Source organism: Gadus macrocephalus, chromosome 19 (genome assembly GCF_031168955.1).
Source record: "Gadus macrocephalus chromosome 19, ASM3116895v1".
Lineage (NCBI taxonomy): Eukaryota > Metazoa > Chordata > Actinopteri > Gadiformes > Gadidae > Gadus > Gadus macrocephalus.
This window is the reverse complement of record NC_082400.1, coordinates 13,783,136-13,852,033: the sequence shown is the minus strand read 5'-3', so window position 1 is coordinate 13,852,033 and position 68,898 is coordinate 13,783,136. Positions and strand designations below refer to the sequence as shown.

The 68,898-nt window shown below is 43.3% G+C and overlaps 3 protein-coding genes and 5 long non-coding RNA genes across 9 annotated transcripts in view; 4 read left to right on the top strand and 4 right to left on the bottom strand.

Moving 5' to 3' along the window:
• The first annotated feature begins 8,171 nt into the window (after positions 1 to 8,171).
• Positions 8,172 to 10,892, top strand: rps16 (ribosomal protein S16). Its single transcript, XM_060039146.1, has 6 exons — positions 8,172 to 8,260; positions 8,349 to 8,400; positions 8,786 to 8,887; positions 9,459 to 9,555; positions 10,072 to 10,119; positions 10,710 to 10,892. Exons 2-6 carry the CDS (start codon positions 8,353 to 8,355, stop codon positions 10,853 to 10,855), a joined length of 441 nt encoding a protein of 146 aa, XP_059895129.1. The 5' UTR covers positions 8,172 to 8,260; positions 8,349 to 8,352; the 3' UTR covers positions 10,856 to 10,892.
• A 3,411-nt stretch (positions 10,893 to 14,303) lies between these two features.
• On the top strand, positions 14,304 to 15,847 carry LOC132448077 (C-type lectin domain family 4 member C-like). Its single transcript, XM_060039145.1, has one exon. It carries the CDS (start codon positions 14,394 to 14,396, stop codon positions 15,150 to 15,152), a length of 759 nt encoding a protein of 252 aa, XP_059895128.1. The 5' UTR covers positions 14,304 to 14,393; the 3' UTR covers positions 15,153 to 15,847.
• Positions 15,848 to 22,939: 7,092 nt separating this feature from the next.
• On the bottom strand, positions 22,940 to 26,038 carry LOC132448079 (uncharacterized). Its single transcript, XR_009523285.1, has 2 exons — positions 24,648 to 26,038; positions 22,940 to 23,275 (listed from the first exon to the last, which is right to left on the bottom strand). It is a non-coding gene; the product is annotated as an uncharacterized LOC132448079 (long non-coding RNA).
• On the top strand, positions 23,408 to 34,650 carry LOC132448081 (uncharacterized). 2 transcript variants are annotated; one of them, XR_009523288.1, is made up of 2 exons: positions 23,408 to 23,657; positions 34,225 to 34,650. It is a non-coding gene; the product is annotated as an uncharacterized LOC132448081 (long non-coding RNA). The 2 variants fall into 2 exon arrangements; XR_009523287.1 differs by lacking the exon at positions 34,225 to 34,650 and adding an exon at positions 30,907 to 31,361.
• On the bottom strand, positions 31,510 to 40,554 carry LOC132448083 (uncharacterized). Its single transcript, XR_009523289.1, has 2 exons — positions 39,835 to 40,554; positions 31,510 to 32,043 (listed from the first exon to the last, which is right to left on the bottom strand). It is a non-coding gene; the product is annotated as an uncharacterized LOC132448083 (long non-coding RNA).
• Positions 32,199 to 35,726, bottom strand: LOC132448080 (uncharacterized). Its single transcript, XR_009523286.1, has 2 exons — positions 35,491 to 35,726; positions 32,199 to 33,906 (listed from the first exon to the last, which is right to left on the bottom strand). It is a non-coding gene; the product is annotated as an uncharacterized LOC132448080 (long non-coding RNA).
• A 580-nt stretch (positions 40,555 to 41,134) lies between the features above and the next one.
• On the bottom strand, positions 41,135 to 52,103 carry LOC132448078 (uncharacterized). Its single transcript, XR_009523284.1, has 5 exons — positions 51,295 to 52,103; positions 47,522 to 50,071; positions 43,058 to 43,275; positions 42,142 to 42,727; positions 41,135 to 41,622 (listed from the first exon to the last, which is right to left on the bottom strand). It is a non-coding gene; the product is annotated as an uncharacterized LOC132448078 (long non-coding RNA).
• Positions 52,104 to 63,145: 11,042 nt separating this feature from the next.
• LOC132448040 (asialoglycoprotein receptor 2-like) overlaps positions 63,146 to 68,898 on the top strand; it is a 13,392-nt gene continuing 7,639 nt past the window's right edge. The window contains exons 1-3 of the mRNA XM_060039101.1: positions 63,146 to 63,600; positions 66,973 to 67,104; positions 67,563 to 68,198. Coding sequence (XP_059895084.1) covers positions 63,146 to 63,600; positions 66,973 to 67,104; positions 67,563 to 68,198 — 1,223 coding nt within the window. The remainder of the gene's footprint in view (positions 63,601 to 66,972; positions 67,105 to 67,562; positions 68,199 to 68,898) is intronic.

Below are 68,898 nucleotides of genomic sequence, written 5' to 3'. Positions count from 1 at the left end.
ACACACAAATACGCAAAGACACAAACATGAAAACACACCTGCACACAGTACACTTACACATGCATACACCCACTAACACACCCGCACACACACTCCCGTGCACGCACACAGACACACTTCCACACAAACAAACACACTGCGGCTATGCAAGGATCAAGGAACAAACATAAAACATTTCTAGGTCAGATTAGCTAAACATAAGACCGACAGGTAGGAGCAGTGGAGTCTGAGGAACAACACAGAAAGAACAGCCAACTGTGCACCATCACCATGGACTGGTTGTTATGTAACATGGATGGAACTCTCCCCTGGTCCTCCTCTACACAGTAGAAGGACCACAGAGACAGGGAGAGAGGGGAGAGGGGAGAGAGAGAGAGAGAGAGAGAGAGAGAGAGAGAAAGAGAGAGAAAGAGAGAGAAAGATAGTGGAGAGAAGGGGGAGAAAGGGGAGAGATGAAGGGAGGAGGGAGCTACAAAAAGATGAAGAGAGCTTAAGGAAAGAGAGAGCGAAAAAGAGAGAGGGAAAGAGAGAGAGAGAGAGAGAGAGAGAGAGAGAGAGAGAGAGAGAGAGAGAATAATATGGGAGAGAGATACAAAAGATAATGGAGAGAGTAAGATCATTGAGAGCGAAAAGAGTGAGAGATAAAGGACGAGAGGGATAGAGGATTATGAGGGAAGAGATGGATGTAGCTAAAGGAAAAGCGAGATACAGGATAAGGAACAATAAATATAGTTCAGGGCAGAGAGAGAAATGGAGAGATACACTAGAGGGAAAGAGATATATAGTTAAAGGAGTAGAGAGAGAAGGGATCCTTTCCAGGAATCCATAGTTCTTGCATGTCCGATGCAACATGGTACTCCTGGCCCCCACCAACAGAGCTGTCCCGTGCTGACAGCAGACCTCACCTATGCCCCTGACCAGAGCCCAGTTCACGGCCATCAGATACTAGGCCTTGAAATGGAAACCGGTGTTAATGTTGGGATTGTGGCTATACGTGTGTGTGTATGCGTGAGTGTGACTGCGAGTGTGTGAGGGGTTGAGGGTGAGCGTGTGTGCGTGTGCGCGTGTGTGTGTGTTTATAAGAATGTGCAACGCATGTAAGAGTGTCCTTACGTGTATGTACTCTTCATGTACAAATGTATATATACTGACATGCGTCTATATATAACAACGTGTGTGTGTAGAACTGTGTGTCCAAATGTGTGTCCAAATGTGTGTCCGATGTGTGCGTTGACTAACATATATTTGTGTAGAAACGTATGTATGTAAGAAGCTTGTATATGCAAGAGCGGGCTTATGTAAAGTCGGTGTGAAATGGTTTGCAATGGGAACCCGCTCCCCACATCACTAAAGCTCTGAGACTGGAAGGGCTACTCGTTGTGTTCGAGTGCTGCTTCACAGGGGCTGCTCCAACGCGCGGCCATATGTTCAGCTGCAGCTCTCATGATAGGCCTCGGTGGTAGTGTTGAATACAGCACGGTGTAATTGAAGTTTGCCTGAGCGAAGAGAATAGATTTGCAAAAGTTAGAAGGCAGGGATGCCATGAGTGTGTGTATATGTGTCTGTGTGTGTGTATGCGTGGACATATCTGTGTGTGCGATTGTGCATGCGTGTGTGTGTGTGTGTGTGTGTGTGATTGTGCATGCGTTATTGAGTGTGTGTGTGTGTGTGTGTGTGTGTGTGTGTGTGTGTGTGTGTGTGTGTGTGTGTGTGTGTGTGTGTGTGTGTGTGTGTGTGTGTGTGCAGGTTGTCAGGGGTGCTGCTTCACAGTAGATGCTGTACCGAGCTGCCATACATTCAGCTGCAGCTCTATAAACAGGAAGTCCCCAGCGCTGATAAGACCTTATGCAGAACTTGGGAGAGAATGAAGAAATGCGTTGTCACTCCTATTCTTTGAGGCCATTGAACAAAGTGCACATCGCTTCCTGGTCGACTGTTTTAGTGTAAAGAGTCGCTTTTCGTTTGGTTATCTTTGACGTCACCTGAACCAAAACATCCCCTCCAGATAGAGGAACGGGAACGAATGTCTGGTCATGCCTACTGTATTCATACAGACACACTCACACAAGCATACACACACACACACACACACACACAAACACACACATTAACATGCATGAACAAACACACACACACACACACACACACACGCAGACATTAACATGCATGAACAAACACACGCACACACACACACACACACACACATTTACCCACAAGAACACACACACACACAAACAGTCACACACACGCATGAACACACATGCAGGAACACAAACACACACACGCATGAAAACACACGCATGAACACAAACACACAGATGCACACACACACACACACACACACACACACACACACACACACACACACACACACACACACACACACACACACACACACACACACACACACACACACACACACACACACACACACACACTCTCTCTCTCACACACAGACACACTCCCTCACACATGAACACTTTAATTAATGCAAAGCAGCAGAATGTAATTTGTTCCACTTCGATGCCCTGGCTGCTAAAACGCCATCATTTCATCGCACAGCGTCCTGATTGGATAAAACAATACATCCAATACAGTCACCCCATCTGAGCCCGCCCCCCCCCCCCCCCCCCCCCCCCCCCCATTGGCCCCCTGACAGCCAGCTGGACGAGATATGAGACGGGGCCAGCGGACAGCTGCAAGGCCCCCCCATGCTATGTAGCCTAGCGTAGCGCCCACTGAAATAGCCCCAAACTAATGGAAGGGGGCACAGGTCCCGGGTGGGGTTCAGCCCCGGGCTAAATAGCTAGCTCGCTCTGGGCAGCGATCCCCTGGGCAGACGTCAATATTTAGCGCTGCCATGGCACAGCCGCACAGGGTCACGGGGGGCATGTTGACAAGCAGACGTTTTCTTTAGAGCCCTAATCAGTGGGGGTCCGTCTGCCAGTTAGGGGAAAGTCCCCGGCTCAACTACAATGCGGCGGAAACCTGCGCTAAGCACAATTCCCAGAATATTCCTTCTCGGAAAGGTTTGCTGTGTACATTCATGTTAAGGGCATTTGGACGCTTTTATCCAAAGCGACTTACAATAAATACATTTGTCAGAAGAAAAAGAAACAACATATCTGTGTCGGTACAGAAAAGATATTCATACAAACCAAGTGCCAAGCACATACACTTGCTAGGTTAACTCCTTCCCCGTACACAGCAAAGATAGCTAGGATAAGCCGCTACGTAATGCTAAGTACTATTTTTTTTACTATTATTTAAGTGCAAGGACGTACGATATACAATGAGTGCGTAAATTAAGTGTAGTCAAGGTGAAGTCTGAACAATGACAATATGTATACTGTATGATGTACAGGTATGTATATAGATGAAGACGTACACATTCTTACGGCAGAACATTGCGATTGCCTTTGCCTGTTTCTTAATTTCTGAATGTATCGATGGTACAATGCACCATTTAAAGTGTTTTCCTCCTATTTTGCCCAATACTGTGGTATGTTGTACGATTGCAATTATATCTATTTATCTATCTATTCATCACTTGAAACTGAAAAGAAGTTGAGAGATAAAACCAAGGTAGCTCATATCGACACGTGTTTCCAAGCCTCGTCCTCCACAACTTTCCCTCAGGCCGGTGCATTTGAAAATCTCCTGAGAATATGGTCAGGTGGAGAGAGAGAGAGAGAGAGAGAGAGAGAGAGAGAGAGAGAGAGAGAGAGAGAGTGCCCAGTGCCATGAAGACACGACCGACATGGATATAAAAGGTAAGGACGATTTTTGTTATTTTAAAATAATTCCTCCTCTCGGCCAACGCACGGTGTGTTCCCACATCTCACTTCGCCGCGGCCTCGCACACTAAACGTCCAAACCCCGAAAAGGTTTCTACCTTGTTACTGTGGCAACCGCACAAGTGTGTACACCTAACAGAGCCTTATTCAGCCGCCCCCGACAACCTGCACACAGACACACACACACACACACACACTCCCACAGTAACACACACTTCGCCGGTCACAAAAACACACAGACTGACATGTCCACAAACACACACAGGACTAGGACACAGACACAAAGACACAGACACACCCACCCACGGTCACACACACACACACACACACACACACACACACACACACACACACACACACACACACACACACACACACACACACACACACACACACACACACACACACACACACACAGCATCCCTGCCTTAAAGCTTTTGCAAATCTATTCTCTACGCTCAGGCAAACTTCAATTACACCTTGCTTTTTTTTCAAAACTACCCCTAAGGCCTATTATGGTCAAATGAGCCACGGTGGACGACCATCGACTGTGTCTCCTCCTCCTCCTCCTCCTCCTCTCTGTAACTCCCGGAGCATCGTTTCAGGCTCAAACTGCTGTGACAAGGCGAGGTCAAGGGTCAGCGCGCCAGGTGATGTGTTTCCATAAGTTCCGTGGAGGAGAGGAAATGCCCATCTATGGTGGTGTCCTATTACCCAGGGGACCACACTTTAAAACCCCCCCTCTCCCCCGCCTCCATCTCCTGCTGCTGCTTCTCATCGTCATTGCAAGTCCTTAATTGACTCTTTTTTAGGGGGGGGGGGGGGTAGAACAATAGAATCTAAGTGGAAATCCACCTGTTCCATGTTTCAAGTCAATTCAATTGTATTTGTATAGCCCTGAATCACAGGTACAGTCTCAAAGGGCTTCACGGGCCATATATTTATGACACCCCTCTGACCCTAGCCCCCCGGGGGCAAGAAAAAACTCCCTTAATCAGCAAGGAAGAGATCTTGAGAAGGAACGCAGAGTGGGGGACCCCTCATACATACATACATACATACATACATACATACATACATACATACATACATACATACATACATACAGGCAAAAGCTTTTAGATCGGTTGTGGAATGCTGGCCGGTTAACCATAAGGACAGTCAAGGCATTCAGTTGTATTGACTGCAATATAAAAGGTGTCCAAGTGATCAAGGAAAGGGTTAAAGGAAAGCATTGACACTTGTTTGGCTCCTCGTCAGACATTAGGCGTGTGTTCCCGGCCCTCGTGGAGCCTCCAAGTCGTAACGGGAGAGCGCTCTGCGTCTAATGGCTGTGCTGAGGCCTGGACAGTGCAAGCGCTGCCTGACACTTTGGTAAAGAGAGCTGCTGCTGCTGCTGCTGCTGCTGCTGCTGCTGCCGTGCTTGCCAGGACTGCAAATCAGAGGCTCAGCATCCTTAACGCGCGCGCGTGTGTGTGTGTGGGTGTGTGTGAGTATTATGAAATAATGTTCTGAAAGTACAATAATGCATCATGGGAATTTCGACTGGGGATGCCACATTTGTCTGCCAGAAACATTGTGGCCACATCAAATTAATGTGTGTGTGTTTCTGTTTTTGTATATGAGAGAGAGAGAGAGAGAGAGAGAGAGAGAGAGAGAGAGAGAGAGAGAGAGAGAGAGAGAGAGAGAGAGAGAGAGAATGAGAATGAGAATGAGAATGAGAATGAGAATGAGCTCAGTTGAACTCATCCCCCTTCCCAGATCCCCCCCATCTTTGTAGGGGGCTCTTTGTAGCCCTGCTGTAGTTATATGCATCACCAAGGTTAGAAACCTGTTTTATTTGACGCTTAGCTCCTTAATGTAAAAGAAAAACCACTTCTACTTAGTTAAAAAGTTAAAATCGAAGGGACCTATTTATGCTCTTCTGAAATGATATTTAAGATTATTTGTCCATCAGAAAGCGACAATGAATCCTACCATTATGGCAAAGTTTGAATATAGCCCTTGCGCTACTTGTAATGCTATACAAACTTGAAGTCGTAATAACCTTTCAGAAACACTAGAGGGTGGTATTGAACAAAAGTGGGATTTCACAATGCATTTCTCATTTCCATTCCCTACACCTTCCCGCTATGAGGCACTCATTGATACAGTGCCTCCAAACAGAACCAAGGTCTACCTAAATATAGTAAGTGTATTATACGAATAATCAAAGAATTTAAAGCCATACACTAAACTATATTATGTTGATACATGTAATGTTCAAACTGTTTATCATGGTTCACAAAGAAATAGACAAGGTGTGGGTTAGCCAGCAGCGTCACCTAGAGGGCATCCATGAAATTCCATGTTTGTGTTGAAGAAAACCCCCTCAAAAAAAGCACACACACTCTAATAATGCTTCAGAAATGTATTAATCTTTCCTACTCATGAAAATCCCAGCACAACAGGGGTACCGGCCAAGGTGCGACTTTCATCAATAACACGCTTGTCTTGAGTCGATGACACAACAGCACACACACACTTTAGCCTATTTAGTTTCATATTATAGCCTACTGACAATTTGATTGGTTTGTTTGAGAGAGGTTTTATTAGTTTGGGGTGTTTCAGACAGACGCGTCGACTTCCTAATCTCAATAGCTCATTGAGAGCCGATTTATTATTTCAGATTAGCCTTGTTTCACACACACTGGTGGAAAGCTTGGCTCACTCTGGGGCCCTGCTTCATTTCGAGTTCAAAATGATTAATGAATCGTTGTTTTTTTTGCCAAAAACGATAGACTTATGTCACATTATTGTTCTTTGCAATTAAGATATTATCTAGCCATAATTTATCAGTATTTCAATCAATGTGGCAACATAAAATACAACAGAAGTGCCACAATAACCAATGCTGCCCTCCACCTTGGTGACTTCAACTGGGCTCAACAGACTCAGGGTGGTGGTGTTGAAGCCAGGTTATTGTATGGTTTGTAGTAATACATTGCCTGGTGCTCCATGTTGCCATGCAGGCGATCTCTCCCTGGGGTGATGGCTGGTTGATCCTGTTCACGCTGATTCCTCAATGTGCAACAGGTGTGCAGCCTCACTCAGCCCCAGAGTCCAATCAGTCTGGCTCGGGCCAGGTGAGGCTGCTTAAACCAGCCGTCATCCACACACACAACTCCCACAGGATGAAATATAAATATGCCTATCTGAGAGAGTCTTTCCAAACTTTTGTAGTTTATTACATGGTCCAGTCAATAATTGCAATGTCCTTTGTGTGAGGTTGTACCTTATATGCATGTGGTGGTGAATTCTAAAACAGATGGCTAAACATTGCCATACACCTTGTTCATGACCAACATATCCCTATTTCTAAAAAGCACCGGCCAATAATCCACTGATGTCGAATGGTACTTAAAATGTTCCTATGGTACTTCGAATAACTGACCCCTGTCTGCCCCCTAGTGGACATGGCCTAGAACCGCAACTGTTTTGAAATCGGACATTATTTCACACAATTGCACATGTCAACACAATGTCCTTGATATTAAGGTATTATGGATTATATTACGTTGAATATACACTTAAGAAATGTAATCGTTGAAAAATTGTCTGATGCCCAGTCTTTAGACATAGACTAATTGGAATAAATCTGTCTTCCAGCAAGCTATTTTATTTTTGAAAGCAAATATTGTCAAACAATGTTTAAACCCCCATTATGTATTATTTTTAAAGATTCCCAAAGTCACAGACCATAACACTATTTCTCAACACTCGAGCTTGCACACCTTGACGCCACATCGACAGCCCTCAATTAACCTATCGATGATCCGATACACAGAGAAACAGCGACACTTGTCGGTGGGTTTCTGTAAGATGAATATTTTGTGTTTATCCTCTGTTCTGTTTATAATGTTCACAGAACACAGCTTTCGTGAGGATAAACAGAGCTTATATATGATATATGTGTTGCTTTATGGTAACTCGAATTTATTTTATTCTATGATTGATACATTTTCCATCATTAGATGATGAGCTGTCAACCCGTTGGCAAAGAGGGAAGTAGGGAAATGTCATTTATAAGGCAGCATAGCGCAAGGAAAAATTAAATGCGCAGTAACCAGACCAAAGTTTGACCCATCACGTTTGTTTTTTGTTGTTTTTCACGAAAAAGGGTGAAAAAGATTTTACAAAAAAATAATTACATAATAAATACAGCTTTTCATATTTTATCGTTTCCAACACTCTATATTTAGTTTTTTTAAAACATTGAAAATTTAATATATTCTATTTCGACACATAACGTAACATTTATGACCATATTTCAAGTTTTATACTACCCTTGCGATTTTAAAATGGCGGTTGGGTGAAACAAAGTGTCGTAAAACAGGCCATGCTCAAAGTGTCGTAAAACCCCCCTGATCTGCGGCCTGGGAAGCCCCTTTCGTTCTCTCTGTACGGCACCCCAGCTGAAGACGGTACGTTCTTCGATGTGTACACAGAAATACGAGAAAATATACACATTTTCGCCTAATAAACTAACGTTTGTGCGTTTTCTGTTTTCAGAAAGATGGTGGCTAAAGGTCCTCTTCAATCGGTGCAGGTCTTCGGACGCAAAGTGAGTAAATATGATTAAGTTGTTCCACGCGTGGTGTTCCGCCTGCCCATGTCGACCAGCATAGAGAAGCTAACAACACCCGGACGCTAAACGTTGCATTTATAGTCTCCCAGCACACCCTGAGTCATTACATGTATCTCAACCGTTAATGTAGGGTGGATTATGTCCTTATTTCCTTGTAAAATGTCAGCTTGCAGCCAGCTTGGGGCAAGTTTAGCGACGCTAGTAGCTAACAAACTAGCCGTAAACCCCATACAAGACGCACAGTGTAAAACTACCACCCCGTTCAAAATGGACTCGCTCCCTCCTCCCCGTGTGCCGCTTTATTTTTGTATTTAGTTATGGTTTCGCCAGTCAACTCACTGAATTCTGTTGTCTCCTACAGAAAACTGCCACCGCAGTTGCTCACTGTAAGAGGGGTAATGGTCTGATCAAGGTGAACGGCAGACCCCTGGAGATGATCGAGCCCGCCACCCTCCAGTACAAGGTAAGGCTGGTTCCTTCAGTGGATTTCTTCTGGATCGATTTAAATGGGCCCACAAATCAAAATACTGACCGCTAAAGAGTAAACTCACAAGGCATCAGATCGAAGTATATCCCATCAACTGATATGGGGTACTGCGAGGTGGCTGACGTGTGACATGTGGATCCCATCGACTCATCTTGTGACTTTGGTTTAGTTTATTGAAATTGTACATATCCTTTTGTTTATCAAATGGTCATTGGGGACAGGAATGCCTAGTTTGCTGTCAATTAACTGACCCATTGACTTTAGATGGGAGTTATTTTTGCATATAATTGTCAAATTTGATTGTATTTAATGGAAATGGTAGAAATTGTAGTGATACAAGATAAAGCCTGTATCAGCTTTACTATTACAGCCCTTTATATGATGGCTGTTTCCAAAGTGCCCAATGAACAGGCTAGGGGTATTCAGAAAGCCTACATGGAGACATCCGGTGTCAGCCCTACCGGGAGTACAGCACTGCACTAGTATGCTCCCTTTAGTTGACCTTAACCAACCAATCAGCTAATCAATTAGTGTCTTGTCCTTTTAGCTCCTGGAGCCTCTGCTGCTGCTGGGAAAGGAGCGCTTTGCCGGCGTTGACATCAGAGTCCGCGTGAAGGGTGGTGGACACGTCGCTCAGATCTACGGTGAGTGACCCCATAGCTACACCCTGAGTGGTACCTGGCAACCTCTGGAGTTCTTCAACAGGGTTCATTGAGAAGGAGTGGGGCGGGGGCGTAGGGCGTGTTCTACGTTGACCCCTTAGGCGAAGATTTGCAAGAACTTGCAACGATTATAGACCATGTTACAGCTGATGTACTTGTTGATTGTCTAACCAACTGACGCCCTCTGGCCCGATTTTGGTCAAATTAAAGTAGTGAATGGTTGATGAATGCTCACTGGTTATGGACATGCAGCCTTTGGCTTCTGATGTGTGCATTTCCATAGATTGAACAGTTCTGTGGCATAAAACCCTGTGCCGCATCTGCAATTGCCTGGTCAATATCCAATACTGGATGTGTTAACTAATGGCATGGTCATTCTTGGGCATTCATAACAACTATAGGTGTGTTTTAATTTGAACCAAAGCTGTTGATGAGATTCGGCAAAGATGTTTCTGTTTTGTAACTACTTTTCTGACCAAATATTTCCTTATCTTGCAGCCATCCGTCAGGCCATCTCCAAAGCACTGGTCGCCTACTACCAGAAGTGTGAGTATGGAAGTGGAATTATTTGGTTTCATTGTTTTTTTTCCCCCCAATATTATCTGGCAGGCAAATAATCGTGATCTTAAAGTGGGAGGTCAAACCAACTGACATTCCCTGGTTCTGATGTTTATGCATGCTCTAATAATGCTTCATAGTTACTTAGTGCTTACTCACATGGAGGTGATTCACATATCCAGAAATGCTTCTGTGGTGGCTATGTTATGATAAAATCGTTTTTCAGTATAGGGTCTTGATGTACGTCACCTTGACTACTAATCGGACTTCCTTGCCATTGCTGAATTAATACTATTTCATAAGTGACTAATGCTAGTGCTTGGAACATTGTTCCAGCACCTCCCAGTTTGGTTAGAAGTAAATCATTTTGGGGTGGCTCAGAGTACCATTAAGGCTCAGTCCTTACCCGTGTTCGATTCCTGCCTGTGGTCCTTTGCTTTACGTCTGCCCTCTCTCCCACGCCTTCCGGTCTCACCAGCACTATAAAAAAAAAGCATAAAACCTGCAGAAATAAATGGTTAAAAAAAAGGTAGTGAAGGTGATCGTTGTCCTCCATGCTGACCTCCTGTGTTCTCCAGACGTGGACGAGGCCTCCAAGAAGGAGATCAAGGACATCCTGATCCAGTACGACAGGACCCTGCTGGTTGCCGACCCCAGACGCTGCGAGGCCAAGAAGTTTGGTGGCCCTGGAGCCCGTGCCCGCTACCAGAAGTCCTACCGTTAATCTCTGTGTACATTTTCACAATAAATGTGGTAAAGAACTTCAGGCTCCACCAGTGATTTTTATTTGGTTTATTGACTGGTCTGGTGTTGCATGCTGGGTGGGCGACGGCGTTTGGGTTATGGTGGGATGACTGAGGTGGAAACAGACACTCAATGATTCACAAATGGAAGAAGGTCTTGGAGACTAATGGTGATAAGGGCTATACAAATAAAATGTAATTGTTGAAAATGTACAAGAGAATTGAGGTTCTGGCCGTCCAAATTAATGATTGGACGGCCTACATGTCTGTCTACCTACCTGGTAGGCCAGGGGGGGATCTGCTTTGTAACTTGAGGGGGGCCACGGACATGGAATTTCTTTCTGGAGTGGACATCAATAACATCAACATCTATCTAATGATCTGCTTTAACAGACACAGCCATTAATTAACAGTTAACCGAGACCTATGGCTCAAATGTGTATTTAAAGAATATCTTGATGTTTATTTTGGTTCTTTTGATGTTGATCAACAAATCAACCTTACATTTAAGACCATAATTGATGCACTGCATGCACCACTTACTAAGACACAGGACGTGTCTTACCACACAGTGACTCTGCAAGCACATGTAGCAAGTAGCCTCTGGTTAAAGTACTTCCTGTTTGATTAAAGTAGGCGTTAAGACTTTGACATGCTGGCATTCAAAACGCACAGAAGGACCGAGCACTCATAGGGGAAGGACGATAAGAAACTCTGAAAACAGTTTGGACCAGAATATGGCTGAGGTGATTTACACCAGGCCCAACATGATGACCAAGGCCAGGAACACACAAGGAGAGAGAGAGGAGAGGATAGGGGACATCTACGCTACCACTGAGAGCCTCGGAGAACAACACCAGGACTATGTGGGGACAGAGGAGACCTCCAATACTCTGGGAACAGTAAGAAGTCAGCAGCCAGACCCTCCTCGGTGGCCGATCAGGGCTGTGGTGGTGATTCTGGTCCTGCTGTCTGTTGTCCTGCTGGCTGGACTGCTTGGGTTGGCAGTGAAACACAAGATAGTCATGGACAGGCTGAAGAATGTGACAGAGCAGAGAGACTCACTGCTTTGTAAACAGGAATGTCCAGGTGATTGGAATAAGTTTGGTTGTAAATGTTCCAGATATTCCAGTGAGAGGGGATCCTGGAATAACAGCAGGGACTTCTGTGTTTCCCACGGAGCAGATCTGGTGGTGATGGACAATAAAGAGGAGATGGACTTCATTATCAGGTACAGCGAGGACTTCTGGCTCGGAGCGACAGATGAGGCCAGTGAAGGGATGTGGAGATGGGTTGATGGGACCGTCCTGTCAGTGGATAACCCCTCCTGGAGAAGAGGGAAACCTTATGGTGGCAAGAAGAAGAACTGCTTAAGGAGGGTCTGGGAGCGGCCCAACATTGAATGGACAGATGAGAGCTGTGAAGACAACAGATATGGGATTTGTGAACACAATTTAATGAAATGATGGATGAAAACATTTCTTTGTCTGACAGATGTGTTTCTTTGACAATCTTTTATATCTTAATGCCAACAGACATTTGTTGTTTTTTCTCATACTTGTTGAGTTCTGCCATTCGATCAGAGCTGTGATTGGCTGCAAGGTTTTATATCTCCTTAAAAGGAGATGACATGAAGACGTCACTGGTCACTGCAGGAGCTCTACATCGATGCTGCTCTTGTGACATAATTTTTTTCAATGTTTCAACAGTTGCTCTCTGTGTTGGAGGCTGAGGTTAGGCGGTAAAGAGTCATGACAGTCATTGGCTGGTTTTCAGTTGCTGCAAACCACACTAGTTCTCTATCTAGGGGTGTATTTGCTGCCTTGGCCTTTGTCCCCTCAGCTAATTAGTTAATTATTTTTCCATTGAAATGTATCTCAACTTTGTCACCATGTAGTGTGATTGATACTATAAAACACTTGTTTATTAATTATCTGTTGGTTCTACGGTGTTCAGAGCAACAGTAGACTTGTGTCCTTGTGTCTGAATCGGCTTGTAGGTCTGCACTTAGTTCTGCGTTACTGAATGAACACTTTTGAAGGTACATATATATGCATTCTCACACATACAGTAATTTGTAAATTGCATTGAATCTGTAAATGTAGTGACTGTGCCTTTTATTAAATGTTGAAAATTAATATGTTTTGCTGATATTTTATTAATTGGATTTAGTTTGGACTTGGTCCCTTTGAACAGACATTGTTCAAAGGGACAATGATATATTTTTATTTATTTTATTTACTTTTGAGACTCGTAGAAAATAGTTTAGTCTTTTAATCCAATCCTGGGTCGCTCAACTAGTGCCAGGGTTCAATTCCCTCTGGGGCCGCCACTGCTTAGAACAGTTGCATCTTAAATCTAATGCTTCAGTCACTCATGGATCTGTAATTATTGCAGTTACATTATTGTTAAGGGGCTTTGGATAAAGCATCCGCCAAGTGATCTTACAAATCATTTCCTGCTACTGGGTCCATCTGTTCTATATATTCTTTATCACTTTTGCAGAGGGTTGAGTTTGACTTTGGTGCAGACGCGTGTTTTTCTATTCAATGTCAAAGTGAAACATTATCCAATGTGCAGCATAAACATGGTAATTCTGCAGCTGTTTCGGTCAAGGATCATCGTCTAGCATGTGGTACACCCGTTAGAAGTGATAGTTCATACGAAAAAATCTCCCATTTGTTCTCCCAACCATCTAATTTGTTACCTTTTCTCACCCGGCCTCAGAATGGACGTTACCGAAAACGGGAAGGCCTCCAGAAGATCACAGCACACCCTCACAACAGCAGCCGCCGCCATGTTACCGTGGTAACCCTGGACCACGCCCTCCACGGAGGCGGAGGACTCGGGGGATGTGGGGAGCGTTCTCTTTCCGACGTTGGTTTCCCACGCGGTCACTTGGACACAAACACAACAGACTTTGAACTCAGACGTTGTTGGATCTTCAACGTTTTTTTTTATATACTTTTGTTTTTCTAAGCAACAAAGTTTTCACAAGATGCTTTTTTGTCGTTGGTGGAAAAACGAATTGAAGCGAGCGATGCCATGTTAATGCTAGGGTAGGCAATTTATTTTCGAAGCATCTTTTGGCTATATTCTTAACATCCCAAAATCAATACATGAATCGAATGCTCAGACATCAATAATATCATCAACGTCTATCAAATGATCTGCTTTAACAGACACAGCCATTAATTAACAGTTAACCAATACCTATGGCTTAAATGTGTATTTGAAGAATATCTTGATGTTTATTTTGGTTCTTTTGATGTTGATCAACAAATCAACCTTACATTTAAGACCATAATTGATGCACTGCATGCACCACTTACTAAGACACAGGATGTGTCTTACCACACAGTGACTCTGCAAGCAAGTAGCCTCTGGTTAAAGTACTTCCTGTTTGATCAAAGTAGGCGTTAAGACTTTGACATGCTGGCATTCAAAACGCACAGAAGGACCGAGCACTCATAGGGGAAGGACGATAAGATAAACTCTGAAATCAGTTTGGACCAGAATATGGCTGAGGTGATTTACACCATGCCCAACATGATGACCAAGGCCAGGAACACACATGGAGAGAGAGAGGAGAGGATAGGGGACATCTACGCTACCATTGAGAGCCTCAGAGATCAACACCAGGACTATGTGGGGACAGAGGAGTCCTCCAATACTCTGGGAACAGTAAGAAGTCAGCAGCTGGACCCTGTGAGCCCTCCTAGGTGTCAGATCAGAGGTGTGGTGGTGCTTCTGGTCCTGCTGACTGTTGTCCTGCTGGCTGGACTGGTTGGGTTGGCAGTGCAACACAAGACCATAAGCATGAAGGTGGAGCAACTTCTCCAAAGGCTGAAGAATGTGACCGAGCAGAGAGACTTACTGACCCTTTGTAACCAGGACTGTCCACGTTATTGGGATAAGTTTGGTTGTAAATGTTATTCCAGACAGCAGGGATCCTGGAAAAAGAGCAGGGAGCTCTGTGTTTCCGACGGAGCCGATCTGGTGGTTGTGGACAGTGAAAAGGAGATGGACTTCATCAACAGGTACGGCGGGACCATCTGGCTCGGAGCGACAGATGAGGCCAGTGATGGGTTGTGGAGATGGGTTGATGGGACCGTCCTGTCAGCGGATAACCCCTCCTGGGGAAGAGGGAAACCTGATGGTGGCAGGGAGAAGAACTGCTTATTAAATGAGCACAACAGTACCATCTGGCTCGGAGTGACAGATAAGGCCTGTGAAGCCATCAACTGGGGGCTTTGTGAATATAATTTAATGAAATGATGGATGAAAACATTTCTTTGTCTGACAGATTTGTTTATTTGACTATTTTTATATCTTAATGCCAACAGACATTTGTTGTTTTGTTTCATACTTGTTGAGTTCTGCCATTCGATAAGAGCTGTGATTGCCAGCAAGGTTTTATTTCCTTAAAAGGAGATGACATGAAGACTTCCCTGGTCACTGAAGGAGCTGTACATAGATGCTGCTCTTGTTACATTATTTCTTTCAATGTTTCCACAGTTGCTCTCGGTGTTGGAGGCTGAGGTTAGGCGGTAAAGAGTCATGACAGTCATTGGCTGGTTTTCAGTTGCTGCAAACCACACTAGTTCTCTATTTAGGGCTTCATTTGCTGCCTTTGCCTTTGTCCCCTCAGCTTATCATTTAATAATTTTCCATTGAAATGTATCTCGTCTTTGTCACCATACAGTGATCACTATAAAACACTTGCATAAATTATCTGTTGGTTCTACGGTGTTCAGAGAGAACAGTAGACTTGTGTCTTGGTGTCTGAATGGGCTTGTAGGTCTGCACTTAGTTTTGCGTTACTTAATGAACACTTTTGAAGGTACATATGCATACATGCATTTTCACACATACAGTAATTTGTAAATTGCATTGAATATGTACATTTTGTGTCCATTCAGCTGTGTTTGCTGTAGTGAATTGTACCTCTTATTAAAGCAGCTCTTGATTAATATGTTTTGCCGATTTTTCATTAATGGGATTTAGTTTGGACTTGGTCCCTTTGAACAGACATTGTTCAAAGGGACAATGATATGGATGTTTTTATTTTAAATTTACTTTTAAGACTCAATCGAAAATAGTTTAGTCTTTTAAACTGATCCTGGGTCGGTCAACTAGTGCCAGGGTTCAATTCCCTCTGGGGCCGCCACTGCTTAGAACAGTTGCATCATAAATCTAATGTTTCAGTCACTCATTTATCTGTAATTATTGCAGTTACATTATTGTTAAGGCGCTTTGGAGGAAGCATCCGCCAAACGATCGTACAAATGATTTCCTCTCACTTGTGCAATCTGTTCTCTAAATATTCTCTATTAGCCTACTTTTGGTGAGGGTTCAGTTTGACTTTGATGTAGACACGTGTTCTTCTGTTCAATGTCAAAGTGAAATATTATAAACATGGTCATTCTGCAGCTGCTCATGGCAGGTCAAGGGTCCTCGATGTAGTATGCAGTCCACCCGTTAGTAGTGATAATACATATTTAAAAAGCGAACTTCCTCCTTGCATTTAATCTTTAAGTTTCTTATTCAGTTGTTACCTTTTCTCCTCTGGCCTTTAGAATGGTCGTCCACCAAAGCGGCAAGGCCTCTAGTCTAGACGATCACAGCACACCCTCACAGCAGCAGCAGCAGCCGCCACCGTGGTTACCGTGGTATCCATGGACCACACGCTGCACGGAGGCGGGGGACTCGGGGGACGTCGGGAGCGTTCTCCTCCCGCCGTCGTTTCCCCACGCGGGCACGCGGGATGCAAACACAACAGACTAGCTCAGACGTTGTTGGATCTTCTCCGTTTTCCTACTTTGGTTTCTAATCAAAGTTTTTTGTTTTGTAGAGAGCAACAGTAGACTTGTGTCCTTGTGTCTGAATCGGCTTGTAGGTCTGCACTTAGTTCTGCGTCTGCACTTAGTACTGAATGAACACTTTTAAAGGTTCATAATATACATACATGCATTCTCACACATAGTCATTTGTAAGTTGCATTGAATCTGTAAATGTAGTGTCCATTCGGTTGTGTTTGCTGTAGTGAATTGTACCTTTTATTAAAGGTTAAAAATTAATATGTTTTGCTGATTTTTTATTAATTGGATTTAGTTTGGATTTGGTCCCTTTGAACAGACATTGTTCAAAGGGACAATGATATTTATTTTTTTATTTACTTTTGGGACTCAATAGAAAATAGTTTAGTCTTTTAATCTGATCCTGGGTTGCTCAACTAGTGCCAGGGTTCAATTCTCTCTTGTGCTGCCCCTGCTTAGAACAGTTGCATCTTAAATCTAATGTTTCAGTCACTCATGTATCTGTAATTATTGCAGTTACATTATTGTTGAGGCGCTTTGGATAAAGCATCTGCCAAATGATTCTACAAATCATTTCCTGCTACTGGATCCATCTGTTCTATATATTCTTTATCACTTTTGCAGAGGGTTGAGTTTGACTTTGGTGTAGACGCGTGTTTTTCTATTCAATGTCAAAGTGAAACATTATCCAATGTGCAGCATTAACATGGTCATTCTGCAGCTGCTTAGGTCAAGGGCCATTGTCTAGTATGTGGTACACCCGTTAGAAGTGATAGTTCATACAAAAAAATCTCCCCTTTGTTCTCCCAACCATCTCATTTGTTACCTTTTCTCTCCCGGCCTTAGAATGGACGTTACCGAAAACGGGAAGGCCTCCAGATGATCACAGCACACACTCACAACAGCAGCCGCCGCCATGTTACCGTGGTAACCCTGGACCACGCCCTCCACGGAGGATGGAGGACTCGGGGGATGTGGGGAGCGTTCTCTTTCCGACGTCGGTTTCCCACGCGGTCACTTGGACACAAACACAACAGACTTTGAACTCAGACGTTGTTGGATCTTCAACGTTTTTTTTATATACTTTTGCTTTTCTAAGCAACAAAGTTTTCACAAGATGCTTTTTTGTCGTTGGTGGAAAAACGAATTGAAGCGAGCGATGCCATGTTAATGCTAGGATAGGCAATTTATTTTCGAAGCATCTTTTGGCAATATTCTTAACATCCCAAAATCAATACATGAATCGAATGCTCAGAAAAAATAAATGAATAAAATGGGGCATCTTTGGATGTTGGCCTATACTAAGCTTGCCCAATCATTGAATAAGGGCCAAATAAAATTATTGGATGGCTTACATTTCCGTTTGCCTACCTGGTAGACAAGGGCGCAGATCTTCTTTGTCATTTAGGGGGAGTTTTTTCTTCAGGGGACTTTCAATAGATTAATTGTTACTTTCAATTCATGATACCGGGAGTAACAAACAAAGCGCGATACCGGTTGGCTGTAGAAGTCTGACACCAAGTGGTGGTATAAATTATCTAGTTCTGCGGTGTTCAGAGAGAAACGAAGACTTGTGTCCTGTTGCAGCACTTGAACTGTTTTAGCGGCTACAAGAGACTGGTTTTACAAACTGCACCAGTCTGACCCCTAGTGGTCAAACAAGACCATGTCAATTCAAAATGCTAGAAGCTTAGTTTTGCGATACTGAAGGAACCCTTTCGAAGGTAAATAATGCTTATATGCATTCGCATACATACAGAGTAAATTGCATCAAATCTGTAAATGTAGTGCCATTCAGCTGTGTTTTCTGTAGTGAATTTGACATTTATTAAACCAGCTCTTGATTAATATGTTTTGCTGATATTTTATTCATTGGATTAAGTTTGGACTTGGTCCCTTTGAACAGATATTGACCTGATAAATAATTTACTTTGGGACTCAATAAAAAAAAGGTTAGTCTTTTAATCCGATCCTGGGTTGCTCCAAGACCTAAGGCTCAAATGTCTATTTGAAAAATGTCTGGATGTGTCTTTTGGTCCTTTTAATGTGTATCGAACAATCAACCTCATGGTTATGACCATAAGTGATAGGCTGCATTTACCACTTACTAAGAAAACAGGATGTGTTTTATCATACACAGTGAACTGCTGAAGGGTCAGAGAGAAGCCCAACTTTAAATGGACAGATGAGAGCTGTGAAGGCAGAAACTGGGGGCTTTGTGAAAATCATTTAATAAAATGATGGATGAAAACATTTCTTTGTCTGACTGATTTATTGCTTTGATTATTTTTTATATCTTAATGCCAACAGACGTTCGTTGTTTTGTTTTATACTTGTTAAGCCACTCGATAAGAGCTTTGATTGGCTGCAAGGTGTTATCTCCTTAAAAGGAGACTTCCCTGTTCATTGCAGGAGCTGTACATAGATGCTTTTCTTGGCACATTATTTTTTTAATGTTTCCACTGTTGCTCTTGGTGTTGGAGGCTGAGGTTAGGCGGCAAATAGTCATGACAGTCATTGGCTGGTTTTCAGTTAATGCAAACCACACTAGTTCTCTATTTAGGGCTGCATTTGCTGGCTTTGCCTTTGTCCCCTCAGCTAATTAATTAATTATTTTTCTGTTTAAATGTATCTTGACTTTGTCACAATGTAACTCAGTACAAAACATCCATGAATTGTCTAGTGGTTTTACAGTGTTCAGATAGAACAGTAGTGTTCAGAGAGAATCATTTCACAAGCAGTACAAGTCTGCCCCCTTAGTGGTCACTTCAAAATGATAGAAGCTTAATTTCAAGTTACTGAAGAAAAGCTTTTGAGGGAACATAAGCATTCTCACACATACAGTCAATTGCATTTCAACTGTAAATGTAGTGTCCATTCAGCTGTGTTTTATGCAGTGAATCTGACCTTTGATTAAATTAGCTCTTGATTAATGTTTTGCTGATATTTTATTAAAGATCCCATGGCATGGTACTTTATGAATGCTTTTATATAGCTGTTAGGGGGACCCTAATACAGTTCTTGAAGACGTTAAATAAATTCAGCTTTGGTGCAAAATTACAGCCACTACGAGCCAGACCCACAATGAGCTTTCCACAAACCTTTTTTTAGAGGCGGGTCAAGGTGGAGGTTGGGGGTGTGGCTCTGAGCAGCTTGCGGCCGACCACGGTACCATGCGCTCGTATTTACAGTGGATGTATCGCAATGGCGAGGCGTTCAGCTTTTGGCCGTGATCTGTAAATATTCTAGAACACTCAGGGTGCTCCGGCGGGAGTCCTGGAGCTCTATATCTAAATAATCATATTATACATAGATATCTATATCATATTATATATATTATCAGGGCCAAATGCTATCTGCGCCTCCAGACGATATTATGAATCTCAAACGACTGCGTCGGGTTCTCCGACGTCTCTGGTTCTTCCACTTCCACGTCAATCTGAAGTAGACTGAACCGCGACATGGAGAAGAAAGGGACTGTTGCCCTCGATTGTTGAACACCATTTTCTCCCGCCGGAGCCCCGCCGCCCTCCGTCGAGGCACCACCGTCTCGGCAGCAGGCAGCGGGCAGCGCCGAGGCACCACCGCCCCAATCGCGGGCAACAATCCCTTTCTCCTCCATGTCGCTGTTCATGTACTTCAGGGAGTCAAAGCCAAAGTTCCCTTCCCCCAATTCCTTCTCAACCATGGCTGAGATAACTCCCACTACGAGTCTCTTTGTGGAAAGACCAGAGACGTCAGAGAACCCTACATGTTATGCGCCATAACACCAACAGCAGAACGGTTATCCACATATCAAAGAAGTGTTCAACACTTGCGTTACAGTGTGTGTATTCACACACACAGACACACATGTGGCGCTCGCACGGTCGTAGCTCATTGTCTCATTGGCTGGCCAAATTCTCTTGGAGGGCAAAGCAGTGAAAGGGATGGTAACATGTCAAAATTCCAAATCGGCGCGTCTGAGCTTTGTTTTTTCAAAAGGCAGACCGGGTACCTTGTGTTCGTTTTACACATAACGCCATTTCTAGCTACTGGGGGACCATAGGCAGGCTAGGGGAACTGATATTAATGTTAGAAAACCTCATCAAGTGACATTTTCATGCAATGGGACCTTTAAATTGGATGTCGTTTGGACTCGGCCCCTTTGAACAGACATTTACCTGATATTTAATTGATCCTGGGTTGCTCCACCAGTGCCAGGGTTCATTTCCCGCTGGTGCCGCCCGTGCGTAGAATAAAACTAACATTTCCTTCACTCATGTTTATGCCATTATTGCAGTTACATTATTGTTAGGACGCTTTCATAAAAAAGAATCTGCCAAATGAACGTACAAATCTTTTCCTCTTACTTTTGCAATCTGTTCTCTATATAATACTAATCACTTTTGCAGAGGGTTGAGTGTGACCTTGGTATAGACACGCGTTACTCTGTTCCATGTCAAAGTTAAACTATATCAAGTGTGCAACATGGTCATATGTGGCTGCTTATCACAGGTCAAGGGTCATCGATGTAATATGTGGTACACCCTTAAGTTGTGGTAATACATGGCCGAAATTGTGATATCAAACCCAACTCTTCTCTCCAAAGCTGCTCCTTCACTGTGCCTCATTGGCTATATCCTAAGCCAATCAGAAGCTTTTTACATTCCATAATCACAATCTGCCTGATTCATCTATTTGACTCTGGCTTTTTTTTACTCCAAATGAAAGATTAACCTTAAAATATGACTTAGGCGATTATACTATTAGGCTAACAACATACAAAAAAGCTAAACTAGCAGAACTTCGCCTCGCATGGATTAAAGTTTTTTATTAATTAGTTACTTTTCTCTCCCGGCCTCAGAATGGAAGTTCACGAAAACGGAAAAGGCCTCAAGATGATCTCCGCAGCAGAGCCCCACACCAGCAGTGCTGCCGCCATGGTTACCATGGTAACCATGGACCACGCCCTCCACGGAGGCGGAGGACTCGGGATGTCCGGAGCGTTCTCCTCCCGACTTCGTTTTCCCACGCGGGCACTTGGATACAAACACAACAGAGTTCAAGCTCTGACGTTGTTGGATCTTCTCAGTTTTTTAATATATACTTTGGTTTCTTTCCAAAGTTCTTTGTTCTGTAGATATGCCGATCACACGTTGTGTAAAGCAATAAAGTTGTCACAAGATGATGTGTTTTGTCGTCGGTGGAGAGCTAATCGAAGCGATGCCGTGTTAAAGCTAGGGCTGGGAATTTATTTTTGAATCATTTTTTCTCATATTTGTTGATCCTTTACATCCAGACCCAATTAATAAATCGAATGCGGCGACAAAAATAAAGAAAATCTGACATCTTTGGATGTTGCAGGACTATACTAAGCTCGTCCAATCATTTATCTTGGGCAAAATTATTGATTGGACGGCCTACCTGTCTGTCTACCTACCTGGTAGGCCAGGGGGGGATCTGCTTTGTAACTTAAGGGGGGCCACGAACATGGAATTTCTTTCTGGAGTGGACATCAATAATATCATCAACGTCTATCAAATGATCTCCTTTAACAGACACAGCCATTAATTAACGGTTAGCTCAAATGTGTATTTGAAGAATGTCTTGATGTTTATTTTGGTCCTTTTGATGTTGATCAACAAATCAACCTTACGTTTAAGACCATAAGTGATGCACTGCATGTACCACTTACTAAGAAAAGAGGATGTGTCTAACAATACACAGTGACTCTGCAAGCACATGTAGCAAGTAGCCTCTGGTTAAAATACTTCCTGTTTGATCAAAGTAGGCGTCAAGACTTTGACATGCTGGCATTCAAAACGCACAGAAGGACCGAGCACTCATAGGGGAAGGACGATAAGATAAACTCTGAAAAAAGTTTGGACCAGAATATGGCTGAGGTGATTTACGCCAAGCCCAACATGATGACCAAGGCCAGGAACACACAAGGAGAGAGAGAGGAGAGGATAGGGGACATCTACGCTACCAGTGAGAGCCTCGGAGATCAACACCAGGACTACGTGGGGACAGAGGAGACCTCCAATACTCTGGGAACAGTAAGAAGTCAGCAGCCGGACCCTGTGAGCCCTCCTCAGTGGCCGATCAGGGCTGTGGTGGTGCTTCTGGTCCTGCTGTCTCTAACCCTACTGGCTGGACTGCTTCGGTTTGTAATGCAACACAAGAACATATGCATGGACAGAGACGTGGAGCAACTTGTCCAAAGGCGGACGAATGTGACAGAGCAACACAAGACCGTAAGCATGGAGGTGGAGCAACTTGTCCAAAGGCTGAAGAAAGTGACAGAGCAGAGAGACTCACTGCTTTGTAAACAGGACTGTCCAGGTGGTTGGACTAAGTTTGGTTGTAAATGTTACCGGCTTTCCAGACAGTGGGAATCCTGGAATAGGAGCAGGGAGCTCTGTGTTTCCCTCGGAGCAGATCTGGTGGTGGTGGACAGTAAAGAGGAGATGGACTTCATTAGCGGATACGGCGGGACCATCTGGCTCGGAGCGACAGATGAGGCCAGTGAAGGGATGTGGAGATGGGTCGATGGGACCGTCCTGCCAGGGGATAACCCCTCCTGGAGCAGAGGGAAACCTGATGGAGGCAAGGACAAGAACTGCTTAAGGAAGGTCTGGGGGCAGCTCAACACTAAATGGACAGATGATAGCTGTGAAGACTACAGATATGGGTTTTGTGAATATAATTTAATGACATGATGGATGAAAACATTTCTTTGTCTGACAGATGTGTTTCTTTGACTATTTTTTTTATCTTAATGCCAACTAACATTCGTTGTTTTGTTTCATACTTGTTGAGTTGTGCCATTCGATCAGAGCTGTGATTGGCTGCAAGGTTTTATATCTCCTTAAAAGGAGATGACATGAAGACGTCACTGGTCACTGCAGGAGCTGTACATAGATGCTGCTCTTGTTACATTATTTTTTTAATGTTCCCACAGTTGCTCTCGCTGTTGGAGGTTGAGGTTGCTGGTTTTCAGTTGCTACAAACCACACTAGTTCTCTATTTAGGGCTTCATTTTCTGCCTTTGCCTTTGTCCCCTCAGCTTATTATTTAATAATCTTTCCATTGAAATGTATCTCGACTTTGTCACCATACAGTGATCACTATAAAACACTTGTATCTGTTGGTTCTACGGTGTTCAGAGAGAACAGTAGACTTGTGTCTTGGTGTCTGAATGGGCTTGTAGGTCTGCACTTTTCCGTTACTTAATGAACACTTTTGAAGGTACATATGCATACGTGCATTCTCACACATACAGTAATTTGTAAATTGCATTGAATATGTACATTTTGTTTTCATTCAGCTGTGTTTGCTGTAGTGAATTGTACCTTTTATTATAGAAGCTCTTGATTAATATGTTTTGCCGATTTTTCATTAATTGGATTTAGTTTGGACTTGGTCCCTTTGAACAGACATTGTTCAAAGGTAGGCTACAATGATATGGATTTTTTTATTTTAAATTTACTTTTGAGACTCAATCTGAATTATTTTAGTCTTTTAATCTGATCCTGGGTCGCTCAACTAGTGCCAGGGTTCAATTCCCTCTGGGGCCGCCACTGCTTAGAACAGTTGCATCATAAATCTAACGTTTCAGTCACTCATTTATCTGTGGCGTTTTGGAGGAAGCATCCGCCAAACGATCGTACAAATGATTTCCTCTCACTTGTGCAATCTGTTCTCTAAATATTCTCTATTAGCCTACTTTTGCTGAGGGTTCAGTTTGACTTTGATGTAGACACGTGTTCTTCTGTTCACTGTCAAAGTGAAATATTATATAATGTAAACATGGTCATTCTGCAGCTGCTCATGGCAGGTCAAGGGTCCTCGATGTAGTATGCAGCCCACCCGTTAGTAGTGATAATACACATTAAAAAAGCGAACTTTCTTCTTGCATTTTTCTTGCATTTAATCTTTACATTTCTTATTCATTCATTCTTATTGTTACCTTTTCTCCTCTGGCCTTTAGAATGGTCGTCCACCAAAGCGGCAAGGCCTCTAGTCTAGACGATCACAGCACACCCTCACAGCGGCACCAGCCGCCACCGTGGTTACCGTGGTATCCATGGACCACACGCTGCACGGAGGCGGGGGACTCGGGGGACGTCGGGAGCGTTCTCCTCCCGCCGTCGTTTCCCCACGCGGGCACGCGGGATACAAACACAACAGACTAGCTCAGACGTTGTTGGATCTTCTCCGTTTTCCTACTTTGGTTTCTAATCAAAGTTTTTTGTTTTGTAGAGAGCAACAGTAGACTTGTGTCCTTGTGTCTGAATCGGCTTGTAGGTCTGCACTTAGTTCTGCGTTACTGAATGAACACTTTTAAAGGTTCATAACATACATGCATTCTCACACATACAGTAATTTGTAAATTGCATTGAATCTGTAAATGTAGTGTCCATTCAGTTGTGTTTGCTGTAGTGAATTGTACCTTTTATTAAAGGTTAAAAATTAATATGTTTTGCTGATTTTTTATTAATTGGATTTAGTTTGGACTTGGTCCCTTTGAACAGACATTGTTCAAAGGGACAATGATATTTATTTTTTTATTTACTTTTGGTACTCAATAGAAAATGGTTTAGTCTTTTAATCTGATCCTGGGTTGTTCAACTAGTGCCAGGGTTCAATTCCCTCTGGGGCCGCCACTGCATAGAACAGGGGCATCTTAAATCTAATGTTTCAGTCACTCATTTATCTGTAATTATTACGGTTACATTATTGTTAAGGCGCTTTGGATAAAGCATCCGCCAAGTGATCGTACAAATCATTTCCTGCTACTGGGTCCATCTGTTCTATATATTCTTTATCACTTTTGCAGAGGGTTGAGTTTGACTTTGGTGTAGACGCGTGTTTTTCTATTCAATGTCAAAGTGAAACATTATCCAATGTGCAGTATAAACATCATGGTCATTCTGCAGCTGTTTAGGTCAAGGGTCATTGATCTAGTATGTGGTACACCCGTTAAAAGTGATAGTTTATACAAAAAAATCTCCCATTTGTTCTCCCAACCATCTCATTTGTTACTTTTTCTCTTCCGGCCTTAGAATGGACGTTCACGAAAACGGAAAGGCCTCCAGAAGATCACAGCACACCCTCACAGCACCAGCCGCCACCATGGTTACCGTAGTAACCATGGACTCGGGGGACGTCGGGCCAGAAGGACCACTCTTTCTCTCTTTCATAATCACCATCTACCTAACTCATCTATTTGACACCGGCATTTTTCACGCTAAATAAAAGATTAACCTTAATATATGACTTAGAAAATTATGCTGTGAGGCTAACGACATACAAAAGAACTATTGTAGCAAAGCTTCGCCTCGCATGGGGTGATGATTCTTTTTCATTTGTTACCTTTTCTCTCCCGGCCTCAGAATGGACGTTCACGAAAACGGGAATGCCTCCAGATGATCACAGCACACCCTCACACCACGGACCTGGTAGCAGCCACCGCCGCCATGTTACCGTGGTAACCCTGGACCACGCCCTCCACGGAGGCGGAGGACTCGGGGGATGTGGGGAGCGTTCTCTTTCCGACGTCGGTTTCCCACGCGGTCACTTGGACACAAACACAACAGACTTTGAGCTCAGACGTTGTTGGATCATCAACGTTTTTTTTTATAGATACTTTTGTTTTTTTAAGCAATAAAGTTGTCACAAGATGTTTTTTTTGTCTTTTTTGTCATTGGAGGAAAAACGAATTGAAGCGATGCCTTGTTAATGCTAGGGTAGGCAATTTTTTTTCGAAGCATCTGTTGGCTATATTCTTAACATCCCAAAATCAATACATGAATCGAATGCTCAGAAAAAATGAATTAATAAAATGGGGTATCTTTGGATGTTGCAGGCCTATACTAAGCTTGCATCATTTAATTTAGGCCAAATTAAATTATTGGATGGCTTACATGTAGATAGAACTTTATTGTCATTGCACATGTTACAGAGCAACGAAGTTGAGAGGGGTCTGGCTGCAGACATCCACCCACACGCTCCAAACATCCACCCACAGGCACTTCCGCTGCAGACAGAAACATCCACCCACACGCCGGAAATTGCGTGCTGGTGGATGTCTGGAGCGCGATTTGCACATTATTCAACAGCGCCCCCTCGGGTCACACTTTTCGTTGGGTCGCAGAATTCGGTGTAACAACGGGACTCACTGCTCGAAGATGTGACGTTCGGCTCAGCTGCACTTGGAGGTTATGGTAGGTGAGGTGACTATTCAAAACACAGCGATACAATTATAAATGCACGAGACTTGCATTTCTTTTCCGATCTATTAGTTTCATTAAGTTTAGATTTTTACATCAAACAAATAACAGAACGTTACACCAATATCAATGTTTCCCACAGACCAAGGACCAATGTGTGGTGCGCGGGGGGGGACATTACCGCTGTCAAGAAAAAAAAAAATATATATCTATTTTTTTTTTTTAATACAAAAAAAAATAAAATAAAAAAGACAATCAATTCGTGGCGCTCGATGTTGATTCTGTGGCGCCGCGCCACACAATGGTCTATGTATGGGAAACACTGAATATGAAGCATTTGTTGTTTTAATCCACACTGACGGTGGCAAACGCTAGCTAGGTGTCATTTTTGTAAAATAGGCAAATGTTTTTTGCAAACGTTGTGTAGCCTATAGTCGGTCTTATTAAACGATTTTAGAGATTTGTCGATGTGTTGGGAGCATAAACGATTTTAAGATTTGGACTTTTGACAGTCATCTGTAGTCCAAAACTACGACGGAGTATTAGGGCCCCACGAAGAAAAATTTTTTTTTGCCGTGACGAGATTAAAATCGACACGTCGACATTAAACTCGAAATGTCCAGAATAAAGTTGAATTTTCATGCCGACTTTAATCTCTTTAGCAGCGGATGACACGAAGTAGTCATCCGCTGTAGTAGTGCGGCATTGCCAGTGGTTGCATTGACGGTTTTAGTCGCTATATTGTTTGGATGGAGGCCTACACCACAAACAATGACCCCAGGGTTATTCCCGGCTACTTCGTGTCATTCGCTGAACGCTTGGGAGGATGCCCGGAGCGTCTGCGTGCTGACAGAGGAACGGAAAATGGACACGTCGAGATTAAAGTCGATATGATGTTTCAACTTGATTCTCGACGTTTTGAGTTTAATGTCGACATGTGGACATTAAAGTCGACGTGTCGATTTTAATCTCGTCACGGCAAAAATATTTTTTTTCTTCACGTGTGGCCCTAATACTCCGTCGTAACAGAGTTAAGTTGTAATAAAATAATTACCACGAATTGAATTGACGCAGCTCGTTTCGCTTTAACTAGAGTTGCACCTATCAGCTGTTCATCTCCGCAGCGGTGGCTGAGAAGTGTGATATCATTCTATAGACAAAATCGATCGTTAAATATTCGATCTGCCTGTTTAGTTCATACAATCTGTTTATAACTAAGAGATCATAGCACTTAGTTCAGTTAAAAGGGGTAAAAGAGATCAAAAATGTAATAAAACGGATAAAAGTTAATGAATTACTGTTATGTAATAGCCTACTATCCTGTCTCAGATTCTAAATGTTCAATGTCCCCCAGTCAATAGGGTGCTAGGGCTCAGACAGTTCATAAAACATATAATGAGAGAGAGAAACAGATGTAAAGTTCAGTATGAGGTAGAAATATATCTCATCATTAATTATATGCCAATAATAGTTAAAGTTGATGCTCTGATGGGACTAATTTGTCTAGACTACAACCACTACTGAATTACCGCCCTTTAAATAGTTTGCTGTGCTGTGAGAATTTATCGTCTTTGATCTTAATTTTTTCTACAATTAAAACATAAATTTTAACTTTTTTTTTCTGTCTTTTGTAGATGCATCACTCGATTTTTACGGATGATTCAAAGCCAGAAGTCAAACGCTGCACAACTTGCTGCACACTTTTCCACTGCCCCCTATGCCCAACTTTCAAACCAACCATCAACACGAAGCTTCAGTGCCACCTGGAATCCCACATAAAACATTCCATTAGATTTAAAGGTGATATATGTATGTGTGTAGAAAGAATATAAGAATATATGTGTATATGTCTGTAGACAATATTTATGAATGTGTGTCTGCTTACTTTTATAAGTCACTGACTCATTTTCCTCTATCTTTTGCCTGCATTGATCTTAGACAAAAAGATATGCAGGTGCAACCTCAGCTGCAGGGATGGGGGACATTATCATTGCCCCCTTTGTGGCAAAACGATCATCAGGAAGTCGGTTATGGATCTACACCTGAAGTCCTGCACAAACACGCAAGACAGTCCCTCCACCTCCGCTGCCGTCCATGCATCCAATCAAAACCCCATCACAAAGACAGCCACCACCTCTCCAGCTCCGACTGCTCCTTCTCCCCAAGCTTCAACTGTTGTGTCTTCCTCTGCCGTCTCTGCTGCCCAGAGTAAAAGTACAACCGGTTTGAAAAAAGGAAAATGCCCGCACTGTAAATTAACTTTCTATAAGAAAAACATAGAAAAACACACACACACACACGTTGTGTGTGTGTGTGTGTGTGTGTGTGTGTGTGTGTGTGTGTGTGTGTGTGTTGAGGTTCTGAGTTCAGTTATCTGTTGAGTGTTCTTAATAAAGTGTTATAACGTTTACAATGTATTGATTTTTTGTATGACTTTACTTATTCACTTTGGTTAAGTTAAAACACAGACTTGAGTTTGTCGGATTTAAATATGGGCAAATAAGGTGGTCCAGCAGCACAAGGTAAGACAATATTATAGACAATTAGAGCCAGATATTAAATGAATGATGGTTCAGAGTAAGAATTTAGGAATGCAAAAGTGCTAATAACATATGATAAATTGTGTTGGAATGCAGTCGAACCTTATGATATTAAGACAACAGAATGTAACATAGCTAGACCTAATATAAATATGTCAGAAAAGGTGAAGCTAAAGGGGAATTGTTCTAACCATTCCTGTCCACTCATACATAGTATTTAAAATAATTATTAGCCTCAATCTCTGATGCCCTTCAGCTTTACAATACGAGTATCAGTTTGTGTCCGATCAAATATTAAATTGAGATGATTGCAGTATAACACAGAGGGAATCTGAATAAGGTGTGTGTATTTACAGAAAGAGAAGAGCCATAAGCTCCAGCTTAAAGTAAACAGCGAGTGTCAGGTCTTCTGTCCAAAACCGGAAGCGTTTATCCGATTTTATAACTTAATTTATTTCGTTCATTTATGTAAACACATTACTTAACGCCCTTTCATTTATGTAAACACATCGTAACGCCCGATTTTTATTTTATTTTCCGATTTTTATTTTTTATTATCCGATTTCCGGCGTGTGGGTGGATGTTTCTGTCTGCAGCGGAAGTGCCTGTGGGTGGATGTCCGGAGCGTGTGGGTGGATGTCTGCAGCTAGACTCTCTTGATTAGTTTTGCGATACTGAAGGAACCCTTTCGAAGGTAAATAATGCTTATATGCATTCGCACACACACAGAGTAAATTGCATCGAATCTGTAAATGTAGTGCCATTCAGCCGTGTTTGCTGTACTGAATTTGACATTTATTAAAGCAGCTCTTGATTAATATTTTTTGCTGATATTTTATTCATTAGATTAAGTTTGGACTTGGTCCCTTTAAACAGACATTGACCTGATATCTAATTTACTTTGGGACTCAATAAAAAAAGGGTTAGTCTTTTAATCCGATCCTGAGTTGCTCTAAGGCCTAAGGCTCAAATGTGTATTCAAAAAATGTCTTGATGTGTCTTTTGGTCCTTTTAATGTGTATCGAACAATCAGCCTCATGGTTATGACCATAAGTGATAGGCTGCATTTACCACTTACTAAGAAAACCGGATGTGTTTTATCATAGACAGTGAACTGCTGAAGGGTCAGAGAGAAGCCCAACTTTAAATGGACAGATTAGAGCTGTGAAGCCAGAAACTGGGGGCTTTGTGAAAATCATTTAATAAAATGATGGATGAAAACATTTCTTTGTCCGACTGATTTATTGCTTTGATTATTTTTTATATCTTAATGCCAACAGACGTTTGTTGTTTTGTTTCATACTTGTTAAGCCACTCGATAAGAGCTTTGATTGGCTGCAAGGTGTTATCACACCTTAAAAGGAGACTTCCCTGGTCATTACAGGAGCTGTACATAAATGCTTTTCTTGGTACATTATTTATTTCAATGTTTCAACAGTTGCTCTCGGTTTTGGAGGCTGAGGTTAGGAGGTAAAGAGTCATGACAGTCATTGGCTGGTTTTCAGTTAATGCAAACCACACTAGTTCTCTATTTAGGGCTGCATTTGCTGCCTTTGCCTTTGTCCCCTCAGCTAATTAATTAATTACTTATTTTTCTGTTTAAATGTATCTTGACTTTGTCCCAATGTAACTCACTACAAAACAACCATGAATTGTCTGGTGGTTTTACAGTGTTCAGATAGAACAGTGTGTTCAGAGAGAATCATTTTACAATCAGTACAAGTCAGACTCCTTAGTGGTCAATTCAAATGGTAGAAGCTTAATTTTAAGTTAAGAAAAGCTTTTGAGGGTACATATGCATTCTCACACATACAGGGTCAACTGTATGTGTGTTCAACTGTAAATGTAGTGTCCATTCAGCTGTGTTTGCTGTAGTGAATTTGACCTTTTATTAAATCAGCTCTTGATTAATATGTTTTGCTGATATTTTATTAAAGATCCCATGGCATGCTACTTTATGAATGCTTTTATATAGCTGTTAGGGGGCCCCTAATACAGTACCACTACGAGCCAGTCAAACAATGAGCTTTCCCAAAACATCCCTTTTTTTAGAGGCGGGTCAAGGTGGAGGGTGGGGGTGTGGCCCTGAGTAGCTTGCGGCCACGGTACCATGCGCTCGCGTTTACAGTGGATGTATCGCAATGGCGAGGCGCACACAGCTTTTGGCCGTGTTCTGTAAAATATTCTAGAACATTCCGGTTGCTCCGGCGGTCCTGGAGCTCTATATCTAAATAACATCATATTATACATAGATATCTATATCATATAATATATATTATCAGGGCCAAAAGCTGTCTGCGCCTCCAGACGATATTATGAATCCTCAAACGACTGTGTCGGGTTCTCCGACGTCTCTGGTTCTTCCACTTCCACGTCATTCTGAAGTAGAATGTACCGCGACATGGGGAAGAAAGGGATTGTTGCTCTCGATTGTTAAAAGTGATTTTCTCCCACCGGAGCCCCAACGCACCACCGCCCCAATCGTGTGCAACAATCCCTTTCTCCTCCATGTCGCGGTTCATGTACTTCAGGGAGTCAAAGCCAAAGTTCCTTTCCCCCAATTCCTTCTCAACCATAACTGAGATAACCCCCACTACGAGCCTCGTTGTGGAAATACCAGAGACGTCAGAGAACCCTATATATACACACACACACACACACACACACACACACACACACACACACACACACACACACACACACACACACACACACACACACACGGTGCCTAGAATAAAACTACTAACATTTCCGTCACTCGTGTTTATGTCATTATTGCAGTTACATTATTGTTAGGACGCTTTGTTAAAAGCATCTGCCAAATGATCGTACAAATGTGTACCTCTTACTCTTGCCATCTGTTCTCTATATATTACTAATCACTTTTGCAGAGGGTTGAGTTTGACTTTGGTATAGACACGAGTTATTCTGTTACATGTCAAAGTTAAACAATATCAAGTGTGCAACATGGTCATTCAGCAGCTGCTTATCATAGGTCAAGGGTCATCGATGTAATATGTGGTAAACCCTTAAGTTGTGGTAATACACGGACCAAATTGTGACATCTCACCCAAATCTTCTCTCCTAACGCTGCTGATTCACTGTGCCTCATTGGCTATATCCTGAGCCAATCAGAGTGCTTTTTATATTCCATGATTACCATCTGCCACCGTCCACCATCAAGCATTTTTTCTCATTATTGTGGATCCTGTACATCCAGACCCAATTAATAAACCGAAGGCGCCGACTATAATAAAGGAAATCTGATATCTTGGGATGCTGCAGGACTACAAAAAGCCCGTCCAATCGTTAATCTCGGGCCAAATTAATGATTAGACGGCCTACCTGTCTGTCTACCTACCTGGTAGGCCAGGGGGAGATCTGCTTTGTAACTTAAGGGGGGCACGAACATGGAATTTCTTTCTGGAGTGGACATCAATAATATCATCAACGTCTATCAAATGATCTGCTTTAACAGACACAGCCATTAATTAACAGTTAGCCAAGACCTATGGCTCAAATGTGTATTTGAAGAATGTCTTGATGTTAATTTGGTCCTTTTGATGTTGATCAACAAATCAACCTTATGGTTATGACCATAAGTGATGCACTGCATGTACCACTAACTAAGAAAACAGGATGTGTCTTACCACACAGTGACTCTGCCAGCACATGTAGCAGGTAGCCTCTGGTTAAAATACTTCCTGTATGATCAAAGTAGGCGTTAAGACTTTGACATGCTGGCATTCAAAACGCACAGAAAGACCGAGCACTCATAGGGGTAGGACGATAAGAAACTCTGAAAACAGTTTAAACCAGAATATGGCTGAGGTGATTCACGCCACGCACAACATTGCCAGGAACACACAAGGAGAGAGAGAGGAGAGGATAGTGGAGATCTACGATAGCATTGAGAGCCTCAGAGAACAACACCAGGACTATGTGGGGACAGAGGAGTCCTCCAATACTCTGGGAACAGTAAGAAGTCAGCAGCCGGACCCTGTGAGCCCTCCTCGGCGTCAGATCAGGGCTGTGGTGGTGCTTCTGGTCCTGCTGTCTGTTGCCCTGCTGGCTGGACTGCTTCGGTTGGCAGTGCAACACAAGACCGTAAGCATGGACGGAGACGTGGAGCAACTTGTCCAAAGGCTGAAGAATGTGACAGAGCAGAGAGACGCACTGCTTTGTAAAAAGGACTGTCAAGGTGGTTGGTATAAGTTGGGTTGTAACTGTTACAGATATTTCAGTGAGAGGGGATCCTGGAGTAAGAGCAGGGAGCTCTGTGTTTCCTTCGGAGCAGATCTGGTGGTGGTGGACAGTAAAGAGGAGATGGACTTCATTAGCGGATACGCCGAGTACTTCTGGCTCGGAGCGACAGATGAGGCCAGTGAGGGGTTGTGGAGATGGGTTGATGGGACCGTCCTGTCAGCGGATAACCCCTCCTGGAGTGGAGGGAAACCTGATGGTGGCAAGGACAAGAACTGCTTAAGGAGGGACTGGGGGCAGCAGCCCAACATTAAATGGACAGATGAGAGCTGTGAAGACAACAGATATGGGCTTTGTGAATACAATTTAATGAAATGATGGATGAAAACATTTCTTTGTCTGACAGATGTGTTTCTTTGACTATTTTTTTTATCTTAATGCCAACTAACATTCGTTGTTTTGTTTCATACTTGTTGGAGAAGCTGTTGGAGGAGCTGAAGGTGCTGTACATAGATGCTGTTCTTGTTACATTATTTTTTCAATGTTTCCACAGTTGCTCTCGGTGTTGGAGGCTGAGGTTAGGCGGTAAAGAGTCATGACAGCCATTGGCTGGTTTTCAGTTGGTGCAAACCACACTAGTTCTCTATCTAGGGCTGCACTTGCCTTCGTCCCCCCAGCTTATCTGATCATTTTTCCATTGAAATGTATCTCGACTTTGTCACCATACAGTGATCACTATAAAACACTTGTATAAATTGTCTGTTGGTTCTACGGTGTTCAGAGAGAACAGTAGACTTGTGTCTTGGTGTCTGAATGGGCTTGTCGGTCTGCACTTAGTTTTCCGTTACTTAATGAACACTTTTGAAGGTACATATGCATACATGCATTCTCACACATACAGTAATTTGTAAATTGCATTGAATATGTACATTTTGTGTCCATTCAGCCGTGTTTGCTGTAGTGAATTTGACCTTTTATTAAAGAAGCTCTTGATTAATATGTTTTGCCGATTTTTCATTAATGGGATTTAGTTTGGACTTGGTCCCTTTGAACAGACATTGTTCAAAGGGACAATGATATGGATTTTTTGATTTTAAATTTACTTTCGAGTCTCAATAGAAAATAGTTTAGTCTTTTAATCTGATCCTGGGTCGCTCAACTAGTGCCGTGCAATTCCCTCTGGTGCCGCCCCTGCTTAGAACAGTTGCATCATAAATCGAATGTTTCAGTCACTAATTTATCTGTAATTATTGCAGTTACATTATTGTTAAGGCGTTTTGGAGGAAGCATCCGCCGAACGATCGTACAAATGATTTCCTCTCACTTGTGCAATCTGTTCTCTAAATATTCTCTATAAGCATACTTTTGCTGAGGGTTCAGTTTGACTTTGATGTAGACACGTGTTTTTCTGTTCTATGTCAAAGTGAAATATTATAAACATGGTCATTCTGCAGCTGCTTATGGCAGGTCAAGGGTCCTCGATGTAGTATGCAGTCCACCCGTTGGTAGTGATAATACAAGACAATTCTTGCATTTTATCTTTAAATTTCTTATTCAGTTGTTACCTTTTTTTTTTTTTTTTTTTTTTTTTTTCTTTTTTTTTTTTTTTTTAAATTGTATTTAGTTTGGACTTACTTTTTCTGTTTTTCTGTTCAATGTCAAGGTGAAACATTGTCAAATCTGCAGTATAAACATGGTCATTCTGCAGCTGCTTTTGTCAGGTCAAGGGTCATCGATGTAGTATGCAGTCCACCCGTTAGTAGTGATAATACATACATGCAAAAAAAAAAAAGGAACTTTCTGCTTGCATGAGTTAAGTTTCTTATTCAGTTGTTACCTTTTCTCTCCCGGCCTCAGAATGGACGTCCACGAAAACGGCAAGGCCACCAGATGATCACAGCACACCCTCACAGCAGCAGCAGCCGCCACCGTGGTTACCATGGTAACCATGGACCACTCCCTCCACGGAGGCGCAGGACTCGGGGGCGTCGGAAGCGTTCTCCTCCCGACGTCGTTTCCCACGCGGGCACTTGGATAGAAACACAACAGACATTGAGCTCAGACGTTGTTGGATCTTCCCCGTCTTTTTATATATTTTTACTTTTCAAAGTCCTTTGTTTTGTAGGTTTGTCGATCACACGTTGTGTAAAGCAATAGAGTTGTCACAAGATGATGTGTTTTGTCGTCGGTGGAGAGCTTATTGATCGTGTTAAAGCTAGTGATACCGTGTTAAAGCTAGGGTAGGCAATTTATATTTGAAGCATTTTTTCTAAGATTTGTTGATCCTTTACATCCAGACCCAATTAATAAATCAAATGTGCTGACAATAATAAAAAAAATCTGATATTTTGGGATGTTGCAGGACTATACTAAGCCCGTCCAAGCTTTTACCTTTGGCAAAATGAATGATTGGACGGACTACTTATCTGTCTACCTAACTGGTCGGGGGACGGGGCAGATCTGCTTTGTAACTTAGAGGGGGCCACGAATATGGACTTTCTTTCTGGAGTGGACATCAATAATATCACCAACGTCTATCAAATGATCTGCTGTAACAGACACAGCCATTAACAATATGCACTGGTTTGCCAAGACCGATGGCTCAAATGTGTATTTGAAGAATGTCTTGATGTGTGTTTTGATGTTGATAGAAAAATCAACCTGACGGTTCTAACTATACGTGATGCATTGCATAAACCACTTACTAAGGAAAGAGGATGTGTCTAACCATACACAGTGACTCTGTAAGCACATATAGCAAGTAGCCTCTGGTTAAAATACTTCCTGTTTGATTAAAGTAGCCGTTAAGACTGAGGAGCTGGCATTCAAAACGCACAGAAAGACCGAACACTCAAAGGGGTAGGACGATAAGGAACTCTGAAAACAGTTTGGACCAGAATATGGCTGAGGTGATTCACGCCACACCCAACATGATGACCAAGGCCAGGAACACACAAGGAGATGGAGAGGAGGGTATAGAGGACGACTACGATAGCATTGAGAGCCTCAGAGAACAACACCAGGATATGTGGAGATTGAGGAGTCCTCCAATACTCTGGGTCCGGGAACAGTAAGAAGTCAGCAGCAGGACCCTGTGAGCCCTCCTAGTTGTCCGGTCAGGGCTGTGGTGATTCACTCCACGCCCAACATGATGACCAAGGCCAGGAACACACAAGGAGAGGGGGAGGAGGGTATAGAGGACGACTACGATAGCATGGAGAGCCTCAGAGATCAACCCAAAGCTCTTGGAACAGTAAGAGGTCAGCAGCCGGACCCTGTGAGCCCTCCCATGCGTCCAATCAAGGCTGTGGTGGTGCTTCTGTTCCTGCTGTCTTTTGCCCTATTGTTTGGACTGGTTCGGTTTGCAATGCAAACTATGTCAGCATAGAGAGCCTCAGAGATCAACACCAGGAATGAGAAGGGACAGAGGAGTCCTCCAATACTCTCTGGGAACAGTAAGAAGTCAGCAGCCGGACCCTGTGAGCCCTCCTAGGTGTCCGATCAGGGCTGTGGTGGTGCTTCTGGCCCTGCTGTCTGTTGCCCTGCTGGCTGGACTGCTCGGGTTGGCAGTGAAACACAAGAAGAAGACTGTAAGCATGGACAGAGATATGGAGCAACTTCTCCAAAGGCGGAAGAATTTGACAGAGTAGAGAGAGTCACTGCTGTGAATATCATTTAATAAAAAATGATTGATTAAAACATTTTTGTGACTTCTTTATTTCTTAATGCCAACAGACATTGGTTGTTTTGTTTCATACTTGTTGAGTTCTACCATTCAATAAGAGCTGTGATTGGCTTCAAGATGTTATCTTCTTAAAAGGAGATGACGTGAAGACTTCACTGGTCACTGTAGGAGCTGTACATAGATGCTGTACTTGTTACTTTATTTTTTCAATGTTTCCACAGTACCTCTAGCTGTTGCAGCACCTCTCGCGGCTACAAGAGACTGATTTTACAAACTGCACCAGTCTGACCCCCAGTGGTCAAACAAGACCTTGTAAATTCAAAATGCTAGAAGCTTAGTTTTGCGATAGCCTACTGAAGGAACCCTTTCGAAGGTAAATAATGCTTATATGCATTCGCACACATACAGAGTAAATTGCATCGAATCTGTAAATGTAGTGCCATTCAGCTGTGTTTGCTGTAGTGAATTTGACATTTATTAAAGCAGCTCTTGATTAATGTGTTTTGCTGATATTTTATTCATTGGATTTAGTTTGGACTTGGTCCCTTTGAACAGATATTGACCTGATAACTAATTTACTTTGGGACTCAATAAAAAAAAGGTTAGTCTTTTAATCCGATCCTGAGTTGCTCCAAGACCTGAGGCTCAAATGTGTATTCAAAAAATGTCTTGATGTGTATTTTGGTTCTTTTAATGTGTATCTAACAATCGGCCTCATGGTTATGACCATAAGTGATAAGTGACTAAGAAAACAGGATGTGTTTTATCATACACAGTGACTCTGCTAGCCCGAGCTGCGAACTGCTGAAGGGTCAGAGAGAAGCCCAACTTTAAACGGACAGATGAGAGCTGTGAAGCCAGAAACTGGGGGCATTGTGAAAATCATTTAATAAAATGATGGATGAAAACATTTCTTTGTCGGACTGATTGAGTTCTTTGATTATTTTTTATATCTTAATGCCAACAGACGTTCGTTGTTTTGTTTTATACTTGTTAAGCCACTCGATAAGAGCTTTGATTGGCTGCAAGGTGTTATCTCCTTAAAAGGAGACTTCCCTGGTCATTACAGGAGCTGTACATAGATGCTTTTCTTGGTACATTATTTTTTTTAATGTTTCCACAGCTGCTCTCGGTGTTGGAGGCTGAGGTTAGGCGGCAAATAGTCATTGGCTGGTTTTCAGTTAATGCAAACCACACTAGTTCTCTATTTAGGGCTGCATTTGCTGCCTCTGCCTTTGTCCCCTCAGCTAATTAATTAATTATTTTTCTGTTTAAATGTATCTTGACTTTGTCACAATGTAACTCACTACAAAACATCTATGAAGTGTCTAGTGGTTTTACAGTGTTCAGATAGAACAGTATTGTTCAGAGAGAATCATTTTACAAGCAGTACAAGTCTGCCCCCTTAGTGGTCCATTCAAAATGATAGAAGCTTCATTTCAAGTTACTGAAGAAAAGCTTTTGAGGGAACGTATGCATTCTCACACATAGTCAATTGCATTTCAACTGTAAATGTAGTGTCCATTCAGCTGTGTTTTATGCAGTGAATTTGACCTTTGATTAAATTAGCTCTTGATTAATGTTTTACTGATATTTTATTAAAGATCCCATGGCATGGTACTTTATGAATGCTTTTATATAGCTGTTAGGGGGACCCTCATATTGTTCTTGAAGACGTTAAATAAATTCAGCTTTGGTGCAGAATTACAGCCACTCCGAGCCAGACCCACAATGAGCTTTCCACAAACCTTTCTTTAGAGGCGGGTCAAGGTGGGGGTTGGGGGTGTGGCTCTGAGCAGCTTGCGGCCGACCACGGTACCATGCGCTCGTGTTTACAGTGGATGTATCGCCATGGCGAGGCGCACACTGCTTTTGGCCGTGATCTGTAAATATTCTCGAACAGGCAGTCCTGGAGCTCTATATCTAAATAATCATATCATACATAAATATCTATATCATATAATATATATTATCAGGGCCAAACGCTATCTGCGCCTCCAGACGATATTATGAATCTCAAACGACTGCGTCGGGATCTCCGACGTCTCTGGTTCTTCCACTTCCACGTCAATCTGAAGTAGAATGTACCGCGGCATGGAGAAGAAAGGGATTGTTGCCCTCGATTGTTGAACGGGATTTTCTACCGCCGGAACCCCGCTGCCCTCCGTCGAGGCACCACCGCCTCGGAAGCAGGCAGCGGGCAGCGCCGAGGCAACACCGCCCAAACCGCGGGCAACAATCCCTTTCATCTCCATGTCGCTGTTCATGTAGGCTACTTCAGGGAGTCAAAGCCAAAGCTCCTTTCCCCCAATTCCTTCTCAAACATGGCTGGGATAACCCCCACTACAAGTCTTTTTGTGGAATTACCAGACGTCAGAGAACCCTACATGTTATGCGCCATAACACCAACAGCAGAACGGTTATCCACATATCAAAGAAGTGTACAACCCTTGCGTTACAGTGTGTGTATTCATACACACACACACACACACACACACACATGTGGCGCTCGCACGGTCGTAGCTCATTGTCTCATTGGCTGGCCAAATTCTCTTGGAGGGCAAAGCAGTGAAAGGGATGGTAACATGTCAAAATTCCAAATCGGCGCGTCTGAGCTTTGTTTTTTCAAAAGGCAGACCGGGATACCTAGTGTTCGTTTTACACATAACGCCATTTCTAGATACTGGGGGACCATAGGCAGGCTAGGGGAACTGATATTAATGTTAGAAAACCTCATCAAGTGACATTTTCATGCAATGGGACCTTTAAATTGGATGTAGTTTGGACTCTGTCCCTTTGAACATTTGACATTTACCTGATATTTAATTTACATTTGGGACAAAAAAAAAAAAGATTTGTCTATTAATACGATCCTGGGTTGGTCCACCAGTGCCAGGGTTAATTTCCCGCTGGTGCCGCCCGTGCGTAGGTTAAAACTAACATTTCCGTCACTCATGTTTATGCCATTATTGCAGTTACATTATTGTTAGGACGCTTTGTTAAAAGCATCTGCCAAATGAACGTACTAATCTTTTCCTCTTACTTTTTCCATCTGTTTTCTATATAGTAGGCTACTAATCACCTTTGCAGAGGGTTGAGTGTGACCTTGGTATAGACGCGCGTTATTCTGTTCCATGCCAAAGTTAAACAATATCAAGTGTGCAACATGGTCATTATGCGGCTGCTTATCACAGGTCAAGGGTCATCGATGTAATATGTGGTACACGGATACCAGACGCGGATACCAGAGAGACTGTTGATCTGATCTTAAATACAATGCACTTTCTATTTTACTCAATTATTTGCATATGTTTTCTTTTATTTATCTATTATCTTATTTTATTGTATGACAATGTTTATATGTGAAGCACTTTGAGGCCCCGTCCACACGAAGCCGATTTCATGGCGAAACCGCAAAGGTCTTGTACGGTTCAGCCTTCCGTCCACACGAAGCCGGCGAATCCTCTGACCGAAACCGTAAACTTCTGAAACCACCCTCGGAGGTGGTTTCAAATCTACCCGGTTTCGTTTTGGATTCGTTTGGACGCCTGAAACCGACTGAAACTGAAATTATTATTTTTTATTAATTTATTACTTTTCTCTCCCGGCCCCATAATGGAAGTTCACGAAAACTGAAAAGGCCTCAAGATGATCTCAGCAGCACATCCCCACATCAGCAGCGCTGCCGCCATGGTTACCATGGTAACCATGGACCCCGCCCTCCACGGAGGCGGAGGACTCGGGAAGTCCGGAGCGTTCTCCTCCCGACGTCGTTTTTGGATCTTCTCAGTTTTTTTATATATACTTTGGTTTCTTTTCAAAGTTCTTTATTTTGTAGATATGCCGATCACACGTTGTGTAAAGCAATAAAGTTGTCACAAGATGATGTGTTTTGTCGTCGGTGGAGAACTAATCGAAGTGATGCCGTGTTAAAGATAGGGTAGGCAATTTATTTTTGAAGCATTTATTCTCATATTTGTTGATCCTTTACATCCAGACCCAATTAATAAATCGAATGCGCCGGCAATAATGAAGAAAATCTGATATCTTTGGATGTTGCAGGACTATACTAAGCCCATCCAATCATTTATCTTGGGCAAAATTAATGATTGGACGGCCTACCTGTCTGTCTACCTACCTGGTAGGCCAGGGGCAGATCTGCTTTGTAACTTAAGGGGGGCACGAACATGGAATTTTCTTTCTGGATTGGACATCAATAATATCAACATCTATCAAATGATCTGCTTTAACAGACACAGCCATTAATTAACAGTTAACCAAGACCTAGAAAAACTAGTTCATGCCTTTATCTCCTCCAGACTGGACTACTGTAACGCACTACTCATCGGGATCCCTAGCAAGAGCCTGCAGAGGCTTCAATACATACAAAACTCTGCAGCAAGGATCCTGATGAGAGTGCGCAAGCATGAGCACATTACCCCCATCCTCCACTCACTCCACTGGCTTCCGGTTTCCACCCGGATTGAGTACAAGGTTTCCCTCCTCACTCACCAATGTATCCATGGACATGCCCCCCCATACCAAACGTAGGCCCATGGGAGATAGGGCCTTCAGTGCGGCCGCCCCATGCCTGTGGAACGCCCTCCCTGACACCTTGAGGGCACCACAATCCACTGATTGCTTGAAAAAAGGTCTTAAAAGAATTATTATTAAAAAAACCGTTGGCTCCCACTCTTAGATGTTTTTAAACCCCCTTTTTTATTTTTGCTTTTAACCTGTAGCCCTTTGAGATCTTCGGATGAAAAGGGCACTATAAATTAAATGTATTATTATTATTATTACCTATGGCTCAAATGTGTATTTGAAGAATGTCTTGATGTTTATTTTGGTCCTTTTGATGTTGATCAACAAATCAACCTTATGTTTATGACCATAAGTGATGCACTGCATGTACCACTTACTAAGAAACAGGATGTGTCTAACCATACCACAGTGACTTTGCCAGCACATATAGCAAGTAGCCTCTGGTTAAAATACTTCCTGTTTGATCAAAGTAGCTGTTAAGACTTTGACATGCTGGCATTCAAAACGCACAGAAAGACAGAGCACTCATAGGGGAAGGACGATAAGAAACTCTGAAAACAGTTTAGATCAGAATATGGCTGAGGTGATTTACACCACGCCCAACATGGCCAGGAACACACAAGGAGAGAGAGAGGAGAGGATAGTGGAGATCTACGCTACCAGTGAGAGCCTCAGAGATCAACACCAGGACTATGTGGGGACAGAGGAGTCCTCCAATACTCTGGGAACAGTAAGAGGTCAGCAGCCGGACCCTGTGAGCCCTCCTCAGTGGCCGATCAGGGCTGTGGTGGTGCTTCTGGGCCTGCTGTCTGTTTTCCTGCTGGCTGGACTCATTGGGTGGGCACTGCAATACAAGACCATCATGGAGAAGACCGTAAGCATGGACAGAGACATGGAGCTACTTCACCAAAGGCTGAAGAATATGACGGAGCAACACAAGACCGTCTTGGAAAAGACCGTAAGCATGGACAGAGACACTGAGCAACTTCTCCAAAGGCTGAAGAATGTAAAAGAGCAACACAAGAGCGTCTTGGAGAAGACTATAAGCATGGACAGAGACATGGAGCAACTTATCCAAAGGCTGAAGAATGTGACAGAGCAGAGAGACGCACTGAAAAAACAGGACTGTCCAGGTGGTTGGTATGGTTGGTTTGGTTGTAAATGTTAGTTTTACCGCATGGAGAGGATCCTGGAATAAGAGCAGGGAGCTCTGTGTTTCCCACGGAGCAGATCTGATGGTCGTGGACAGTAAAGAGGAGATGGACTTCATTAACAAATGGCAAGGCGGTCACATCTGGCTCGGAGCGACAGATGAGGCCAGTGAAGGGATGTGGAGATGGGTTGATGGGACCGTCCTGACAGTGGATAACCCCTCCTGGAGAAGAGGGAACCCTGATGGTGGCAAGAAGAAGAACTGCTTAAGGAGGGTCTGGGAGAAGCTCAACATTAAATGGACAGATGAGAGCTGTGAAGACAACAGATATGGGCTTTGTGAATATCATTTAATGAAATGATGGATGAAAACATTTCTTTGTCTGACAGATGTGTTTCTTTGAAAAAAAATTTTATCTTAATGCCAACTAACATTCGTTGTTTTGTTTCATGCTTGTTGAGTTCTGCCATTCGATAAGAATTGTGACTGGCTGCAAGGTTTTTCATCTCCTTAAAAGGAGATGACATGAAGACGTCACTGGTCACTTCAGGAGCTGTACATAGATGCTGTTCTTGTTACTTTATTTTTTTTATATTTCCACAGTTGCTCTCTGTGTTGGAGGCTGAGGTTAGGCGGCAAAGAGTCATGACAGACATTGGCTGGTTTTCAGTTGCTGCAAACCACACTAGTTCTCTATCTAGGGGTGCTTCTGCTGGCTTTGCCTTTGTCCCCTCAGCTTATTATTTAATAATTTTTCCTTTGAAATGTATCTCGTCTTTGTCACCATACAGTGATCACTATAAAACACTCATGTATAAATTGTCTGTTGGTTATACGGTGTTCAGAGTAACAGTAGACTTGTGTCTTGGTGTCTGAATGGGCTTGTAGGTCTGCATTTAGTTTTGCGTTACTGAATGAACACTTTTGAAGGTACATATGCATACATGCATTCTCACGCATACAGTAATTTGTAAATTGCGTATGTACATTTTGTGTCCATTCAGCTGTTTTTGCTGTAGTGAATTTGACCTATCATTAAAGCAGCTCTTGATTAATATGTTTTGCCGACTTTTCCTTAATTGGATTTAGTTTGGGCTTGGTCCCTTTGAACATACATTGTTCAAAGGGACAATGATATGGATTTTTTTATATTTTTTATTTTAAATTTACTTTTGAGACTCAATAGAAAATAGTTAAGTCTTTTAATCTGATCCTGGGTCGCTCAACTAGTGCCAGGGTTCTATTCCCTCTGGGGCCGCCCCTGCTTAGAACAGTTGCATCATAAATCTAATGTTTCAGTCACTAATTTATCTGTGATTATTGCAGTTACATTATTGTTAAGGCGTTTTGGAGGAAGCATATTCTCTATTAGCCTACTTTTGCTGAGGGTTCAGTTTGACTTTGATGTAGACACGTGTTTTTCTGTTCAATGTCAAAGTGAAATATTATAAAATGTAAACATGGCATGTTTATGGCAGGTCAAGGGTCCTCGATGTAGTATGCAGTCCACCCGTTAGTAGTGATAATACATATTAAAAAAGCTAACTTCTTCCATGCAATTTTCTTGCATTTAATCTTCATCTCATCTCATTTTCGTCCGCTTATCCGGGGTCGGGTCGCGGGGGGAGCAGCTCAAGCAGGGGGCCACAGACTTCCCTTTCCCGGGCCACATTGACCAACTCTGACGGGGGGATCCCGAGGCGTTCCCAGGCAAGTGTTGAGATATAATCTCTCCACCTAGTCCTGGGTCTTCCCCGAGGTCTCCTCCCCACTGGACGTGCCTGAAACACCTCCCAAGGAAGGCGCCCAGTGGGCATCCTTACCAGATGCCCGAACCACCTCAGCTGACTCCTTTCTAAGTAAAGGAGCAGCGGCTCTAATCCGAGTTCCTCACGGATGGCTGAGCTTCTCACCCTATCCCTGAGGGAGACGCCAGCCACCCTTCTGAGAAAACTCATCTCGGCCGCTTGTACCCGCGATCTCGTCCTTTCGGTCATCACCCAGCCCTCATGACCATAGGTGAGGATAGGAACGAAGATCGACCGGTAGATCGAGAGCTTTGCCTTGCGGCTCAGCTCTCTTTTCGTTACAACGGTGCGGTAAAGCGAACGCAATACCGCCCCCGCTGCTCCGATTCTCCGGCCAATCTCATGCTCCATAGTACCCTCACTCACGAACAAGACCCCGAGGTACTTGAACTCCTTCACTTGGGCTAAGGACTCATTTCCTACCCGGAGTAAGCAATCGATCGGTTTCCTGCTAAGAGTCATGGCCTCAGATTTAGCGGTGCTGATCCTCCCGCTTCACACTCGGCCGCCAGCCGATCCAGTGAGTGCTGAAGGTCACAGGCCGATGATCCCATGAGGACCACATCATCTGCAAAAAGCAGTGACGAGATCCTCAGACCACCGAACTGCAACCCCTCCCCACCACGACTACGCCTCGATATCCTGTCCATGTATATCACAAACAGGATTGGTGACAAGGCGCAGCCCTGGCGGAGACCAGCACCCACTGAGAACGAAACTGACTGGCTGCCGAGGACGCGAACACAGCTCTCGCTTTGGGAGTACAGGGATTGGATGGCCCTGAGGATAGACCCCCTTACCCCATACTCCCGCAGCACCTCCCAGTTTCTCCCGGGGGACCCGGTCATACGCCTTCTCCAGATCCACAAAACACATGTAGACCGGATGGGCATACTCCCAGGCCCCCTCCAGGATCCTTGCGAGAGTGAAGAGCTGGTCCGTAGTTCCACGTCCGGGGCGAAAACCGCATTGTTCCTCTTCAATCTGAGGTTCGACGATCGGCCGAACCCTCCTTTCCAGCACCTTGGAGTAGACTTTACCAGGGAGGCTGAGAAGTGTGATACCCCGGTAATTGGCACACACTCTCTGGTCCCCCTTTTTGAACAGGGGAACCACCACCCCGGTTTGCCACTCCTTTGGCACTGTACCCGACTCCCACGCGATGTTGAATAGGCGTGTCAACCATGACAGCCCCTCAACACCCAGAGCCTTTAGCATTTCTGGCTGGATCTCATCAATCCCTGGGGCTTTGCCACTGCGGAGATGTTTGACTACCTCAGTGACCTCCACCAGGGAAATTGACGACGAAACACCATCAACCTCGAGCTCTGCCTCCAACATAGAGGGCGTGTTATTCGGATTCAGGAGTTCCTCAAAGTGTTCCTTCCAACGTCCGACGACCTCCTCAGTTGAGGTCAACAGAGTCCCATCCATACTGTACACAGCTTGGATGGTTCCCCGTTTCCCCCTCCTGAGGTGCCGGATAGTCTTCCAGAAACACTTTGGTGCCGACCGAAAGTCCTTCTCCATGGCCTCTCCGAACTTCTCCCACACCCGCTGCTTAGCCTCCGACACGGCAGCAGCTGCAGCCCTTCGGGCCTGTCGGTACCCTGCAACCGAGTCAGGAGTCCTCCAGGATATCATATCCCGGAAGGCCTCCTTCTTCAATCGGACGGCTTCCCTGACCACCGGTGTCCACCACGGTGTCCGAGGGTTGCCGCCCCTTGAGGAGCCTAAGACCCTGAAGCCACAGCTAGCCACCGCAGCTTCAGCAATGGAGGCTTTGAACACCGCCCACTCCGGCTCAATGCCCCCAAACTCCACAGGAATGCCAGAAAAACTCCGCCGGAGGTGTGAGTTGAAGATACCTAGGACGGGGGCCTCCTCCAGACGTTCCCAGTTCACCCGCACTACTCGTTTGGGCTTACCAGGTCTATCCGGAAATTTCCCCCATTCCCTGATCCAACTCACAACCAGATGGTGGTCGGTTGACAGTTCCGCCCCTCTCTTTACCCGAGTGTCCAAAACATGCGGCCTCAGATCAGATGACACGATCACAAAATCGATCATTGATCTTCGGCCTAGGGTACTCTGGTACCAGGTACACTTATGAGCACCCTTATGTTCGAACATGGTGTTTGTTATAGATAATCCATGACTAGCACAGAAGTCCAATAACAAACGACTGCTCGGTTTTAGATCAGGGAGGCCGTTCCTCCCCACCACGCCTCTCCAGGTGTCTCCATCGTTGCCCACGTGGGCGTTGAAGTCACCCAGCAGAACTACAGAGTCCCCTACTGGAGGACAGGACTCCATTCAGGGTCTCCAAGAAGGCCGAGTACTCTGAGCTGCTGTTTGGTGCATACGCACAAACAACAGTCAGAGTTTTCCCCCCTACAACCCTTAGGCGCAGGGAGGCGACCCTCTCGTCTACCGGGGTAAACTCCAACACCGCAGCGCTCAGCCGGGGATTTATGAGTATCCCCACACCCGCCCGGCGCCTCACGCCCTTGGCAACTCCGGAGAAGAATAGAGTCCAACCCTTATCCAGGAGTACGGTACCAGAGCTGAGACTGTGCGTGGAGGTAAGCCCCACCAGATCTAACTGATAGCGCTCCACCTCCCTCACAAGCTCCGGTTCCGCATTTAATCTTTAAATTTCTTATTCAGTTGTTACCTTTTCTCCTCGGGCCTTTAGAATGGACGTCCACCAAAGCGGCAAGGCCTCTAGTCTAGACGATCACAGCACACCCTCACAGCGGCACTAGCCGCCACCGTGGTTACCGTGGTATCCATGGACCACACGCTGCACGGAGGCGGGGGACTCGGGGGACGTCGGGAGCGTTCTCCTCCCGACGTCGTTTCCCCACGCGGGCACGCGGGATACAAACACAACAGACTAGCTCAGACGTTGTTGGATCTTCTCAGTTTTCCTACTTTGGTTTCTATTCAAAGTTTTTTGTTTTGTAGATATGCCGACGTTTTGTACAGCAATAACGTTTTCACAAGATAATGTGTTTTGTCGTCGGTGGAAAAACTAATTGAAGCGATGCCGTGTTAATGCTAGGGTAGGCAATTTATTTGTTGACCCTTTACATCCAGACCCAATTAATACATCGAATGCGCCGACAATAATAAAACAATTGGATATCGGGATGGTGCAGGACTATAGGCTACTATCCGGTGTACATCAATTATTGCTTGTTTACTTGACTGAGGCAAAATAGTCACGTCAATGCACACACTAAACAAGCGTGCTTCAATCATGTTCCCTTGTACAGTTATGCAGTAGCTCGATCCGAAAAGTCAGACTGGGTCTTGGTGTCAAACATTGAGCCCTCACGCTCATACAGTGCCATTATAAAAGGAATGCAGGTTTAAAAGAAGAATCTAAAGAAACTGAAATTTCAGGTATCAGTGTACATCCATTTACTGACCAGTAGAGGGCAGTGTCACTCATGTAATGGACGAATATAATTAACCGCAATTTTCAACAAACAGATGTTTCCTTGCTTGTCTTGAGCGGGGCAAACAGTTTTGCACTTCCAAACAAATTAAACGGCCCAAATAATATAATATATTTGAAGTGCTGCACGTTTTTTTATGCAAACTTAGGGCACAGACGCCACTTATAAATTAGTTATGGGATTCTGATTCTGATTTTGGGTCAGGGCTACAGCCAGCTTTCCGCGATGTTTGGTTTGCATACGATTGTGGTATTCCATAATTCAACATAGCTGCCATGGAGAACCCAATGAAACTCATCAGGCTGACATTTATTATCCAAATAAGACTTGTACTTTGAAACAACGTTTTCTATTCAAAGGCCACTATTAAACACATTCATATTACTAATAGGATTTTGCAGTGACAATCAAATATTCAATTAGATTATTACATTTTAACTCGAGGATGATGTTCGTTATCTGCTAATTAAATGAACACATGACATAACACATAATATATAAAACATATCAGTGGATGAAAACCAAAGGCTCAATGGACAATAATCATCTTTGAAAATTCCCTTTAAAAACGTTAGATATCAAAACATTCGTACATATTTAACAAGTGAACGGTGCATTTAGTCTCCAGTGACTCCGAGAGTGGGCCCAGTCACGTGACTAACGGAACCTTCAGGTGGCTGCACTCTGAGGTCAAGAGGTCAGACCAGCTCTACTGGTGGTGGGGTCAACAGGGCCCTCAGTTTTCCACCCTTAAAGGTACCACTGCACTCTGGTGTATTACAAGAGACTCTCACTGTGAGGATGGCGTGAATGAGTCGGCTTTGAACGTATATTTCGAAGGCAGTAGTTTGGTTACTTTGCCAAAATTGTGGACTTAATCGCTGCATTCTTCTCTCATCATTGATTTTCACCCCTGCGAAAAACCCAATAGAGGCTGCTCAAATACTCACAACAGCAATGGCTCAGGTCTGGCTCACTGATTCATGTCTTTCTTTAAAAGTAAAAAAAAGTGTCTATGATTTTTGCTAAAAGGCCGCAAAACATTGGTGTCTTTCTGGGAGGAGAGGAGCTCGCCTTGGTAAGGGATTTCAGATACGTGGGAGTCATTCTGGACTCGACCCTCTCATTCAGGAAACACATCAAAAAAGTGTCCAACTCTGTCAAATACAACCTGGCAAATTTCAGACAGATCAGGAATTCTTTAGCCAGTAGTGCAGCTCTGATGTTTTTACACTGTATGATTTCATCACATATAGATTACTGCTTAACGAGCTGGTCACTGGCATGTACGACAGCACTCAAACCGATAGAATCTCTATAAAAAAGCCCTAAAGCCCAAAAAAAAATTAAGTTTCGAATTTTTTATTTTATTTTGGTTTGCCTGTTTCATATGTAAAAGTCTCCATGGTCTTGCTCCACCACCGCTGAATGAGTTCATAACGAAAATGACTCTGAGAGGCATGAGCACCAGGGCTCACGATAGAGGAGACTGTGAGATTCCCCACAGACGCACCACGTATGGGAGAAATGTGTTGTCTGTTGTGGGGGGGGGACATCTGGAACAGTCTTCCCTCCAATAAGTGAAGGCCCCAAATATTCTTCTTTTAAAGGACAACTAAAACAATGGCTCAAATCCAATCAGAAGTGTGACCACTAGCTGGACTGGACACTAATTGAACATTACTTTTTGATGTATTGTTATATCCTCTCTGCATCTGGTATCTTTATGATTGTGTAATGTATTGTGCTGTGTGCGTTGTCTCCTCTACTTTGTATTTTATGTATTTGTTTGCTGTGTCTTCTATTTGTATTTTATCTATTTATTTGCTGTCTCTTCTGTTTGTATTTATTTTATTAGGGACTACGGATGCAAATTAGCAGCTCTGCTATAATCCGGCATGTTTACCAAGATGTTTAAGCATCAATGTTCACTAATGTGCACTGTCCCTGTTCAAAAGTAAAGCATTTATTATTATTATCATCAAGCCCTCCGCGGTGCCGAGAAGGAGCGAGCCGTCGCTATAGGGCGCGTTCCGCCGGTCCTTCAGTGCATCATGTTCACACGCACAGCTTAGCTGGTTAAAGGCTGAGTAAACAGATTAAGGTTGTATTACCAGGGACAGCGACGCATGATCGGTGTATTGAATTGCATTCAACCTTGAAGATGCATTGTGGCGGCACAGCGTTGAACGGTGATCCGGTTATCAGGACGTCTTCAGCGGTGTGGTGCCGCAGCAGGAATGAATCGTTTATGATGGTGGAGAATGTGTTTGCTAGATTGAACTAAGGTGCTGTTTACATGATGGTAAATAATGGCAATGTGTGTGTGTGTGTGTGTGTGTGTGTGTGTGTGTGTGTGTGTGTGTGTGTGTGTGTGTGTGTGTGTGTGTGTGTGTGTGTGTGTGTGTGTGGACTTAGTTTGTCTGTTTTTCTGTTCAATGTCAAGGTGAAACATTGTCAAATCTGCAGTATAAACATGGTCATTCTGCAGCTGCTTTTGTCAGGTCAAGGGTCATCGATGTAGTATGCAGTCCACCCGTTAGTAGTGATAATACATACATACAAAAGAAAAAGGAACTTTCTCAGTTTCTTATTCAGTTGTTACCTTTTCTCTCCCGGCGTCAGAATGGACGTCCACGAAAACGGCAAGGCCACCAGATGATCACAGCACACCCTCACAGCAGCAGCAGCCGCCACCGTGGTTACCATGGTAACCATGGACCACACCCTCCACGGAGGCGCAGGACACGGAGGCGCAGGACTCGGGGGCGTCGGAAGCGTTCTCCTCCCGACGTCGTTTCCCACGCGTGCACTTGGATAGAAACACAACAGACATTGAGCTCAGACGTTGTTGGATCTTCTCCGTCTTTTTATATACTTTGGTTTCTATTCAAAGTTCTTTGTTTTGTAGATATGTCGATCACACGTTGTGTAAAGCAGTAAAGTTGTCACAAGATGATGTGTTTTGTCGTCGGTGGAAAACTAATTGAAGCGATGCCGTGTTAAAGCTAGGGTAGGCAATTTATTTTTGAATCATTTTTTCTCATATTTGTTGATCCTTTACATCCAGACCCAGTTAATAAATCGAATGCGCCGACAATAAGAAAGAAAATCGGATATCTTTGGATGTTGCAGGACTATCCGAAGCCCGTCCAATCTTTTATCTCGGGCCAAATTAATGATTGGACGGCCTACCTGTCTACCTACCTGGTAGGCCAGGGGCAGATCTGCTTTGTAACTTAAGGGGGGCACGAACATGGACTTTCTTTCTGGAGTGGACATCAATAATATCATCAACGTCTATCAAATGATCTGCTTTAACAGACACAGCCATTAATTAACAGTTAACCAAGACCTATGGCTCAAAAATGTGTATTTGAAGAATGTCTTGATGTTTTATTTGATCCTTTTGATGTTGTTCAACAAATCAACCTTACGTTTATGACCATAAGTGATGCACTGCATGTACCACTTACTAAGAAACAGGATGTGTCTTACCACACAGTGACTCTGCAAGCACATGTAGCAAGTAGCCTCTGGTTAAAATACTTCCTGTTTGATCAAAGTAGGCGTTAAGACTTTGACATGCTGGCATTCAAAACGCACAGAAAGACGAGGCACTCATAGGGGTAGGACGATAAGAAACTCTGAAAACAGTTTGGACCAGAATATGGCTGAGGTGATTTACACCATGCCCAACATGATGACCAAGGCCAGGAACACACAAGGAGAGAGAGAGGAGAGGATAGTGGAGATCTACGCTACCAGTGAGAGCCTCAGAGATCAACACCAGGACTAGAACTGCTTAAAGAGTTTCAGGGAGGAGACCAACTTAAAATGGACAGATGAGAGCTGTGAAGCCAACAACTGGGGGCTTTGTGAATATAATTTAATGAAATGATGGATGAAAACATTTCTTTGTCTGACTGATTTGTTTCTTTGACTATTTTTTATATCTTAATGCAACCCAGTCGCCAAGAAAAAACGTTGACGGTGTACGTTTCCATGAACACTGGATACGTAGCATTTCAACGTAAAAAATAGCGTGTTATACCTTCAGTATACCTTCAGAGGGGGGGGGGAGACACGTTTGTTGAGGGGGGGGGGGGGACGACACGATTGTAGGGGGGGGGGGAACACGTTAGTTGAAGGGGGGGACGGGGGGACGGACACGTTTGTTGAGGGGGGGGGGGGGGGAGACACGAGAGTCTCGACAACGAGAGTTGGTTTTTATTGAACGCTCGACAACGAGAGTTGGTTTTTATTGAACGAGACTTCAACACGGAACAGCTGCACGAAACGATGGTCACGTCACTCTCGGTGACGGTGTCGACAACAATGAACACACAAACAATGTTAATAGAACAACACACAACCACATAACATCCCGAACCCATTAACCCCACTTAATCCTAACAACAAAACAAGTTAACAAAAGCCCCATTTGTCAACTGACAACCCCAATTCCCAGAATCCCCCGCGGCTCCGGAACACGGCGTAGCTTATATTAATCTTTATTATCTGAATGGGAAATGCAATATTTTAGGACAGATACACCATTAAACGCGTTTCTAATGACATTTCTAGCGAGAAATTTACATTTTCCTTACATAATCTTCAGTCAGTGAATGTGTATGATCTTTATTAATCTTTATTATCTGAATGGGAAATGCAATATTTTAGGACCGATTCACCGTTAAACGTGTTTCTAATAACATTTCTAGCGAGAAATATACTTTTTACTTGCATAATCTTCAGTCAGTGATTGTGTCTGATCTTTAGTTTTATAGTTATTAGGATTTGATCGGCTCGCACGCATGTTTCAACGACGTCAGGTTGTTAGGCTGCTTTCGCTAAACTAGCAACTCACGTGCTTCCTGCGTTTGTGTTATTAAACTGTTACTTTATGTAACTTTTAATGATATCATCTTGTTAGAAACACGTATATCTGAGAGCCAACCCAGTCGCCAAAAGCATACGTTGACAGTGTACGTTTCGTGAACACTGGATTACGTCGCATTTCAACATAAAATAGCGTGTTATACACACACACACGCACGCACACACACGCACACACACGCACACGCACGCACAGACACATACAGACACACAGACACACACACACACACACGCACACACACGCACACGGTGCATTTCGCTGCTAAAACAACAACAAAAAAATATTCCCTCAAATATTATTACTAAAGAACCGTTTTCCAAAGAACGAAATGTAAACCCATGCAAATAAAGACTTCATGGTCATAATAATTTAAATATCATTAATCTCCTGAGTGTGTTGGGTGGTATTCTATTTTTTTCAACGGGGCTGCATCCAGTCACTTGACCGTCATGGTTGCTATGGTGTTTGCTATCGACCGCCCCCTCTAATCCTTACATGGCTCTAAAAACCACGCGGCAAAGGAGCTGCCGTAAATTGTGTTGTTTTTGTCGTAAACTGGGGTCCGACGGTTAAAAAATAGACAGATATTCCGAGGTATCCTTAAAAGGCAGCTTGGATGTTTTTATTTTCTGCAGTTTAGACTTCTTCTATAACCTATTTTTGAAAGCAAAACACCAAGTTCATTGATTTAACGAGGCAGGGTTATTTGAAACAATTTATTCAATAAATATTTGTGAGAGGTCATTCCTTCTCCTGAGTTTGCTTCCTATTTATGTCTAGTGCACACCCCTACTGTCCAAAAGCATCCCCCCCCCTCCCCATATGGATTTGGAGAGTTGTTGCCACGTCCCAGAGGTGGAAGTATCATATAATATGAAAGAGGGCATTCAATTATACTACAATGATCAATTAGGAGGCCGAAGCCCTAAAGGAAGTGATGCAATAGGTGACTGAGGCGAGAACATTTAAGTAAACTGTACCTTTTGGTCTCTTATATATCAAAGGGGGCTTCAAAGGACGCATACGCTTCAACCTGTGGCTCCAGCCCTACAGGAAATGACTCAGCAAGTGCTCCATCTCGTTGCACCTGCACCCAGCGGCTCGCTTGCAAGATTTTGGCCTGAAGTTCTTCCCAGACCTATACCCTAACAGTCCAACATGCATATCTGAGAATCAGGCCTCTCTTCAATAATGACAAAATGTTATGAGAGAAATACAGATTCACTTTTTGTTATCTCATAAGCGGCGTGGTGCCGGCTCCTTTTGACCTTTTGACCCCAGACTTCAAAGACGTGGCCACAGGCCAGCTGTGTCTACACACATTAAGCCACAAATGTACACCTCCATCCCGCAAAAAATGGGGCCTAGAAACTAACCTCTGTCTTATGTACATTGACTGTACTGTTGGAGGTCACGCCCCTTTTCCGGCCTTTTCGAGATAGCTAGTGATGCTAAAATGTTTACACACATTTCCCGGGGCCCCGAGAACGACATATCCAAGATTTGTAGTTCTAGCCCATAGAGAAAAAAAGTTTTCCCAAATGGACTGTCATTTGGACAAAGCCCCTTCAGAAGTGTTGCCTGCGAGACCTAATGGTTCAGAATGTGGTGGAAAAACAGTTTTTGAGATGGGAAGGTCCTACCGCCCTGAAATTTGAATACCATATTCTAGGGCCTAACTGGGACCCCCGCACCGAAACTTGGCCCGATCGGACCCCGAGTGCAGGAAGGGGGGGCCTGGACTTTCATAATCTTCGCTCGGTGAATGTAAAGGATGTTTGGTCGGATGTTATGACGAAGAATCATAATGTGAATGGGAATATTCTATTAATGTCTTGATATCATCTTTCGTCTCAACACTTCTGCTGCAGCCGCTTAAAGTCTCACTCCGAGAACCTTAAAATATGAATCAATCCATTAGAAGTATGAAAATATCTTCCCGGTCGTGCAACAGGGCAAACAAGGTGTCCTTTGTCATCTACGTTTCGAGACGATTGCAACAGTGCCACACATGATCATATTTGAATATGTTTCGGGGTAGTAATTAGCTGTCGATTTTGGAGGCCTTTATCAATAATGACCAGCTATAGATTTGCTTCCCGATGGAGATTTTTGACAAATTACATGTTAATTAGCATCTACACGTTAAGCTGAGTCCAATGAGATCAAGCTCGCCCTCTTGCTACACCGAGATCATGTCCTAGACCTAGGTGTACCATGTAAAATACATGTTACCATTAGCTAGAGTGTCATGCTTGGTGTCATTGGACTCATCTCAACGTGTAGATGCTAAATAACATGTCATTTGTCACAAATTTTTATCGGGAAGCAAATCAATAGCTGCTCATTATTGATTAAGGCCTCCAATTTTGACAGCTAATTACTACCATTAACCATGTTTGAATATGCTCATGTGTGGCACCGTTGTAATCGCCTGGAAGCGTAGATGTTGAAGGACACCTTGTTCGTCCTCCTACGCCACCGGGAAGATATTTACATGCTTCTGATTGACTAATGAATTGATTCAGCTATTCCCCCAGAAGTCTGGGGTCAAAAGGTCAAAAGGAGACGGCACCAGCCCCGTTGAAAAAAATAGAATACCACCCAACACACTCAGGAGATTAATGATATTTAAATTATTATGACCATGAAGTCTTTATTTGCATGGGTTTACATTTCGTTCTGTGTAGCATGGAAAAATCGGAGAAACACTCCCATTCAGAATGCATTGGTTTACATTTCGTTCCTTGGAAAACGGTTCTTTAGTAATAATATTTGAGGGAATATTTTTTTGTTGTTGTTTTAGCAGCGAAATGCACTGTGTGCGTGTGTGTGTGTGTGTGTGTGTGTGTGTGTGTGTGTGTGTGTGTGTGTGTGTGTGTGTGTGTGAGTGTGTCTGTGTCTGTGTGTCTGTGTGTGTCTGTGCGTGCGTGTGTGTGCGTGTGTGTGTGTGCGTGTGTGTGTGTGTGTGTGTGTGTGTATAACACGCTATTTTATGTTGAAATGCGACGTAATCCAGTGTTCACGAAACGTACACTGTCAACGTATGCTTTTGGCGACTGGGTTGGCTCTCAGATATACGTGTTTCTAACAAGATGATATCATTAAAAGTTACATAAAGTAACAGTTTAATAACACAAACGCAGGAAGCACGTGAGCTGCTATAGCGAAAGCAGCCCACAACCTGACGTCGTTGAAACATGCGAGCGAGCCGATCAAATCCTAATAACTATAAAACTAAAGATCAGACACTGACTGAAGATTATGCAAGTAAAGAGTATATTTCTCGCTAGAAATTTTATTAGAAACACGTTTAACAGTGAATCTGTCCTAAAATATTGCATTTCCCATTCAGATAATAAAGATTAATATAAGCTACGCCGTGTTCCGGAGCCGCGGGGGATTCTGGGAATTGGGGTTGTCAGTTGACAAATGGGGCTTTTGTTAACTTGTTTTGTTATTAGGATTAAGTGGGGTTAATGGGTTCGGGATGTTATGTGGTTGTGTGTTGTTCTATTAACATTGTTTGTGTGTTCATTGTTGTCGACACCGTCACCGAGAGTGACGTGACCATCGTTTCGTGCAGCTGTTCCGTGTTGAAGTCTCGTTCAATAAAAACCAACTCTCGTTGTCGAGCGTTCGATAAAAACCAACTCTCGTTGTCGAGCGTGCCCCCCCCCCACAAACGTGTCTCCCCCCCCCCCTCAACAAACGTGTCCCCCCCCCCCTCCTTCAACTAACGTGTTCCACCCCCCCCCCACCCTACAATCGTGTCGTCGTCATCCCCCTCAACAAACGTGTCTCCCCCCTCCCCGGTCAACAACAGTCTACCTCCCCCCCCCCCCCTAAACAATCGTGTCCACAATTTGCCGCGACAGCCGTGAAACCCAAACCCCGAAACCCGCCTCCACAGCGGCACACGTGGATACTGTAGGTATAACACGCTATTTTTTACGTTGAAATGCTACGTATCCAGTGTTCATGGAAACGTACACCGTCAACGTTTTTTCTTGGCGACTGGGTTGCTTAATGCCAACAGACATTTGTTGTTGGGTTCTGCCATTCAATAAGAGCTTTGATTGGCTGCGAGGTGTTATCTCCTTAAAAGGAGATGACATGAAGACTTCACTGGTCACTGCAGGAGCTGGACATACTGTTCTTGTTACATTATTTTTTCATTGTTTCCACAGTTGCTTTTGGTGTTGGAGGCTGAGGTTAGGAGGTAAAGAGTCATGACAGTCATTGGCTGGTTTTCAGTTGCTGCAAACCACACTAGTTCTCTATTTAGGGCTGCATTTGCTGCCTTGGCCTTTGTCCCCTCAGCTAATTATTTAATTAATTTTCTGTTTAAATGTATGTCAACTTTGTCACCATGTAGTTTGATTACTATAAAACACTTGTGTATAAATTATCTGTTGGTTCTACGGTGTTCAGAGCAACAGTAGACTTGTGTCCTGGTGTCTGAATCGGCTTGTAGGTCTGCACTTAGTTTTGCATTACTGGATGAACACTTTTGAAGGTACATATATATGCATTCTCACACATACAGTAATTTGTAAATTGCATTGAATCTGTAAATGTAGTGTCCATTCAGCTGTGTTTGCTGTAGTGAATTGTACCTTTTATTAAAGCAGCTCTTGATTAATATGTTTTGCTGATTTTTTATTAATTGTATTTAGCTTGGACTTGGTCCCTTTGAACAGACATTGTTCAAAGGGACAATGATATCGGTTTTTATTTTACTTTTTGACTAATTATTTTAGTCTTTTAATCCGGTCCTGGGTCGCTCAACTAGTGCCAGGGTTCAATTCCCTCTGGGGCCGCCACTGCTTAGAACATGTGCGTCTTAAATCTAATGCTTCAGTCACTCATGGATCTGTAATTATTGCAGTTACATTATTGTTAAGGGGCTTTGGATAAAGTGTCTGCCAAATGATCGTTACTGGGTCCATCTGTTCTATATATTCTTTATCACTTTTGCAGAGGGTTGAGTTTGACTTCGTTGTAGACACGTGTTTTTCTATTCAATGTCAAAGTGAAACATTATCCAATGTGCAGCATTAACATGGTCATTCTGCAGCTGCTTAGGTCAAGGGTCGTTGATCTAGTATGTGGTACACCCGTTAGAAGTGATAGTTCGTACAAAATAATCTCCCATTTGTTCTCCCAACCATCTCATTTGTTACTTTTCTCTTCCGGCCTTAGAATGGACGTTCACGAAAACGGAAAGGACATGACATAAAAGGAGATGACATGAATACTTCACTGGTCACTGCAGGAGCTGTACATGGATGCTGCTTGTTACATTCTTGTTACATCTCTCAGTTATTTGTAAATTGCATTGAATCAGTAAATGTAGTGTCCATTCAGCTGTGTTTGCTGTAGTGAACTTGACCTTTTATTAAAGCAGCTCTTGATTAATATGTTTTGCTGAATTTTCATTAATTGGATTTAGTTTGGACTTAGTTTGTCTGTTTTTCTGTTCAATGTCAAGGTGAAACATTATCAAATCTGCAGTATAAACATGGTCATTCTGAAGCTGCTTTTGGCAGGTCAATGGTCATCGATTTAGTATGCAATCCACCCGTTAGTAGTGACAATACATACTGACAAAAAAATAGGAACTTTCTCCTTGCATGAGTTCAGTTTCTTATTCAGTTGTTACCTTTTCTCTCCCGGCCTCAGAATGGACGTCCACGAAAACAGAAAGGCCACCAGATGATCTCAGCACACCATCACACCAGCAGCGGCGGCCGCCATGGTTACCATGGTAACCATGGACCACGCCCTCCACGGAGGCGGAGGACTCGGGATGTCCGGAGCGTTCTCCTCCCGACGTCGTTTTCCCACGCGGGCACTTGGATACAAACACAACAGAGTTCAAGCTCTGACGTTGTTGGATCTTCTCAGTTTTTTTATATATACTTTGGTTTCTTTCCAAAGTTCTTTGTTTTGTATATATGCCGATCACACGTTGTGTAAAGCAATAAAGTTGTCACAAGATGATGTGTTTTGTCGTCGGTGGAGAACTAATCGAAGCGATGCCGTGATAAAGCTAGGGCAGGGAATTTATTTTTGAAGCATTTTTTCTCATATTTGTTGATCCTTTACATCCAGACCCAATTAATAAATCAAATGCGCCGACAATAAGAAAGAAAATCGGATATCTTTGGATGTTGCAGGACTATACTAAGCCCGTACAATCATTTATCTTGGGCTACATTAATGATTGGACGGCCTACCTGTCTGTCTACCAGCCTGGTAGGCCAGGGGGGGATCTGATTTGTAACTTAAGGGGGGCACAAACATGGACTTTCTTTCTGGAGTGGACATCAATAATATCATCAACGTCCATCAAATGATCTGCTTTAACAGACACAGCCATTAATTAACAGTTAGCCAAGACCTATGGCTCAAATGTGTATTTGAAGAATGTCTTGATGTTTATTTTGGTCCTTTTGATGTTGATCAAAAAATCAACCTTATGTTTATGACCATAAGTGATGCACTGCATGTACCACTAACTAAGAAAAGAGGATGTATATAACAATAGACAGTGACTCTGCAAGCACATGTAGAAAGTAGCATCTGGTCAAAATACTTCCTGTTTGATTAAAGAAGGCGTTAAGACTTTGACATGCTGGCATTCAAAACGCACAGAAAGACCGAACACTCAAAGGGGTAGGACGATAAGAAACTCTGAAAACAGTTTGGACCAGAATATGGCTGAGGTGATTCACTCCACGCCCAACATGATGACCAAGGCCAGGAACACACAAGGAGATGGAGAGGAGGGTATAGAGGACGACTACGATAGCATTGAGAGCCTCAGAGATCAACACCAGGACTATGTGGAGATTGAGGAGTGCTCCAATACTCTGGGAACAGTAAGAGGTCAGCAGCCGGACCCTGTGAGCCCTCCTCGGTGTCCGATCAGGGCTGAGGTGATTCACTCCACACCCAACATGATGACCAAGGACAGGAACACACAAGGAGAGGGGGAGGAGGGTATAGAGGACATCTACGATAGCATGGAGAGCCTCAGAGATCAACACCAGGACAATGTGGGGACAGAGGAGTCCTCCAATACTCTGGGAACAGTAAGAAGTCAGCAGCTGGACCCTGTGAGCCCTCCTAGGTGTCACATCAGAGGTGTGGTGGTGCTTCTGGTCCTGCTGTCTGTTGCCATATTGGCTGCAGTGGTTCGGTTGGCAGCGCACATTATGTTAGCATTTAGAGTAGTGCAGTCAGTTAAACGCGTTATTAACGGCGTTAACGCAAACCAATTTTAACGGCGTTAATTTTTTTGTTGCTCAATTAACGCAATTCTGTTATTTTATTTTATATATATATCTTTTTTGTTTTTCCTTTGGCTCAAAACAAAGAAGCAGTAGCCTGACTGCCTCGTTCAAGGCAGTATGTTTGTATTTTCATCGTTTAATTGCACTATAGACTTTTTTTTGTATCATCCTGTTTTGATCAGTAAATGTCAATGTTGTTATCAATAAAAAAACATTTGCACAAGGCAAGCCGATGCACTTCACCATGTTGATAAGAGCATTAGAATGAGAAAAAAAAATCAAGGGATATTTAGCATTGAAAAAACATTTGAATCGTGAGTTACCTATGGCATCGCGATTAATCGCGATTAAATATTTTTATCGCTTGTCAGCACTAATTTAGAGCCTCAGAAATCTACACCAGGAATAAGAGGGGACAGAGGAGACCTCCATGTCCCTGGGAACAGAATGCACTCAGCAGCCGGACCCTGTGAGCCCTCCTCGGTGTCCGATCAGGGCTGTGGTGGTGCTTCTGGGCCTGCTGTCTGTTGCCCTGCTGGCTGGACTGCTTCGGTTAGCAGTGAAACACAAGAAGAAGACTGTAAGCATGGACAGAGATATGGAACAAAACTTCCAGAGCTGAAGAATTTGACAGAGAGAGATTCACTGCTGTGAATATCATTTAATAAAACGATTGATCAAAACATTTTTGTGACTTCTTTATTTCTTAATGCCAACAGACTGTGGTTGTTTTGTTTCATACTTGTTGAGTTCTGCCATTCGATAAGAGCTGTGATTGGCTGCGTGCGAGATGTTATCTTCTTAAAAAAGGAGATGACATGAAGACTTCACTGGTCACTGTAGGAGCTGTACAGAGATGCTGTTCTTGTTACTTTCTTTTTTTCAATGTTTCCACAGTACCTCTATGTGTTGGAGGCGGAGGTTAGGCGGTAATGAGTCAACACAGCCATTAGCTCATGGTTTTCAGCAGCGTCAAACCACACAAGTTATCTATCTAGGGCTGCCTTTGCCTTTGTCCCCTCAGCTAATTATTTAATATTTTTTCTTTTAAATGTATCTCGACTTTTTCACCATGTAGTGTTATCACTATAAAACACTTTTGTATGAATTATCTGTTGGTTCTACGGTGTTCAGAGGAACAGTAGACTTGTGTACTGTTGTCTGAATTGGCTTGTAGGTCTGCACTTAGTTTTGCGTCACTGAATGAACACATTGAAGCTGCATATGCATATATGCAAACACAGTTATTTGTAAATTGCATTGAATCTGTAAATGTAGTGTCCATTCAGTCGTGTTTGCTGTAGTGAACTTGACCTTTTATTAAAGCAGCTCTTGATTAATATGTTTTGCTGATTTTTCATTAATTGGATTTAGTTTGGACTTAGTTTGTCTGTTTTTGTGTTCAGTATCAAGGTGAAACATTATCAAATCTGCAGTATAAACATGGTCATTCTGCAGCTGCTTTTGGCAGGTCAAGGGTCATCGATGTAGTATGCAGTCCACCCGTTAGTAGTGATAATACATACTTACAAAAAAAAGGAACTTTCTCCTTGCATGAGTTCAGTTTCTTATTCAGTTGTTACCTTTTCTCTCCCGGCCTCAGAATGGACGTCCACGAAAACGGCAAGGCCACCAGATGACAGCACACCCTCACAGAAGCAGCAGCCGCCACCATGGTTACCATGGTAACCATGGACCACACCCTCCACGGAGGCGGAGGACTCGGGGGCGTCGGAAGCGTTCTCCTCCCGACGTCGTTTCCCACGCGTGCACTTGGATAGAAACACAACAGACATTGAGCTCAGACGTTGTTGGATCTTCCCCGTCTTTTTATATATTTTGGTTACTTTTCAAAGTTCTTTGTTTTGTAGATATGTCGATCACACGTTGTGTAAAGCAGTAAAGTTGTCACAAGATAATGTGTTTTGTCGTCGGTGGAAAACTAATTGAAGCGATGCCGTGTTAAAGCTAGGGTAGGCAATTTATTTTTGAAGCATTTTTTCTAAGATTTGTTGATCCTTTACATCCAGACCCAATTAATAAATCAAATGTGCCGACAATAATAAAAAAAATCTGATATCTTGGGATGTTGCAGGACTATACTAAGCCCGTCCAAGCTTTTACCTTTGGCAAAATGAATGATTGGACGGACTACTTATCTGTCTACCTAACTGGTCGGGGGACGGGGCAGATCTGCTTTGTAACTTAGAGGGGGCCACGAATATGGACTTTCTTTCTGGAGTGGACATCAATAATATCACCAACGTCTATCAAATGATCTGCTGTAACAGACACAGCCATTAACAATATGCACCGGTTTGCCAAGACCGATGGCTCAAATGTGTATTTGAAGAATGTCTTGATGTGTGTTTTGATGTTGATAGAAAAATCAACCTGACGGTTCTAACTATAAGTGATGCATTGCATAAACCACTCACTAAGGAAAGAGGATGTGTCTAACCATACACAGTGACTCTGTAAGCACATATAGCAAGTAGCCTCTGGTTAAAATACTTCCTGTTTGATTAAAGTAGCCGTTAAGACTGAGGAGCTGGCATTCAAAACGCACAGAAAGACCAAACACTCAAAGGGGTAGGACGATAAGAAACTCTGAAAACAGTTTGGACCAGAATATGGCTGAGGTGATTCACGCCACACCCAACATGATGACCAAGGCCAGGAACAAACAAGGAGATGGAGAGGAGGGTATAGAGGACGACTACGATAGCATTGAGAGCCTCAGAGATCAACACCAGGACTATGTGGAGATTGAGGAGTGCTCCAATACTCTGGGAACAGTCAGAAGTCAGCAGCAGGACCCTGTGAGCCCTCCTAGTTGTCCGATCAGGGCTGTGGTGATTCACTCCACGCCCAACATGATGACCAAGGCCAGGAACACACAAGGAGAGGGGGAGGAGGGTATAGAGGACGACTACGATAGCATGGAGAGCCTCAGAGATCAACCCAAAGCTCTTGGAACAGTAAGAAGTCAGCAGCCGGACCCTGTGAGCCCTCCCATGCGTCCAATCAAGGCTGTGGTGGTGCTTCTGTTCCTGCTGTCTTTTGCCCTATTGTTTGGACTGGTTCGGTTTGCAATGCAAACTATGTCAGCATAGAGAGCCTCAGAGATCAACACCAGGAATGAGAAGGGACAGAGGAGTCCTCCAATACTCTCTGGGAACAGTAAGAAGTCAGCAGCCGGACCCTGTGAGCCCTCCTAGGTGTCCGATCAGGGCTGTGGTGGTGCTTCTGGTCCTGCTGTCTGTTGCCCTGCTGGCTGGACTGCTCGGGTTGGCAGTGAAACACAAGAAGAAGACTGTAAGCATGGACAGAGATATGGAGCAACTTCTCCAAAGGCGGAAGAATTTGACAGAGTAGAGAGACTCACTGCTGTGAATATCATTTAATAAAAAATTATTGATTAAAACATTTTTGTGACTTCTTTATTTCTTAATGCCAACAACAGACATTGGTTGTTTTGTTTCATACTTGTTGAGTTCTACCATTCAATAAGAGCTGTGATTGGCTTCAAGATGTTATCTTCTTAAAAGGAGATGACGTGAAGACTTCACTGGTCACTGTAGGAGCTGTACATAGATGCTGTACTTGTTACTTTATTTTTTCTATGTTTCCACAGTACCTCTAGGTGTTAAAGGCTGAGGTTAGGCGGTAAATAGTCAATCATTGGCTGGTTTTCAGTTGCTTCAAACCACACTAGTTCTCTATTTAGGGCTTGGGAGACCTGATAACTAATTTACTTTGGGACTCAATAAAAAAAAGGTTAGTCTTTTAATCCGATCCTGGGTTGCTCCAAGACCTGAGGCTCAAATGTGTATTCAAAAAATGTCTTGATGTGTATTTTGGTCCTTTTAATGTGTATCGAACAATCAGCCTCATGGTTATGACCATAAGTGATAAGTGACTAAGAAAACAGGATGTGTTTTTATCATACACAGTGACTCTGCTAGCCCGAGCTGCGAACTGCTGAAGGGTCAGAGAGAAGCCCTTAAGCAGCCGGACGTGTAGCCGGAAACTGGGGGCTTTGTGAAAATCATTTAATAAAATGATGGATGAAAACATTTCTTTGTCGGACTGATTTAGTTCTTTGATTATTTTTTATATCTTAATGCCAACAGACGTTCCTTGTTTTGTTTTATACTTGTTAAGCCACTCGATAAGATCTTTGATTGGCTGTAAGGTGTTATCTCCTTAAAATGAGATGACATGAAGACTTCACTGTTCATTGCAGGAGCTGTACATAGATACTTTTCTTGGTACATTATTTTTTTAATGTTTCCACAGTTGCTCTCGGTATTGGAGGCTGAGGTTAGGCGGCAAATAGTCATGACAGTCATTGGCTGGTTTTCAGTTAATGCAAACCACACTAGTTCTCTATTTAGGGCTGCATTTGCTTCCTTTGCCTTTGTCCCCTCAGCTAATTAATTAATTATTTTTCTGTTTAAATGTATCTTGACTTTGTCACAATGTAACTCACTACAAAACATCCATGAATTGTGTAGTGGTTTTACAGTGTTCAGATAGAACAGTAGTGTTCAGAGAGAATCATTTTACAAGCAGTACAAGTCTGACCCCTTAGTGGTCAATTCAAAATGATAGAAGCTTAATTTCAAGTTACTGAAGAAAAGCTTTTGAGGGAACATATGCATTCTCAAACATACAGAGTGAATTGCATTTCAACTGTAAATGTAATGTCCCTACTGCTGTGTTTTCTGTAGTGAAATTGACCTTTTATTAAATTAGCTCTTGATGAATATGTTTTGCTGATATTTTATTAAAGATCCCAGGGCATGCTACTTTATGAATGCTTTTATATAGCTGTTAGGGGGGCCCTAATACTGTTCTTGAAGACGTTAAAGAAATTCAGCCTTAATGCAGAATTACAGCCACTTCGAGCCAGACCCACAATGAGCTTTCCACAAACCTTTTTTTAGAGGCGGGTCAAGGTGGGGGTTGGGGGTGTGGCTCTGAGCAGCTTGCGGCCGACCACGGTACCATGCGCCCGTGTTTACAGTGGATGTATCGCCATGGCGAGGCGCACACTGCTTTTGGCCGTGATCTGTAAATATTCTAGACAATCCCTTTCTCCTCCATGTCGCTGTTCATTTACTTCAGGGATTCAAAACCAAAGTTCCTTTCCCTCAATTCCTTCTCGAACCATGGCTGGGATAACCCCCACTACGAGTCTCTTTGTGGAAATACCAGAGACGTCAGAGAACCCTATATGTTATGCGCCATAACAGCAACAGCAGAACGGTTATCCACATATCAAAGTGTACAACCCTTGCGTTACAGTGTGTGTATTCACACACACACACACACACACACACACACACACACACACACACACACACACACACACACACACACACACACACACACACACACACACACACACACACACACACACACACACACACGTGGCACTCGCACGGTCGTAGCTCATTGTCTCATTGGCTGGCCAAATTCTCTTGGAGGGCAAAGCAGTGAAAGGGATGGTAACATGTCAAAATTCCAAATCGGCGCGTCTGAGCTTTGTTTTTCCAAAGGCAGAGCAGGATACCTAGTGTTCGTTTTACGCATATCGCCATTTCTAGATACTTGGGGACCATAGGCAGGCGAGGGGAACTGATATTAATGTTAGAAAACCTCATCAAGTGACATTTTCATGCAATGGGACCTTTAAATCGGATGTCGTTTGGACTCGGTCCCCTTGAACAGACATTTACCTGATATTTAATTTACTTTTGGGACTTGGGAAGATTAGTCTTTTAATACGATCCTGGGTTGCTCCACCAGTGCCAGGGTTAATTTCCCACTGGTGCCGCCCGTGCGTAGGATAAAACTAACATTTCCTTCACTCATGTTTTTGCCATTATTGCAGTTACATTATTGTTAGGACGCTTTGTTAAAAGCATCTGCCAAATGAACGTACTAATCTTTTGCTCTTACTTTTGCCATCTGTTCTCTATAGCACTAATCACTTTTGCAGAGGGTTGAGTGTGACCTTGGTATAGACATGCGTTACTCTGTTCCATGTCAAAGTTAAACTATATCAAGTGTGCAACATGGTCATTATGCGGCTGCTTACCACAGGTCAAGGGTCATCGATGTAATATGTGGTACACCCTTAAGTTGTGGTAATACACGGGCGAAATTGTGATATCAAACCCAACTCTTCTCTCCAAAGCTGCTCCTTCACTGTGCCTCATTGGCTATATCCAACCAATCAGAAGCTTTTTACATTCCATAATCACAATCTGCCTAATTCATCTATTTGACTCAGGCTTTTTTCACTCTTAATGAAAGATTAACCTTAAAATATGACTAAGGCGATTATGCTATTAGGCTAACAAAATACAAAAAAGCTAAACTAGCAGAACTTCGCCTCGCATGGAATAAAGTTTTTTATTAATTTGTTACTTTTCTCTCCCGGCCTCAGAATGGAAGTTCACGAAAACGGAAAAGGCCTCCAGATGATCTCAGCAGCAGAGCCCCACACCAGCAGCGCTGCCGCCATGGTTACCATGGTAACTATGGACCACGCCCTCCACGGAGGCGGAGGACTCGGGATGTCCGGAGCGTTCTCCTCCCAACGTCGTTTTCCCACGCGGGCACTTGGATACAAACACAACAGAGTTCTAGCTCTGACGTTGTTGGATCTTCTCTGTTTTTTAATATATACTTTGATTTATTTTCAAAGTTCTTTGTTTTGCAGATATGTTGATCACATGTTTTGTAAAGCAAAAAAGTTTTCACAAGATGATGTGTTTTGTCGTCGGTGGAGAGCTAATCGAAGCGATGCACTGCATGCACCACTTACTAAAAAACAGGATGTGTCTAACCATACCACAGTGACTCTGCAAGCACATGTAGCAAGTAGCCTCTGGTTAAAATACTTTCTGTTTGATCAAAGTAGGTGTTAAGACTTTGACATGCTGGCATTCAAAACACACAGAAGGACCGAGCACTCATAGGGGTAGGACGATAAGAAACTCTGAAAACAGTTTGCACCAGAATATGGCTGAGGTGATTTACACCATGCCCAACATGGGCAGGAACACACAAGGAGAGAGAGGAGAGGATAGTGGAGATCTACGCTACCATTGAGAGCCTCAGAGACCAACACCAGGACTATGTGGGGACAGAGGAGTCCTCCAATACTCTGGGAACAGTAAGAGGTCAGCAACCGGACCCTGTGAGCCCTCCACGGTGTCCGATCAGGGCTGTGGTGGTGCTTCTGGTCCTGCTGTCTGTTGTCCTGCTGGCTGGACTGGTTGGGTTGGCACTGCTACACAAGGTAGTCATGGACATGGGCAGAGACGTGGAGCAACTTGTCCAAAGGCTGAAGAATGTGACAGAGCAACACAAGACCGTAAGCATGGAGGTGGAGCAACTTCTCCAAAGGCTGACGAATGTGACAGAGCAACACAAGACCGTAAGCATGGAGGTGGAGCAACTTGTCCAAAGGCTGAAGAATGTGACAGAGCAGAGAGACTCACTGCTTTGTAAACAGGAATGTCCAGGTGGTTGGGATAAGTTTGGTTGTAAATGTTACCGGGTTACCAGAGAGTGGGGATCCTGGAATAAGCACAGGAAGCGCTGTGTTTCCAAAGGAGCAGATCTGGTGGTTGTGGACAGTAAAGAGGAGATGGACTTCATTAGCAGGTACGGCGAGTACTTTTGGCTCGGAGCGACAGATGAGGACAGTGAAGGGAGGTGGAGATGGGTCGATGGGACCGTCCTGTCAGCGGATAACCCCTCCTGGAGTGGAGGGAAACCTGATGGTGGCAAGGACAAGAACTGCTTAAAGAGGGACTGGGGGCAGCAGCCCAACATTAAATGGACAGATGAGAGCTGTAAAGCCGAAAAAATTGGATTTTGTGAACTTAATTTGATGAAATGAAGGATGAAAACATTTCTTTGTCTGCCTGATTTATTTCTTTGACAATCTTTTATACCTTAATGCCAACAGACATTTATTGTTTTGTTTTATACTTGTTGAGTTCTGCCATTCGATTAGAGCTGTGATTGGCTGCAAGATGTTATCTCCTTAAAAGGAGATAACATCATTGCAGGAACTGAACATATATATGCTGCCCTTGTTACATTATTTTTTTAATGTTTCCACAGTTGCTCTCTGTGTTTGAGGCTGAGGTTAGGCGGTACACAGCGACCACAGCCAGAGCGAACACAGCGGGGCAGAGGAGTGTCAGGAATAGTCTTTGGTGTACACATCAGTACGGCCTATTTGCACTACTGTTTAGTGGCAATGCAGTGTTTTATTCTATGCCTTTTTATTTTCGTATATTATTTCAATGAATACAATTTATGTATTCATAAAAACAAGATCTGGTCTTCAAATATT

Coding starts and splice junctions, on each gene's coding strand:
- rps16 (XM_060039146.1), top strand. CDS start 8,353: ATGGTGGCTAAAGGTCCTCTTCAATCGGTGCAGGTCTTCGGACGCAAA. Junction 8,888..9,458: donor CCGCCACCCTCCAGTACAAG/GTAAGGCTGGTT, acceptor TTGTCCTTTTAG/CTCCTGGAGCCTCTGCTGCT. Junction 9,556..10,071: donor ACACGTCGCTCAGATCTACG/GTGAGTGACCCC, acceptor CTTATCTTGCAG/CCATCCGTCAGGCCATCTCC.
- LOC132448077 (XM_060039145.1), top strand. CDS start 14,394: ATGGCTGAGGTGATTTACACCATGCCCAACATGATGACCAAGGCCAGG.